General features: G+C 37.4%; 4 protein-coding genes across 4 annotated transcripts; all 4 read left to right on the top strand.

Moving 5' to 3' along the window:
* The first annotated feature begins 39,941 nt into the window (after nucleotides 1-39,941).
* LOC143553781 (secoisolariciresinol dehydrogenase-like) lies at nucleotides 39,942-41,151 on the top strand. The gene is made up of 2 exons (XM_077043689.1): nucleotides 39,942-40,023; nucleotides 40,284-41,151. The coding sequence occupies exons 1-2, from the start codon at nucleotides 40,004-40,006 to the stop codon at nucleotides 41,074-41,076; spliced, it is 813 nt and encodes a 270-aa protein (XP_076899804.1). The 5' UTR covers nucleotides 39,942-40,003; the 3' UTR covers nucleotides 41,077-41,151.
* A 1,773-nt stretch (nucleotides 41,152-42,924) lies between these two features.
* On the top strand, nucleotides 42,925-44,792 carry LOC143553780 (secoisolariciresinol dehydrogenase-like). Its single transcript, XM_077043688.1, has 2 exons — nucleotides 42,925-43,070; nucleotides 43,782-44,792. Exons 1-2 carry the CDS (start codon nucleotides 43,051-43,053, stop codon nucleotides 44,557-44,559), a joined length of 798 nt encoding a protein of 265 aa, XP_076899803.1. The 5' UTR covers nucleotides 42,925-43,050; the 3' UTR covers nucleotides 44,560-44,792.
* A 6,336-nt stretch (nucleotides 44,793-51,128) lies between these two features.
* On the top strand, nucleotides 51,129-51,610 carry LOC143553792 (small ribosomal subunit protein eS17-like). The gene is made up of 3 exons (XM_077043696.1): nucleotides 51,129-51,323; nucleotides 51,405-51,525; nucleotides 51,603-51,610. The coding sequence occupies exons 1-3, from the start codon at nucleotides 51,129-51,131 to the stop codon at nucleotides 51,608-51,610; spliced, it is 324 nt and encodes a 107-aa protein (XP_076899811.1).
* Nucleotides 51,611-63,096: 11,486 nt separating this feature from the next.
* LOC143553790 (small ribosomal subunit protein eS17-like) lies at nucleotides 63,097-63,578 on the top strand. Its single transcript, XM_077043695.1, has 2 exons — nucleotides 63,097-63,493; nucleotides 63,571-63,578. Exons 1-2 carry the CDS (start codon nucleotides 63,097-63,099, stop codon nucleotides 63,576-63,578), a joined length of 405 nt encoding a protein of 134 aa, XP_076899810.1.
* The last annotated feature ends 8,511 nt before the right edge of the window (nucleotides 63,579-72,089 follow it).

The following is a 72,089-nucleotide window of genomic DNA, read 5'->3' as shown; positions in this document are numbered from 1 at the left end:
CTAATCCTCTCATCCCAAGTCAATTTCGGTCGTCCTCTACTCCACCGACGTTCTTAATTTGGAAAACTCAATCTCGTTAATACTAATTTGCTAACAAACAGCCTGTCAAGTATCATAACATCAATATACTATTATCTATTGTTAAACAATACAATTAATCACATCCACAGCTTCTAACCAAGACGACGATCATTAACCCCATCGTTGATTAAATCATACTGGCCTGCAATATCGATTTTTGATGTCGAGTTGCTGTCGGGTTTCACTACTGCTGTTCACCATCAATACCTCATCGTTTATGGTAATTATTTTATGTAACTGGTTCGTCTTCAGTCACTGATTATTAGCCCTATCAATAATTTAGAAAACAATTAATAGATTGAGTTTTTAGGGTTCTTGATCAAATTGGGGGTTAAGTCTACTGGTGTATATAGATTCTTTAGCTGCGTATGTTAAGAACTGACTAGCTAGTGCAGTTGGTTTTATAGGTGCGTTCGTAAACTGAGCCGTCCAGGGGCGCGGGTTCGAGCTCTGGCCCCTTGGCCAGCCCAGTTTTGTTTCTTATTTTTCTTAAAAGGGTTTTATGGTTAAATTAATTTATTATAAATAATACTAAATATCAAATAAACATTTTCTTTAATAAACCAACATCTTGAAGTTCATTGTTTTTTAATAAGACTATTAAAAACAATGATCGTAGAGTTCAATCGTTCAATTAATAAACATTATATTCTCAAACCATAACTCAAATCACTTCGGCACTTTAATTCATTACACGTGTTTTCTCATTATTAATTAATTATTATTATATTATTTAACTAGGAATCCTTATCGGTGTATCCCGAAGGGTTCATCAATCTCACATCATCATTCCTTTATTTCGTTCATCCGATCAGGTGAGTAATCACTCCCCTATTTCACTTGTTTTCAAATGTTTTGGTGACACTTGCGTACCATTTTTCAAATTATTTATCTTATTATTTCACAAACGCAAACTGTGATCTTTGTGTTGTGTATCAATTGAATGACAGTTTGTTACTTGCTATTTGCTTACTTGCTTACTTGAATCGCATTCGGAGAGGTCCAACATAATCTCATTATAGTATGATCATACGACCGTCGTAGTGACAGGAGCCCGATCGCATTGGCAATGGTTTCACCGACACTCATTACTTGCTTCACACTTTCATTATTTATACTCACAGATAATAGTTTTGCTTATTTTTACTCTATTATTTATATCATTATATATTATCATTTTGTTTGTGTCAAAATTGGTGAATCTACTCACTCAACATGTATTGTTGACATATATATATATTTTGTACGCATTTGCATGTTATAGACCGGATTGCTTATCGAACTGAAGCTCACGTAGAGATGACCTTAGGATGTTAAACATAAAGAAGAATAGTTGGTTTTGTATTGTAATTTTCTCTATTTTTGTAGTACTTAAATGTTTCGTTGACAATTAATAAATTAATTAGATATTGTCGCTTTACAATTGCATGATAGTACCTTGCGAGCTGTGGCAATCATCTCACGCCCCGGCATTTCCACCGTAGGTTGGGGTGTGACAGATTGGTATCAGAGCCGAAGGTTTAAGACCGTTAGTGGTGCATTAGTAACATGCTTAGGAACCCATACGTGCTTATTTGTTTACCTGATGTGTTATATTTGATTGTTTACAGCTTACGTTATTGCCTTGCTAGATTAGGTACTAATTTAACTGCTTAGTTAATTGTTTATTTTATTGTCATGCACACACACACGACTCCGAAGCTACGCTTCACTCTCAAAATATTTTATTACTCCGAGAATATGTCTCATCCTCAATATATATTTATAACCTCGAGGCTATGTCTCAAACTTAAATATTTCTATTGAATTTTATTAGATTGTCTTTTATTGTCGGAAACTTTCTTGAGAATTTCTTAGCTTTGTATTTGCTCTTTTTGTTTAGAATTAGGGAGTGTGACAAGATTCCCCGCTATTGTGGGAATTGTCAGGCGACCGACACTTTAAGCGTTTAACGTAACCGGCTAAACAGTTACACCCTTTTATTGTGTTTTATTATTTTTAAAATTTTTAGGCGGGTGTAAAACCCATGGGACGCCATGGACACGCCGGCTGTACATTTGCATAATTTGTTAGATTTGCGATATTTTGTTGGAACATTATCATCCGTGGTGATACACTAGATGTTTCAACTATATATGCCTGAGTTCGTTTATTCGTTATTTAGTTTGGTCGGTCAAATCGCCATATAACGCTCATGGGTCGACAAACTTAACTGATTCGTTAATGCGTTAATTGAGTTGGGTCATTCAAATTGCCATGTAACGCTCAATTGAGGCTAACTCACTCATTTGTTTAGGTTTTGGTATGCTAATAAGTTGGGGAAACAAAATGCCATGGAAAGCTCATGGGAAACCCAACACCTCGAAGAACATTCGTTAATTGTTTATTTGTTTAATTTTATACGAAACAATTTATGATTTGATTTAACTTTTCAATTATCCTATTATTCTATTGTTAAATTATTCAATTCCTTATTTACTAAATCATTTTTGAATCCAGATTTATTGATTCGATCTACTCATAAACTCAAATCATTTTTATTCCCTGATCGGATAAAAATTCTTTGTATATCTGGATTCGGTTATCACGAGCCAAACAAAACAATTTACACTCATTGAAATCGGTTTCACCTATTCATCCTATCACATTATTATAATATCAATACCTCAATTAATTTAAATATTATCGCACAATTTAATAATCAAATGGTTTTCTTATACTCATGGTATCACATGTATAACTTATTAAACATATTTCAAGCATTCAACCTCAAATTCTAATTTGTTAAATTCATGCCTGGTTATTATATAATTAGGGAAACTTGAAATTTATTAATCTCACTTTTTTATGTTGGTTGATAATAATATCATTTATGAAAATTGCCTTCACCAGTTCTACCTTTCACACTATTTGTTTTAATTCGACCCATGATAAGATATTCTGAATTTTAAACTAATGTTTTAACGCTTTTACTCTGAAAAAGGATACGAGTCGAGTGATGTAAAATTTACCTCAAAACGATGCTCCGAACGAATAAACGACGCTTCAGTTCGGGTGTTTAAACTTTCAATTAATAAAAATCAAGCCGTTTGGAGTACCGTTTCGAGATAAGTTTTATATCAATCGACTCATATCCTTCTTCAGATCAAAAGCCTTAAAACATTAGTTTGAAATTTGTAGCCATAATCGAATGGTCAGGTAATCTTATCCACTAACCATAACCGGTAGCTTTGTTCGGTTATGGTTAATTTCAGTTAGTATTTTTGTTAATGGTTCGCTTTTCAGTTATGGTTCTTTTTCGTTCACCACTATCGTTACTCACAAAATCAATTTATAAGTTGAAAATTGAATAATATGCATATCTATTGCTTTAATTGTGACAAGTAATACACTTATATAACCGCATAATAATATTTTGAGTAAAGTGTCATTTTCGTCTTTATGGTTTGACAAATAATGCGAATTTAGTCTAAAACGTTTATTTTTGCATATGAACCCTCTACGTTTCCCAGTTCTTGCCAATTGCATCCAAATCACTAACCTCATTAAATTTAATCTTTAAGTCAGGGGTAGACATGTCTTTTCACTAACCCTTTATTTATTATAATACTTATTTCAATGAACTACGGTTTTCGTCCCTCTGGTTTGTCCAAATATGCAGTTTTAGTCAAGTAGTTTCAAATTTGCAATTTTCTTCCCTATGGTTTCATTTTACTTGCAATTAAACCGTATTCTCTAATCTCGTTAAGTCTGGTCGTTAAACCCATCAGTATGCCCATGACATGAGGGGCAGTTTTGTTTCTTCTTTTTTTCCTTTTTCCTCAAATACACCCCAGCTCCTCACGTGAGGGGGCTTGCGAACTAGAACTGAGATTTATTTAGGGAGACAGGCGATAAAACTGATCGTCAGGTGAGGGGCACTCAAATGGGTTAATGACAAAACTTAACGAGGTTAATAAATTCGGGTTTGATTGCAAGTGAAATGAAACTACAAGTACGAAAATTGCAAACTTGAAACGATTGACTAAAACCGCATATTTGGACAAAACAAATAAAGAAAGGGTGAAAAGACATGTCTACCCCTGACTTAACGATTAAATTTAACAAGACTAGTGATTTGGAAGTAATTGGCAAGAACCGGGAAACGTGAGGGTGCATATGCAAAAAATAAACGTTTTGAACTAAAGTCGCATTATTTGCCAAACCACAATAACATAAATGACACTTTAATATTTTTCAAACTTAGCCGGATAATGTCACTTGCTTATAAATAACTAGTTTCACACGGAGTTTTAAAATTAAAAAGTATTTAAGAAGTGAAATACAAATGATAATTAGCTCATCATTTATTATTCATTGAATCAAGTATATGGCATTTAATAATTATAAGTCACAAATGATTAAACACTTGTTTGTATATAACATTTGAAGTTATTTTTGTCGACAACTTTTATCAAAATTTTGAATATTAAAGAAACTTTTACTTGTAACTCTAGATAATGCAACATAGTTGACCACAAATAAGAAACCGACACAATCGAATCAAACATAGAATCTTTGTATTCGATTTGTGAGCCAAAATCGCCTTATTCCGAGCTCTCCAAATAATCCACCAAGTAGTAAAAATGATCGCCTCAACAACCTCTTTTTTTCTTTTTCACCCATCTAGTCGAATCCAACCAATTAATAATATTCTTAGGACCTTTATTAATCGGGAGCTCCACATCCAACCAACGACTTATCGATTTCCAAATGTTAGAAGTCAAATAACAACCTCCAAAAACATTATCCAAAACTTCCACCGAATAAGAACAGAGAGGACATAGAATAGAATGAATGCCTTATAACTTAAGTTAAATCTTGTCGGAATACGATCCAAAAGCAACCTCCAACTTAAAATATTAACCTTCCTAGGCATATATTTGTTCCATCTCGTAGTAAAAGAAGTTCCCATAAACTCTCGCCGATCCATGTGCAATATTGCTTATAACATAACAACAACACCGACTTTTTGTATCAGCTATCAAATTATGATAAGTTTCTCACGGTGGTAGGTTTTCTCCTTGATGGTATTCTTGGGTGAATCATGCTGAATGTGTTAAAATTAGTATCGACGGTTGACACCCCGTCTCAAGTATTACAAGTGGTTTCAAACGCTGTTAAGAAAATATATCGAATTATGGTTTGGCAATCCTGATATTTTAAATCCATTAAGACTTTTCGTTGAGCTTAAAGTTTGATCAACATTTAAAATTATTTTGAACATAGTCTACGTACTCTACATATAGTATCTGGAACTTAAAATACTCCTTTTCAACACCTGGAAAATTTGTTACTAGCAACCGATGAACCGATCATATAACTACAATAATATATTTGTTATTCACTTTTCTAAAAAGTAAGAAAATTGTTACATATTTTAAAATGATAATAATTTATTAAATTGTAAAAGTATAAATAATATTTATTGATGTGAAGATGCCGTCCAAAACAAAAAGTTATATATTAAGTGGGGTTTGTTAAGTTCAAAGCGCTACTAGCTATATGACAAAAAGGGATAAAACATTTCTTCCCAATGAGGAGATTGGTATCAATCTTTTGGATTATAAATAACAATGTGTTTGTACAATTAAATTTGAATATATATATATATATATATATATATATATATATATATTTCTTTTCAGTTATTAATATAACTGGTTTTTTAAATAATATTCATACATTAATTTGTAGACTAAATTCAAAAGGAGGTAGTACGTAGCATAAATTATTATCGGTACGTCTTTTGTTTTGATATAATCACTAATCACTACCTTATTTATTAGTTAATAGGACTCCATAATAGTTAATTTTTTTACTCAATAATATATTACATTTAAAGTCGTCATTTGATGCTTTTGAATTTTGATAAAGGTAAAATGGAAATTGCTTAATTTTCAATTTAAGATTTAGTAAGGAAAATGTTAGAATTTTCTCATTTAGACTCATACGGAAAACTAAAACAACTCCAAATCCATCAACTTCTAATTTTTCTTTCAGCTTCTCACTTCCGAAAATCTATAGTGTCACTCAAATGTCAAATACATAAATGACACACACATATATATATGATCAGGATCATGAGAGAACTTTTTTAAAATTGAGAACTATGGGAACCATCTTTACCACAAAAAACCCAAAAATAAGAAAAATCATAAAATAAAAAAACACAAAAATCAAAAAAGTAAAAAAAACAAAATTCTTATTTTATCATCCCGGTTTCATAAAAAAAAAGAAAAAAAAACTCGGTTTAGCTAAATTATATACACATATGTATAATACATACATATATGTACATTTACATGTTTTTTTGTACACATGTGTATAATTTAAGATAAATAATACTGTACATATGTGTATATTACGTAACTAAATATTATATAAAATTATACATATGTGTATAATACAACGTTTTTTTTATTTTTTTATATCTATTTTTTATTTTTTTAATGATACCGGAATGAAATATAATAATTGTGGTTTTTTTTACTTTTTTAAAATATTTATTATTTTTTGTTTTATGATTTTTTGTTAAATATTTTTTTAAAGGTGCTTTTATTGATCCAAAATGGTTCTCAAATTTCTCAATTTGCAAAGGGTTCTCTTAGGATCCTTACCCTATATATATATAGGGGTGAGTTATAATAAAAAGAAATAGTTTTCTAGGAAGAGTAAGAATCAATCTAAGCCATTGGATCTATGATCTAATGGTTGAGATTGGTAGTTTTTAAACTACCAAATAGTTTCCTAGGATTAAGGATTTATGTTACATAGTTTATTAACTTAAATTTTGTGTCATTCTTACTATTTCTACAAAACTATGTATTTTTATTTTAACCCTTTTCTATATATATATATATATATATATATATATATATATATATATATATATATATATGTATATATATATATATATATGTATATATAACATGTACATGATAAGGACATTTTTCAATTGGTGTCATGCCAGATACTAATGCGGGTTCATCCCTACAAACGGTACAATAGTTGTCTTGCTATTTTGATGCAGGTTTATAATTGGTAGAGAAAAATACATATGGGTCGGGTGGGGGCTAAGGTTTTACTTATGAGATGACATGTTAAAAGGTTGTGATTTAGGCCCTGGTAAATCTAGTTTTGTTTCAATATCAGCAAAGGCGCATTGTAATTTATAACTCACATCATTGTTATCGTGGTTAATTATATATTGACAACAAATCAATCTTCACAACTCGAAATCTTCTTTGTATATAAATATAACAACTTAACAATGCGTGGTAGAATGATCAGAATAAGGACGATGAGGAAAAAAATAAAAGAAATATTATTATTTTGTCATATGTATCTTATTCTAATTAGTAAATGAATTACAACGATTAAATAGTTTTCAATTAAGGCATAATTGTCCTTGCCAGATCAACCAAGATTTCATGAATATTTCTTTTGGGTAGCACTAAAGTATCTATCTATAATATATATAAACGAAAACATAAAAATCTTACGTGTCGCGATGTGGTCGCTTCCCTTTTTATTGGAGTCACCAGATTTGCTTGATTTTTAAATGGAGGCTTCTCATGCATTTGACCCGAATTCATGGGTATGTGTCTTACCAAACCCAAATATTTCTTAAACGGGTTATAACATCTCATTAAATTAAAAATTATCTTCACCAAATTTTGATGTAAAAATCCTATAAAATAGGATATAATAAAAACTAATATCCTATTTATTTTAAAAAAGATATATATATTATTTAAATTAAAAAACCAATTTGATAGTAAAAAAAATAAACATGTCTTAGGTCTCATCAAACCATAAGTATATTATTAACTTTCATAAATATTATTTATAATTAAAAAACCAATTTTATATTAAAAAAATAAACGGGTCTTGGATCTCATTAAAACCTTATAGCTTTTTAAACCGGGTTCTAACATCTCATTTATTTGTGAAACAATTTATCATCGAACCATAAGTATATTATTAACTTTCATACAATAAAAAAATATAAATTCAAAAAATAAATAAATATTATAACAAACAATATAAAACAACCCCTATAATACGGGGATAAAAACTAATAAACCATATAGCCTAAAATTTTACCATAATTGGAAATGTAAGTGTCGTAAGTACATTGAAATTATTCAAATAAATATATTTTTAAATAAGTCTTTTTGGTGATTAAACGTGACTAAAAATAACTTGTTCATGCTCTTATGCGCACAAGTACAAAAGTAGACGTACTTGCATATACATGTACTTATGTTATTTGTACACGCAGCGTCTTATCATTCGTTGCTTACGTGCACAAGTAATGTACGTCATTTGCCTCGTGCACTTCATTTGAGTTTTGTTCAGGATGTTAATGAGATATATATTAGTAATCCAATTGCTAATTGCCCATGAGGTAATGAATATACCCACTAGTTTATTAAAAAATCCCTTTATGATTCAATCTAGGAAGAGTAAGAATCAATTTAAGCCATTGGATCTATGATCTAATGGTTGAGATTGGTAGTTTTTAAACTACCAAATAGTTTCCTATGATTAAGGATTTATGTTACATAGTTTATTAACTTAAATTTTGTGTCATTCTTACTATTTCTACAAAACTATGTATTTTTATTTTAACCCTTTTCTATATATATATATATATATATATATATATAACATGTACATGATAAGGACATTTTTCAATTGGTGTCATGCCAGATACTAATGCGGGTTCATCCCTACAAACGGTACAATAGTTGTCTTGCTATTTTGATGCAGGTTTATAATTGGTAGAGAAAAATACATATGGGTCGGGTGGGGGCTAAGGTTTTACTTATGAGATGACATGTTAAAAGGTTGTGATTTAGGCCCTGGTAAATCTAGTTTTGTTTCAAGATCAGCAAAGGCGCATTATAATTTATAACTCACATCATTGTTATCGTGGTTAATTATATATTGACAACAAATCAATCTTCACAACTCGAAATCTTCTTTGTATATAAATATAACAACTTAACAATGCGTGGTAGAATGATCAGAATAAGGACGATGAGGAAAAAAATAAAAGAAATATTATTATTTTGTCATATGTATCTTATTCTAATTAGGAAATGAATTACAACGATTAAATAGTTCTCAATTAAGGTATAATTGTCCTTGCCAGATCAACCAAAATTTCATGAATATTTCTTTTGGGTAGTGAAGAAACACTAAGAGACCCCGGGCAGATTACGGATAATCTGGGGGTTAAATAGATGTTTCCCACGAGGATGAGGTCCAGCAAAGAAAGTTGTTCTTCAGGTGACCTGCAAAACAGACACCGTAAGCTCGTCACTGAGAAGGGGGGGGGGGGGGTTCCTCCTTTTGACCACCCTCCGGCGTGAGAATCAGACTAGATTGCTCTGAATATAAGTGTATATTAAGAGATTGCTAGAGAAGATAAGATAATGAGATATCAGATGATGTCCTTACCATTCCAAGGTGTTGGAGTATTTATAGCCGAAGGTAGGTTTCCAAGAAGGTACAGCCGGCTGAATAGTATCCCTGTTCTACCAACAGTGGGCTACGCGCAAGCCATGCTGGTTGGTGGATAGGCTGCGGCCGATAGTGACAAGGCCGGCTGTATACTGTTCCTTTATTGCCGGCTATGCACTGTTCCACCAACTGTAGGCTACGCACGTCCCACAGTGAGGGTTGGTGAGTAGGCAGCGGCTAATAGTGACAAACAGTACTAGAGGGTGCTCCTCCTCGTACTGTTGTCGGTGAGGTGTCACCCTGTGATTGGTTCTTGGGCTGTTTTGGTCAGATCGTCTATTCTGCCCATACCTTGGCAGGTATAGTACAAAAGATCTTCCAGAAGCATACGGACTGGCTCATTTGGGCGGGAGTATTCCCGCCTTGCTCATTCCTTCAGGTGACATTACTGAAGTATCGAGTTAGTGCCTTGTGCGTGTAGCCTTGCTATCAGTGCGGGTGGCCTTCCCTGATGGCTTGTATCCGCAGCTGCGGGAACAAGCAGGGTACTTCACCATTGGGAGGCTTTCCCTGCGGGAACAGCTGGCGTACTGCGCGTAAGGTCATCTCTGAGCATGGTGGGTCCTGCGGAAGCAGTTGGTCTTTGCGCAGACGTCCCTCTTCAAGGTGAGTCTTGCGGGTCCAACTAGGCTCTGCTGGGACCTACCTCTTCAAGTCCCCCCAGTCCAATGTTCTTCTCATGAATTATTAATAAGTGAGGTGAACTTTTGGACTTTATCAAGGGGTTTTGAAAAGGGTTTTTAGTTAAGGTTTTCCGTGGGGATTCTTCCCGCGGTTTTCCTAATGTCACGCAGAAATTTCCCCCGACTTTTCTGCTTGATCTTTGGGTATGAAGCGGGTAGGTCTGTAACCTCCTCGCAAGTCGGGAGCGTTGAGTCCCACTTGTGTGGATTCTCCATGAGGTTTTGGTAGTTTTGAACATAGTGATCAATTATGTTAAAACCACCAATTCCATCTTGGAGTTTCAAACAATATAGTTCTCGACGTTCCCGCTATGCGGGGATGTTATTCCCGTTTCCGCAAGCATGGCCCAGAAGATCCTTCTTGGTTTGAATTCCCTGCGGAGCGCTAAGTATGTGAAGGGTTTTGCCTTGACACTGTACCCGCACTCGTCTTACGGTTACTTTACTTCCAAGGTATTCCTGGCGTCAATTCCCTGCGGGTGCTAAGTATGTGAAGGGTTTTGCCTTAACACTGTACTCGCACCTGTCTTATAGTTACTTGGTTGCCAAGGTAAGGGGTATTTTCCCGCTTACTTTTGAATCTTTTTGAAATTTTTGAAATTCGAAGAGTTGGTGAAAGGATAAGAACAGTCCAAACTGTTTGAAACGTCGTCCGACGGTTTCTTCTGACAGTGTCAGGACGTGCAGGAAGTTATGGCGACGTGACAGTATATGGTCATTCCAGGCGCTTTTTCAGGCGCGTGGGCGCGAATTTTCGGGCGCGTGGCCGAGAAATTAATGGCACGCGTCCTTTCAACAGCTGTTGCCAGCTTGCTCATTGCCACGTGTCATAGTTTCATTGCACCTGCGATTTCTCTCTATTCCGCATTAAATTCATCGCATTAAATGCGATGAGTATATAAAGGGGGAGAGGGTCCTTTGCAATCCACACTTTCACTTCTCTTCATCTTCTAAACGATTTCCGGCGAATACTCACTACTCCGTCGAGCAATATTCTGAACTCATTTTTCTGTACATCCAAACATGTCTTCTTCTGCCGAGGAGTCTGACGTGTTCGTCGAGAATCCTTCGTCCACTTCTGATAAGGACGATAAGAGTACAGCTGGCGAGTGCCAGTGTGCTCTTCCGGCCGACCTGTATCGGCCACGAGATCCTGAGCGCCAGGCGGCCAGGTAAGGAGTTATTCAACCCTCGACCCCTCAATGCTGAAACCTCTGCTGGAATTCCTCTAATCTTGTGTTCTGATGAGGAATCCGCAGATGGTCCTCCGTTGGTGCGGAAAAAGAAGGCTGCCGGCGGGAAGGGGAAGGCGAAGGTGGCCTCCACTGCCGATCCGGTGCCTCGGTCTGATTCAGAGACCGAGAGCGAGGAGGTGGCGGGGAACCCTGGTGGTGATAAGACCACTCTTCCGGAGGCTGCGACGACTGTCACCTCCGGAGAGCCCAGGATGACGACGGTGAGCGGCGTAAAGAGGCCGGCTTTATTGGGTTCGTCCCCGCCTGTTCGCACTTTTAGGCTCAAGAAAACCCGTAAGTACAAACTTCCTTTACTTTTAACTTCATAGCTTTCCATCATTAATACTTATCTTCTTTGTGCAGGCGTGGATTCTACCGCATTCCAGGGTGGAGCGGGGAGGAGCACCTCCGGACCCATGACGGTAGGCTTGGTCAGCCTACCTGAGGCGACGACAGGCGGCTGCGCCTGCATCGAGTCTTCACGGACACATCATACGACGATGCCATGAGCGCAGCCCTCAACGCTTCTCATGAGGATGGGGAAAAGACCGGCTTCCTGCTTGGTCTAGGGTTCGTTGAGAAAGGCATCCCGCCTTCCAACTTCCCTTTGTATGATGTGGATACTGAAGCTGTTTATGACCAAGCAGTGAACCAGTACGCCGCCTTCCCGCATCCGGTGGTGGAGAAGGTGAACGAAGTTGCTGCTGCTGATGATGGGCTAGCTATCCTTAAAGCTTTCCTTGAACCGCCACGCTCTACTGATGGTGCGGGTCCAAGTGGAAGTGGTCCTAAAGCTTGATCCCGAAGATCCCTTTCCACCATTAGAGTAGATTTTTATTTTTGTATAGCTTCTTTTGTATGCGGGTATGCACCCAGCAATCTTTGTAATATTTGAATTTTGATGGAATAAAGATTATGTGCTAATTCCTTGCCTTGTTTATTTTACGCATGTTTTGATTTAACTTAGCAATTTCTTTAGTACTTAGATAAGTTAACTTTTTAACGTGGCAGATTATAAGTTTATGCTTCCTCTTTCATGATTGTGCGGGTATGACCGTCACTTACACTTAGGATGGCTTAACTTTACGTATATCTGACCTGCGTGGAAGTTTTCCTCATCTTTTCCTTTGAAATTTTCTAAGTGTTTAGAATAAGTTAACCTTTGAACGTGGTAGATAATAGGTTGAAGTTTTGCTTCCTCATTCGTGATTGTGCGGGTAAGACCGTCACTTGCACTTAGTAGGATGGCTAAACTTTGCCTACATCTGACCTGTGTGGAGGTTTTCCTCATTCTTCTGTTAGAAATTTTCTAAGCATTTTGAATAAGTTAACCGTTCGACGCGCGGTTGTCAATAGGTTAGTTCAGTTTCCTCTATCATGATTTGTGCGGTTAGGACCGGCACTTTCATTTAGTGGGATGACCAAAGTTTACCTATGACTGACCTGCGTGAAGGTTTTCCTTTTGAAATTTTTACCGTTTTGTGTTTATGCGGGTTTTGCCGCCTTCCACACGTAACGACTTACTTCTTCCCATATTTATGCGTTGAATACCGGCACATCAGTGTGGGAAGTTCATAAGTATAAAGGTAAGGCTATCAACATATTGTGAAAGGAGAATCATTTCCATTAGAAGTGGCTCTAGGCCTTTTCTTTACAAGTTTGGAATTGATCTACATATAACATTTGCGTAATTGAGCTCCATTCCATGTTCTTGGGATGGGAGTGCCATCGAGCCTTTCGAGCCGGTATGCGCCCTTTCCCAGAACTTCTTTGATAATGTACGGCCCTTCCCACGGGGCCAGTTTTCCTGGGCGTTGTTGGTTCGAAGCCTCGTTGTTACGCAGTATGTAGTCTCCTACATTGAAGTTGCAGAGTTTTACCCGCGTGTTGTAGTACTTTTGCATTTGTCGCTTGTAGTTCTCTTCACGCATTGCGGCTAAGTCTCTGCGTTCCTCGGTTAGCATAAGGTCTAACCGTCTTTCCGCATCATTGTCTTCTGGCTGAATCAAGACCCTTGGTGAGGGTAAACAAATTTCGACCGGGACCATGGCTTCAGTGCCATAAGTGAGACTGAACGGGGTTTTTCCCGTACTGGCCTTTTTCAGCGTTCTGTTTGCCCAAAGGACGTGTGGAAGCTCGTCCACCCAGCCGGATCTGTGTTCCAAGAGTCTTTTCTTTATGCCTTCGACGATGCTCTTATTTGCTCTTTCTACCTCACCATTACCCTGCGGGTGCGCCACTGAGGTAAAAGTGTGGGTGATTTGAAGTTCTTCCAGCCACTTTTGTAGCTTCTTGTCAGCAAAGTTGGTGCCGTTATCGCTCACCAAATTCTGTGGAAGTCCAAAATGACAAATAATAAATTCCCAAATAAATTTTTTTATTTGTTTCGCGGTTGTTTGGGCTAAGGGTTTTGCTTCTATCCACTTGGTGAAGTAGTCGATGGCTACCACTAGGAACTGAACATTTCCTGCTGCTGTAGGAAATGGGCCTGTCACATCGATGGCCCACTTCTGAAATGGCCATGAAGAGGTGACTGGAACAAGTTCATTCTTCGGGCGATGCGTGTTGGGTGCGTAGAGCTGACAAGACCTGCACTTTCTGATGTATGCCAGCGCATCCGTATGCATCCCCGGCCAAAAGTATCCCGCGTTGTTTAGCTTAGCTACAACAGCGCGTGGACCTGCGTGTACTCCACAGATGCCTTCGTGTACTTCCCTTAGGAGGTAGTCAGCATCTTGGTTGTCTACACATCTTAAGAGTGGGCCAAGAAAGTTACATCTGTAAAGGATGTCATCGATGAGTTGATAATTCAGTGCTTTACAGCGTAGTTTTCTTGCCTGTGTTTTTGACTCTGGTAGTGTACCTGCCGCAAGGTATTTTATTATTGGTGTCATCCACGTTTCTGTGCCGGTTTGGATGACACAAATTTCCTTGTGCGGGACTGAAGGTGCCTCGAGGAGTTCAATGCGGATGTCCTTTCCCAAGTGGGTGAAGGCTAATGATGCAAGCTTTCTTAACGCATCCGCAGATTTGTTTTCACTACGCTTGACGTGTATGACTTTGCAATCGTTAAAATCGCGCATAAGGGTTTTTGCTTGTGCGAGGTATAGGGCCATTGTGTCGTTCACGGCCGTGTACGTCCCGTTGATTTGGTTGGCTACTAACATGGAATCCACGTGGGCTTCCAAGTGTTTCACTCCCATCTTACGCGCAATTCTCAGCCCGGCCAAGAATGCTTCATACTCGGCTTCGTATTCGTACTTGGAAAATCCAGTCGAATAGCGTAAGTGTATTCTTGGCCTGCTGGGTTGGTTAGTTTCAGCCCTGCGCCTGAACCCTCGTTACTGGCTGCTCCATCAGTGTAGAGTCGCCAGACATCATTGATGTCCTGTGCTGGAGAGGGTTGAGCCTCTTCCTGGCACTCTTTTTCCCGCGATGCAGGCACTTCCGCAATAAAGTCGGCCAAAACCTGGCCTTTTATGGCTGGTCTTGGCTTATACTTTATCGCGTATTCCCCCAACTCAATTGCCCATTTGGCTAGGCGTCCCGATAACTCTGGTTTGCGTAGAACGTTTGCAAGTTTGAAGTTTGAGAGAATGGTGATTGGGTGACCGTGGAAATATCGTCTTAACCTGCGTGAAGCGTGTATAAGTGCTAAGACTAATTTTTCGAGGGTAGAGTACCGGGTTTCTACGTCTGTTAGGATACGGCTGACATAATAGATTGGCATCTGGATGCCTTTCCGTTCAACTAGCAGGACCGCCCCGGTTGCTCTATCTGTTGCGGAAAGGTATAGGATTAACTCCTCCCCCGCTTTTGGTGCTGTGAGCGTTGGGAGTTCGATCAAGCGTGACCGAATCTCCTGAAAAGCTGCTTCCGCTTCTGGTGTCCAGCGGAAGTGCGTTTTCTTTAAACAGTTTCTCAACGTTGACACGAAAGGAAACGACTTATCCGCGTGGTTTGCCAAAAAGCGATTAAGTGCGACAAGTCGTCCATTCAGTGTCTGAGCCTGTTTGATGGTAGTAGGTGATTCCATTTTGATAATGGCTTCGACCTTTTCAGGGTTCGCTCTGAAGCCATCTTTAGTGACGATGACCCCCAAGAACTTCCCTTCTTCCATTCCAAAGGCACACTTGCTCGGGTTGAGCTTCATGTTTATCTTCCTGAGCGTGTTGAAAGTTTCTTCGATGTCTTTCAACATCGCTTTTGCGTCAGGGCTTTTGATGACCAAGTCATCCATGTAGACTTCCAAGTTCCTCCCTATTTGGGCATGAAACTGGTTGTCCATCAGGCGTTGGTATGTGGACCCGGCATTCTTAAGTCCAAATGGCATCATTTGATAACAAAATGTGCCATCGGGCGTCCGAAAAGCGGTTTTGTCCTGATCATCAACGGCCATGTGGATTTGATGGTACCCCTTATACGCATCCAGGAAGCATTTAAGGCGAAACGGTGCTAACGAATCCACCTTAAGATTAATTTCGGGTAACGGATAACAATCTTTGGGGCATGCTTTGTTTAAGTCCTTGAAATCTATGCACATGCGCCATTGTTTGTTATTCTTCGGTACCATAACGGGATTTGCAACCCATGTTTGATATCTGCTAACGCGTACGATGCCTGCGTCAAGGAGTTCCTTGACTTGGGTTCTACACGCGTTAGTTTGTTCTGGCCCCATTACTCTGCGCTTTTGTACGACTGGCGTAACAGCCGGATCGCACTTGAGCTTATGCTCTGCCTTACTTCGGGGTACACCAGTCATGTCAGCTGGTGTCCACGCGAAGATGTCAGCGTTTTTCTGTAGTAAGCGTTTGAGTAAGGTGCGTGTGGGATCAACAACTGTTGGGCCAATGGTAACGGCCTGGTCAGGGTATTTGCCATTGAAGGCCCATCTTTCCGGTTCGGTGATGGTTGGTTTAGCCATCTTTGGTTTGGGTTTAGATGAGACAGATGCGATGCATACCTGGGGAATGCCGGTGATCATCGCTACACCCTCAGCTGTTGGCCATCCCATCATGCCATGGACTGAAGATACCACGGCGTTGAATCTTGCCATCCCGTCTCTTCCGAAGAGAATGTCGTATGTGTGGTGTGGCTTCCTCATCACGACAAAATCCACATCTTCTGTGCGTGAGTGATTCCCGTCCGTAAGAGTGACGGGGAAAGATAGGATACCAAGGGGGTGTTTGTGCTGCCGTCGAACCCTTCCATCGAGGCGTAGACCGTTTCCAGGCGTTCCTTGTCTTCGTCATCTAGCTTGTCGAAGAACTGCCTGTACATCACCGTTGACGAGGCGCCGTTGTCAGCAAGAGTGCGAGAAGTGATGTAGTGCCCCAGCTGGCTTTTGATGACGATAGGGCCTTCTTTGCTGGGTCCTCCTGGCACTCGCGGGAAGCGCACCTCAGCTTCCTTCCACGCGCATGGTTCTGTCGCTCGCCTTTTTCTTCCTCTGATGTTGCCATGAACCATGTTGATGCTGATGTCAACGGGCTTTCGTCCGTTGCCTCTGTACCGGTTATCATTTCTTCCTCCCTTCTTGATTGATGCCACAAGGTGTGCAAGTCTTCCATCCTTGACGAATGTTTCAACAATATCCTTCAAGGATGTACACTCCTCCGTACTATGACCTTTTGTCCCGTGGAAGTCACAGGATTTGCTTTGATCCGCATTAGGTCGCTGCCGGATCATTGGAGCTTTTGGCCATGGTAGTTTTTCGGTGGCAAATATCTCCGTGACGCTTTTGGTGAGTGGCGTCCACCGGTGTTTTCGGCTTGAAGGGTGTGTGTTATCCCTTCCGCCAACAGGAGAGCGAGAGCTGGATGAGGTGTCAAAGTTTACCCTTGACTGCCAAATACCTAGCTTCCTCTTTTTGTTCTGCCGGGCGATCCGAACATTGTTTTCTCTAGTCCTTTGCGTGTAGAGGTGTGTACTCTGGGGAAGATCCCTTCCCAGTTGCTTCTCCGTCTCGGCAATGCGCTTGGCCGCCGTCATGATGGCATCCCATGTGGATGGCATGCCGTCCTTACCCGTCAATGTGCGGATAAGCTCTGGGTATTCGGCGCCCTGGATGAAAGCGGCGCGAACAAGATCTTCACTTATGTTGCCCAGACTCAGCTTTTTGGAGTTGAAGTGAGTGATGAAGTCTAGCAAAGATTCATCCTCCTCTCTAACGCAGTTGAGGATCGTCCACTGTTCTTCAGTATATTTCCTCTGTTGGCTGAAGTGTTGGCTGAACTTGTTCTGAAAGTCCGCCCAATCATAGATGTGGTGGACCGGTAAACGATCGAACCATGCCCTGGCCGCTCCAACCAGAGTCATCTGGAACATATAACACCACGTGGGTTCCGTCCAGTTACTGACGGTTGCCCCCGCAATGAATCTGTTCAAGTGGTCGTCTGGGTCGGATAGACCATCATAAGTGCCGATGTTGGACATTTGTTTGGCACTTCTCGGGGCGATTGCTTCCGCAATGTCCCTTGCAAACTTGACTTTCCTGCATTTGCAGCAGTTGATCTAAAGGTTTTGGAGAAGTCACGTGGGTTTCTCCCCGCGTTCGTTGGTTTAAAGGTTTCTCCAAAATTACTTGTCGGTTGGAAGTCCGTTTCCTTACGCTTCCCTTTTGCCTTAAGGCGAGGGTTTGCGTCGGTATCGGATTCTTCCGGCTCATCGTCCGAGTACTCGCACTCACTGTTCATGTTGAGATGTTGGCGAGTACTGCCGAATTTGTCAGCCTGTTGAAGTGAACGCAAGCGTTCATCCAACTCAGCTTGGAACTCTTTCTGACGCAAGTGTTTGGGAATTTCTGCAAACGATTATCTTTGGATATTAGAGAGTTGTGCAAACACTATCAGATCAAAATTATTTATGGTTCTCAAATATTTTGGATGAAACTCATATTTGAGAGCAAGAATCAAGTATGGATTTATGTATGTTATGATGAACCAGAGAAGTTACGTATGATCAAGATAAATGATATATTATGGTTGGGTCAGTTATAACTGTTTAGCAGTTATCACAACATGATTGAAATTCAAAATACCAAAGGACGCTCCGGTTGTTTCATTAAAATTAATACATTTCTAATACGACTTTAATGAAGTAAAAAATGTCTGAAATAAGAATTTTTCAAGCTGACTTGGCAGCTCAACCCCAACCAAGGACGCTGCCCTTGGACCCTATCAGGGATGCTGCCCTCGGACCCTCGCCAAGAGGGCATTGCCCCTTGGAACCCCCATGAGTTAGGGGCTTCACCCCTAAATACCAATTTGATTATAAATTACAATAAGCTCAAATAAGATGCACCCCGCACCCGACTTATTCATATTCGTATTACAATTAATTTAATCAACAAGTTAATCCCTAATTACATTAAAATTAACAAAATTAAGTTCTACTGATAGTTACCTCAATTTTTTTAGTTTTTTCAAAATCTCAGCAACTTGCTCGTTACTACTTTAAACTCCATACTTTGTGTATTTTAGACTTTATTCGTTAATATTGAATCGTTAATATTGAAAGTTGCCACAAAATAGATTATAGTTGAAATTATTTATTATATCATACATATTCAAATCAGTAAAATATATTGTTTAAATCAAGACAGAAGCCAAACGGGTAACAAGTTGCGCCGCTAGCCCTTTAATTACAAAAATCAATCTTTTAAAAGCTACATTGATATATCATCTGACTTTTTAAATCAGTACAACATGTGGAGCAAAAAGACATCTATTTTTGATAATCGGCCTTGTTTATTCAATTGAATATAAACATCAATTTACCAATGTATAAATATGTGATACCTTTTTAAGTACAACAAATCCGCACACTCTCTAAACTACTTCTAAATCTACACATATACGTTGATCACGAGATTTGGACCCTTAGCATTTGAAATGAATAATCTCTCTACCCAACAACTTATATAATTATACCAAGGGCCTTTTGGTATAAATATGTGATACCTAATCATATTATGTAATTTAAATATTTGTAACAAAAAGACGTTTGTTTTATTTTTCTTGACAATTGCTTATAGTATTCATAAATGAAGGACATATTCAAATAGCACGACATATATATTAAATAAACAAGATTATTGTTTTTTATTAAGTGGTTTAATAAACGAATGTGAATTTGAAAAATAAAAAGCAAAAGACGAATGTAAATTTTCACCATCTTCTAAATCGAAAAACAGATTATTATTTTTTTTTTAAAGGTAATCCAAAATATCCAAATTTGTGAACAGTCGGGACTTGGGAATTGTATAAGGGGAAAATGAATACGGGTTGTCAACCATGTAATCTTAAACGTAAAACCAATCAGAACTACGTAGTTTTGGTTTAAACCTCCTTATTTATCTAAAATCATTTTCTTTTTTATAAGAATCTTAATTTACTACTATTGAAAATGGAAAACGTTAGCTGCGCCTTGTTCCCCAAATTCCACAAAAGAACACAAAACAAGTTTTTCTTCTTTTTGGATCTTACTCCAACATCAGTCGGCTTTCAATTTCTTTAATTATTTAAGTTTTTTTTTTTTTTTCATTTAACTTCAGTACTAACATCAATGACAATAGATTCTTACATTGGTGGTTCACAATTCTTGGATTATTTTTTTGTTTCTAATGGATTTTAGGTTTCTGAATTAATATATCAATGAATATATTGCTTAAATATTAAATAAATGAAACACCAATTATCCAATAAAGCTCAAGAACCTCATGGAAAGAATTGCAAAACTTTTTACTCTGTAAAACCATAATAGCCAAAATTAATCATCTATCTAAGCCTTTGTCTTTGATTTTTGGGATGAAAATCTTCTTAAATAAACATTCCAATTACAGAGTTGACATGAAATTATTGTAAACATGGAAAGAATTTAAAATAGATGAGGTATTTAAATCAAAACTACGTAGTTTTGATTAGTTTTGCGTGTAAGATTACACGGTGTGACAGCACCGTTGTAACAAGTCGGATTTTTTTTGTTTATGTTTGGGTTATTTATACAAATAAAATACCCCAATTATCAAGCTAAATTAATTATTATAATATTATAACCTTTCAACCCAAACCCATATTCGTTACCCTGTATTTGACCCATCTCATACCCGACGACCCGTTTATCAAGCTTGCACCACAATTATCGTCCTAAACTTGGAATTGATATCAAGGGATCATCCTACGCGTTATAGCCACTCCACCGACGTTCTTAATTTGGAAAACTCAATCTCGTTAATACTAATTTGCTAACAAACAGCCTGTCAAGTATCATAACATCAATATACTATTATCTATTGTTAAACAATACAATTAATCACATCCACAGCTTCTAACCAAGACGACGATCATTAACCCCATCGTTGATTAAATCATACTGGCCTGCAATATCGATTTTTGATGTCGAGTTGCTGTCGGGTTTCACTACTGCTGTTCACCATCAATACCTCATCGTTTATGGTAATTATTTTATGTAACTGGTTCGTCTTCAGTCACTGATTATTAGCCCTATCAATAATTTAGAAAACAATTAATAGATTGAGTTTTTAGGGTTCTTGATCAAATTGGGGGTTAAGTCTACTGGTGTATATAGATTCTTTAGCTGCGTATGTTAAGAACTAACTAGCTAGTGCAGTTGGTTTTATAGGTGCGTTCGTAAACTGAGCCGTCCAGGGGCGCGGGTTCGAGCCCTGGCCCTTTGGCCAGCCCAGTTTTGTTTCTTATTTTTCTTAAGAAGGGTTTTATGGTTAAATTAATTTATTATAAATAATACTAAATATCAAATAAACATTTTCTTTATTAAACTAAATTATAAATAATACTAAATATCAAATAAACATTTTCTTTATTAAACCAACATCTTGAAGTTCATTGTTTTTTAATAAGACTATTAAAAACAATGATCGTAGAGTTCAATCGTTCAATTAATAAACATTATATTCTCAAACCATAACTCAAATCACTTTGGCACTTTAATTCATTACACGTGTTTTCTCATTATTAATTAATTATTATTATATTATTTAACTAGGAATCCTTATCGGTGTATCCCGAAGGGTTCATCAATCTCACATCATCATTCCTTTATTTCGTTCATCCGATCAGGTGAGTAATCACTCCCCTATTTTACTTGTTTTCAAATGTTTTGGTGACACTTGCGTACCATTTATCAAATTATTTATCTTATTATTTCACAAACGCAAACTGTGATCTTTGTGTTGTGTATCAATTGAATGACTGTTTGTTACTTGCTATTTGCTTACTTGCTTACTTGAATCGCATTCGGAGAGGTCCAACATAATCTCATTATAGTATGATCATACGACCATCGTAGTGACCGGAGCCCGATCGCATTGGCAATGGTTTCACCGACACTCATTACTTGCTTCACACTTTCATTATTTATACTCACAGATAACAGTTTTGCTTATTTTTACTCTATTATTTATATCATTATATATTATCATTTTGTTTGTGTCAAAATTGGTGGATCTACTCATTCAACATGTATTGTTGACATATATATATATTTTGTACGCATTTGCAGGTTATAGACCGGATTGCTTATCGAACTGAAGCTCACGTAGAGATGACCTTAGGATGTTAAACATAAAGAAGAATAGTTGGTTTTGTATTGTAATTTTCTCTATTTTTGTAGTACTTAAATGTTTCGTTGACAATTAATAAATTAATTAGATATTGTCGCTTTACAATTGCATGATAGTACCTTGCGAGCTGTGGCAATCATCTCACGCCCCGGCATTTCCACCGTAGGTTGGGGTGTGACAGATTGGTATCAGAGCCGAAGGTTTAAGATAGGTCGTTAGTGGTGCCTTAGTAACATGCTTAGGAACCCCATACGTGCTTATTTGTTTACCTGATGTGTTCTATTTGATTGTTTACAGCTTACGTTATTGCCTTGCTAGATTAGGTACTAATTTAACTGCTTAGTTAATTGTTTATTTTATTGTCATGCACACACACACGACTCCGAAGCTACGCTTCACTCTCAAAATATTTTATTACTCCGAGAATATGTCTCATCCTCAATATATATTTATAACCTCGAGGCTATGTCTCAAACTTAAATATTTCTATTGAATTTTATTAGATTGTCTTTTATTGTCGGAAACTTTCTTGAGAATTTCTTAGCTTTGTATTTGCTCTTTTTGTTTAGAATTAGGGAGTGTGACAAGATTCCCCGCTATTGTGGGAATTGTCAGGCGACCGACACTTTAAGCGTTTAACGTAACCGGCTAAACAGTTACACCCTTTTATTGTGTTTTATTATTTTTAAAATTTTTAGGCGGGTGTAAAACCCATGGGACGCCATGGACACGCCGGCTGTAAATTGCATAATTTGTTAGATTTGCGATATTTTGTTGGAACATTATCATCCGTGGTGATACACTAGATGTTTCAACTACTTATGCCTGAGTTCGTTTATTCGTTATTTAGTTTGGTCGGTCAAATCACCATATAACGCTCATGGGCCGACAAACTTAACTGATTCGTTAATGCGTTAATTGAGTTGGGTCATTCAAATTGCCATGTAACGCTCATTGGAGGCTAACTCACTCATTTGTTTAGGTTTTGGTATGCTAATAAGTTGGGGAAACAAAATGCCATGGAAAGCTCATGGGAAACCCAACACCTCGAAGAACATTCGTTAATTGTTTATTTGTTTAATTTTATACGAAACAATTTATGATTTGATTTAACTATTCAATTATCCTATTATTCTATTGTTAAATTATTCAATTCCTTATTTACTAAATCATTTTTGAATCCAGATTTATTGATTCGATCTACTCATAAACTCAAATCATTTTTATTCCCTGATCGGATACAAATTCTTTGTATATCTGGATTCGGTTATCACGAGCCAAACAAAACAATTTACACTCATTGAAATCGGTTTCACCTATTCATCCTATCACATTATTATAATATCAATACCTCAATTAATTTAAATATTATCGCACAATTTAAGAATCAAATGGTTTTCTTATACTCATGGTATCACATGTATAACTTATTAAACATATTTTAAGCATTCAACCTCAAATTCTAATTTGTTAAATTCATGCCTGGTTATTATATAATTAGGGAAACTTGAAATTTATTAATCTCACTTTTTTTATGTTGGTTGATAATAATATCAATTATGAAAATTGCCTTCACCAGTTCTACCTTTCACACTATTTGTTTTAATTCGACCCATGATAAGATATTCTGAATTTTAAACTAATGTTTTAACGCTTTTGCTCTGAAAAAGGATACGAGTCGAGTGATGTAAAATTTACCTCAAAACGATGCTCCGAACGAATAAACGACGCTTGAGTTCGGGTGTTTAAACTTTCAATTAATAAAAATCAAGCCGTTTGGAGTACCGTTTCGAGATAAGTTTTACATCAATCGACTCATATCCTTCTTCAGATCAAAAGCCTTAAAACATTAGTTTGAAATTTGTAGCCATAATCGAATGGTCAGGTAATCTTATCCACTAACTATAACCGGTAGCTTTGTTCGGGTATGGTTAATTTCAGTTAGTATTTTTGTTAATGGTTCGCTTTTCAGTTATGGTTCTTTTTCGTTCACCACTATCGTTACTCACAAAATCAATTTATAAGTTGAAAATTGAATAATATGCATATCTATTGCTTTAAATGTGACAAGTAATACACTTATATAACCGCATAATAATATTTTGAGTAAAGTGTCATTTTCGTCTTTATGGTTTGATAAATAATGCGAATTTAGTCTAAAACGTTTATTTTTGCATATGAACCCTCTACGTTTCCCAGTTCTTGCCAATTGCATCCAAATCACTAACCTCATTAAATTTAATCGTTAAGTCAGGGGTAGACATGTCTTTTCACTAACCCTTTATTTATTATAATACTTATTTCAATGAACTACGGTTTTCGTCCCTCTGGTTTGTCCAAATATGCAGTTTTAGTCAAGTAGTTTCAAATTTGCAATTTTCTTCCCTATGGTTTCATTTTACTTGCAATTAAACCGTATTCTCTAATCTCGTTAAGTCTGGTCGTTAAACCCATCAGTATGCCCATGACATGAGGGGCAGTTTTGTTTCTTCTTTTTTTCCTTTTTCCTCAAATACACCCCAGCTCCTCACGTGAGGGGGCTTGCGAACTAGAACTGAGATTTATTTAGGGAGACAGGCGATAAAACTGATCGTCAGGTGAGGGGCACGCAAATGGGTTAATGACAAAACTTAACGAGGTTAATAAATTCGGGTTTGATTGCAAGTGAAATGAAACTACAAGTACGAAAATTGCAAACTTGAAACGATTGACTAAAACCGCATATTTGGACAAAACAAATAAAGAAAGGGTGAAAAGACATGTCTACCCCTGACTTAACGATTAAATTTAACAAGACTAGTGATTTGGAAGTAATTGGCAAGAACCGGGAAACGTGAGGGTGCATATGCAAAAAATAAACGTTTTGAACTAAAGTCGCATTATTTGCCAAACCACAATAACATAAATGACACTTTAATATTTTTCAAACTTAGCCGGATAATGTCACTTGCTTATAAATAACTAGTTTCACACGGAGTTTTAAAATTAAGAAGTATTTAAGAAGTGAAATACAAATGATAATTAGCTCATCATTTATTATTCATTGAATCAAGTATATGGCATTTAATAATTATAAGTCACAAATGATTAAACACTTGTTTGTATATAACATTTGAAGTTATTTTTGTCGACAACTTTTATCAAAATTTTGAATATTAAAGAAACTTTTACTTGTAACTCTAAATAATGCAACATAGTTGACCACAAATAAGAAACCGACACAATCGAATCAAACATAGAATCTTTGTATTCGATTTGTGAGCCAAAATCGCCTTATTCCGAGCTCTCCAAATAATCCACCAAGTAGTAAAAATGATCGCCTCAACAACCTCTTTTTTTCTTTTTCACCCATCTAGTCGAATCCAACCAATTAATAATATTCTTAGGACCTTTATTAATCGGGTGAATCATGCTGAATGTGTTAAAATTAGTATCGACGGTTGACACCCCGTCTCAAGTATTACAAGTGGTTTCAAACGCTGTTAAGAAAATATATCGAATTATGGTTTGGCAATCCTGATATTTTAAATCCATTAAGACTTTTCGTTGAGCTTAAAGTTTGATCAACATTTAACATTATTTTGAACATAGTCTACGTACTCTACATATAGTATCTGGAACTTAAAATACTCCTTTTCAACACCTGGAAAATTTGTTACTAGCAACCGATGAACCGATCATATAACTACAATAATATATTTGTTATTCACTTTTCTAAAAAGTAAGAAAATTGTTACATATTTTAAAATGATAATAATTTATTAAATTGTAAAAGTATAAATAATATTTATTGATGTGAAGATGCCGTCCAAAACAAAAAGTTATATATTAAGTGGGGTTTGTTAAGTTCAAAGCGCTACTAGCTATATGACAAAAAGGGATAAAACATTTCTTCCCAATGAGGAGATTGGTATCAATCTTTTGGATTATAAATTACAATGTGTTTGTACAATTAAATTTGAATATATATATATATATATATTTCTTTTCAGTTATTAATATAACTGGTTTTTTAAATAATATTCATACATTAATTAGTAGACTAAATTCAAAAGGAGGTAGTACGTAGCATAAATTATTATCGGTACGTCTTTTGTTTTGATATAATCACTAATCACTACCTTATTTATTAGTTAATAGGACTCCATAATAGTTAATTTTTTTACTCAATAATATATTACATTTAAAGTCGTCATTTGATGCTTTTGAATTTTGATAAAGGTAAAATGGAAATTGCTTAATTTTCAATTTAAGATTTAGTAAGGAAAATGTTAGAATTTTCTCATTTAGACTCATACGGAAAACTAAAACAACTCCAAATCCATCAACTTCTAATTTTTCTTTCAGCTTCTCACTTCCGAAAATCTATAGTGTCACTCAAATGTCAAATACATAAATGACACACACATATATATATGATCAGGATCATGAGAGAACTTTTTTAAAATTGAGAACTATGGGAACCATTTCTTTACCACAAAAAACCCAAAAATAAGAAAAATCATAAAATAAAAAAACACAAAAATCAAAAAAGTAAAAAAAACAAAATTCTTATTTTATCATCCCGGTTTCATAAAAAAAAAGAAAAAAAAAACTCGGTTTAGCTAAATTATATACACATATGTATAATACATACATATATGTACATTTACATGCTTTTTTGTACACATGTGTATAATTTAAGATAAATAATACTGTACATATGTGTATATTACGTAACTAAATATTATATAAAATTATACATATGTGTATAATACAACGTTTTTTTTATATTTTTATATATATTTTTTATTTTTTAATGATACCGGAATGAAATATAATAATTGTGGTTTTTTTTACTTTTTTAAAATTTTTATTATTTTTTGTTTTATGATTTTTGTTAAATATTTTTTTAAAGGTGTTTTTATTGATCCAAAATGGTTCTCAAAGTTCTCAATTTGCAAAGGGTTCTCTTAGGATCCTTACCCTATATATATATAGGGGTGAGTTATAATAAAAAGAAATAGTTTTCTAGGAAGAGTAAGAATCAATCTAAGCCATTGGATCATGATCGAATGGTTGAGATTGGTAGTTTTTAAACTACCAAATAGTTTCCTAGGATTAAGGATTTATGTTACATAGTTTATTAACTTAAATTTTATGTCATTCTTACTATTTCTACAAAACTATGTATTTTAATTTTAACCCTTTTCTATATATATATCTATCTATATATATCTATCTATATATATATATATATATATATATATATATATATATAACATGTACATGATAAGGACATTTTTCAATTGGTGTCATGCCAGATACTAATGCGGGTTCATCCCTACAAACGGTACAATAGTTGTCTTGCTATTTTGATGCAGGTTTATAATTGGTAGAGAAAAATACATATGGGTCGGGTGGGGGCTAAGGTTTTACTTATGAGATGACATGTTAAAAGGTTGTGATTTAGGCCCTGGTAAATCTAGTTTTGTTTCAAGATCAGCAAAGGCGCATTGTAATTTATAACTCACATCATTGTTATCGTGGTTAATTATATATTGACAACAAATCAATCTTCACAACTCGAAATCTTCTTTGTATATAAATATAACAACTTAACAATGCGTGGTAGAATGATCAGAATAAGGACGATGAGGAAAAAAATAAAAGAAATATTATTATTTTGTCATATGTATCTTATTCTAATTAGTAAATGAATTACAACGATTAAATAGTTTTCAATTAAGGCATAATTGTCCTTGCCAGATCAACCAAGATTTCATGAATATTTCTTTTGGGTAGCACTAAAGTATCTATCTATAATATATATAAACGAAAACATAAAAATCTTACGTGTCGCGATGTGGTCGCTTCCCTTTTTATTGGAGTCACCAGATTTGCTTGATTTTTAAATGGAGGCTTCTCATGCATTTGACCCGAATTCATGGGTATGTGTCTTACCAAACCCAAATATTTCTTAAACGGGTTATAACATCTCATTAAATTAAAAATTATCTTCACCAAATTTTGATGTAAAAATCCTATAAAATAGGATATAATAAAAACTAATATCTTATTTATTTTAAAAAAGATATATATATTATTTAAATTAAAAAACCAATTTGATAGTAAAAAAAATAAACATGTCTTAGGTCTCATCAAACCATAAGTATATTATTAACTTTCATAAATATTATTTATAATTAAAAAACCAATTTTATATTAAAAAAATAAACGGGTCTTGGATCTCATTAAAACCATATAGCTTTTTAAACCGGGTTCTAACATCTCATTTATTTGTGAAACAATTTATCATCGAACCATAAGTATATTATTAACTTTCATACAATAAAAAAATATAAATTCAAAAAATAAATAAATATTATAACAAACAATATAAAACAACCCCTATAATACGGGGATAAAAACTAATAAACCATATAGCCTAAAATTTTACCATAATTGGAAATGTAAGTGTCGTAAGCACATTGAAATTATTCAAATAAATATATTTTTAAATAAGTCTTTTTGGTGATTAAACGTGACTAAAAATAACTTGTTTATGCTCTTATGCGCACAAGTACAAAAGTAGACGTACTTGCATATACATGTACTTATGTTATTTGTACACGCAGTGTCTTATCATTCGTTGCTTACGTGCACAAGTAATGTACGTCATTTGCCTCGTGCACTTCATTTGAGTTTTGTTCAGGATGTTAATGAGATATATATTAGTAATCCAATTGCTAATTGCCCATGAGGTAATGAATATACCCACTAGTTTATTAAAAAATCCCTTTATGATTCCCGAGTGTGTTGCTTTTTATATGCTTATTATTCTAATTTTCATATAACTTTTTTAACCATATAAATATGAAAACCCAAAAGTTAGTGGATTAATAGATTGCTCTATTATCTAAGGAAAAAGTTTTAAAAAGTTGTCTTTGAGTATGGTTTTGGGTAAAGATGTACGTATATTAATTTACAGTATATGATCAAATGCCACCTGATGCTCCTATACTTATATTGTTACTTGTCCTGGGTATTACTATGGGGTTACCAAACCAAAGAGCTCAAAGAGCTTGAGAATTGTTAAATAATTTGAGGCAAACCTCAATTAGCTAAGTTAAATAAACGAGTAAAAAGCTCGACTATAAAAATATTACTCCTAATACTTTAATATCACAAATCCACAAATCGAAAAAAGATTCCTTGATATCATTAGCTGGTTAAATTTTGGCTTGTTCCATTTATATATTACCTTACTAAATAATTGTTTCATTTTTTATTTATTTTTTTTGAAAATTGACTTTCATTAAAAACAAACACAACCAACGACTATCACCAAGACGGAGAAAGACGCTGAAATCCAAAAACCAAAAACAACAATCACGTTACATCAAATAAACACCATCTTTTCCAATCCACTACCCCTATCTTAGATCTATTTTTGTACCAAAGAAAACCCAAAGATTTTATATCCGCAACCATTTCTACCACCTTAGTGTTCTTGCCCGAAAAAATCTTTTCATTCCTAGCCCGCCAAATCCTCCAACAAGTAATGATGACAATTCCATGAATAATCAATCTCTTGTTCCCCGTCGCACCACAAACCTTATGCACTTCCACCAAATCATTGACATGAAAAACAAAAGATCTAGGGATTTTGCACCATGAACCAATCGCATTCCAAACGGCCATAGAAATGAAACACCCGGTTAACAGTGCTCGAGCGATTCCTCATTACTCTCACATAAAGCGCAACTATGATCATCACAATACAAATGACGTCTAGCTAAAGCCTGCTTGGTTGGAAGACTATCCAGAACGGCCCTCCACATAAAAATATTACATTTTTTCGGGACCCAATCGCTCCATTGGAAACCGAAACTCCCAGCATCCACAACGGACCGCACCATCCATCTTTTAATCGCCGAAACCTCGAACTCTTTGCAGCTACCAACCGCCCAAGACCATGAATCTTCACGGTCAACCATCATGTGACATCTGCCCGATCCGACCCGACCCAGGTACCCGTTTCTCTGACCCGATCTCTTTCTGTTATGACTTTAATATTTATTTATACTTATATTTTACTTTAATAATAATAATATATTTTCCTTCCCGCCTCTTTCTCTCTCTTTCTTTCCGCCGTCCCGTCCCTCTTCTTCTCTCTTTCCGCCTTCTTTTCCCTCTTGTCGCCGTCCCGCCCTTAAGCCTTTAACTCCTTGTCCTTTGTTTCTTCCCGCCTAAGGTTGTCTGCGCAGTTCCACGCGCCAGACTTCTTACAAGGAAGCCTGCGTGAAGACCGTCTGTTGCTGCGATACGCGAGGCGAACTGTCCCCGCAGCGCGCTAAGGATTATAGTTTTTCCCGCGACGCGCTTAGAATTGAAGTTCTTCCCGCGGCGCGCTTAGAATTGTAGTTCTTCCCGCGGCGCGCTAAGGTTGGTTCTGTCTGCCTTCGCGCTCGCGCACTCTTGACCTTCTGTGTCTGCCTTCGCGCTCGCGCGCTCGAGCCTTCTCGCGCTAAACCCCTTTGAGTCTTTTCTTCTGTTTAATCCAGCTGTTTACTTTTGTGATGACTTATCTTCTGTGCTGTTGTCCTGACCTGCCTTATGTCTGAAAAGCCACTTTCGGCGCAGCATGCGCACCAACCCCATTGGTTGACAGAAAAAGTGACTGACGTAATCTTTTGAGATCTGCTTTTCCATGCTTTGACCAATACCTTTATCTGACCCTCCCATGCCTGTTTACTGTTCCCTGTCAGCTTTCTCTTGTCCCCTGCAGCTGCCATATCTTTTGATATCTTTTGCTTTTGGAATCTTTTACTTTTTGGAGATCGTTTCCTCTTTTCTAGGGATTGTGTTCCCTAGGGTTTCTCTATAAATAATAATAATCTTATTTTTCCTAACACTACACACACAAAGCACTTAAACTCTCCTGTTCTCTCTTGCTCCTTGCCGTTGTTCTTCCTCTGCCGTCTCCTCTCTCTCTGCCTTCGTCTTCTCTCCTGTTTTGCCCTGATTTCCGGTAATATATAGTATATAATAATTTACTTATTAATTATGCTAACTTATAATCAAGACTTAAAACGAATCATTAAAACAATAATCTTATTTATAGGTTAACTTGTGCTTGTTTAAAGTTGGTTCTTGCTTTATCTTACACCGCACCGATTATCAAGTGAGTAATCTCGTACCTAATCCCTTTTTGCTTTTAATGTTTTGGGATGTTCATGTGTTCATACAAACTTAGAGTCTTAAACTGTTTATGAACTTTAGTCGCGCAGTATCCCATGTGTTGAGGACGTAGACTTGGCTGTTTATTTGTATGTGTGGATCATTAACCGTCTTGTCGGTCTATTCCGCAGTTCTCATGGTACCATTAGATGAACACGGGAGAACTATCGTTTATGATTTTCTCTTTTGTTTGCACTTGCACAGTCTTTCTTGTTTGTGGGCTCAATTGTGAGCACTGGCAGTCTATGAGTATGAATCTTAGAGTTGGTCCCGATCGGATTACACCCTTGTTGAAAACCAGACATACACATGTTGCGCGCAGATTTATTGTTATCTATGTATTGTATTAAACTTGATTTCTCACCAACACGCAAGTGTTTGACGTTTATTTTAACACATGTTCAGGTTTGCAGTAGCTGTTTTGGAGCTTGAGGACACGTAGGAAGTTTTCTTTATTTTGGACCTAGATTAAAATGTATCAAGACAAGTTATTGCTGTTCGATTATTATGATTTATAATATATTGATTTATGTTATCTTGTGTTTACTTTGCGCGTGCGCGAGTGAATATATTTATTAAATATTGACACCCAATAGTGTCACGAGTAATGAAACAATATGTGGCGCCCCGATGTATAATCCGTCTTTGGTCGGGGTGTTACAGATTGGTATCAGAGCTCGTTGACTTTAGGATAGGTGGTTAGACGTAACGGCCTAGAATACCTAAGAGTCCCTTCTCGCGCATGAGAGAAATCTCATGTTTGCGCGCTTATTGTTAATTACTCGTTATTTATGAATATGCTCGCGCCTGCGCAGTATATGATTTTATGTTTTATTCCGCGATATTTCGATTTTTGTTGAATTTCGATTTTTATTGATTTTACTTACATATTCGTTTGTTGGATTTGAAAATCCGAAAAGTCATGGTGATACATGAATAGTTGATTTTCAATTTCCATTTACGATTATGTTCTGAGGTTGGAGACTTGAAAAGTCATGGTGATACATGAATTGTCAACCTCCAATACTCATTTTCTTGTATATTTTATATTGAAGATTGAAAGTCATGGTGATACATGAATCGTCAATCTCCAATACTCGTTTACTCGTATATTTTAAATTGGGAATTCGGAAAGTCATGGTGATACATGAATTGTCGATTCTTGATTCGAATTTGTTACCTTTATTAAGTCTGCATTTAGGGTCATTTATTTTACTTTAACTTTTGACAGTAACTGACTCCGCGAAACCAAGCTTTTCGAGGTTATACTTTGAGCTAAAACCAAGATATTAACTAAAAATTAAAACTTTTATAGAATGCCTCCGCTATCAGCTCGCCATCTCAAGAAGAAAGAAGCCGCGCGCAGACGTTCGCTGCAACGTTCCCAGGAAATGGCCGCCGCAATAGCCCAAGCCTTAAACCAAAACAATGCTAACGCCTCTGGTTACAACATTAAGTCCTTTAACGCGGGTAACCCTCCAAAGTTCACAGGTCTTGAAGGAGCCACCGTGATGCTCCAGTGGCTTGAGAAAATAGAAAACACTTTCCTCCACACCCAATGCCCTCCGGACAGACGAACCCTATATGCCTCCAGTGTCCTGGAAGCAAGGGCGCTTAAATGGTGGAATGGAGTAGCTCATGCGCGTGGCGCAGAAGCTGCTTCTAGCATGACATGGGAGGAATTCAAGGAAATTCTGACGCGAGAATTTTGCCCTCCCAACGAAGTTAAGCGCCTGGAGGAGGAATTTTGGAATCTTAAGCAATACAGCGGTGAAGCGCGCGAGTACGCGACGCGCTTCCATGAACTAAGCCTGCTTGTCCCTCACCTTGTTACCCCTTCCCGCCGAGCCATAGAGAAATTCCTTGGGGGTCTCCCCATGGAAATTCAAGATTCTGTATGGGCCAGAAACCCAGTTACCCTCTCTGACGCCATCGAATTGGCCGCTGTGCTCAGCGACAACAATGTCAGAGCAGGAACCCTGTTCCTGCGGGGAACTGAGAAGACCAAACTCACCAAAACTGTCCCTGAACCCGCAGAAACCAAACCAGAACCCTCGAACCATAACCAGAAACGTAGGCGCAGACAAGTCTACACGCTTACCAGCCAGCCCATAGTCCAGCAACCCGCCTATCAACCTCCAGTTTACGCGCCTAACCCACTGTCAACCTACCCAACTCCCCCTATAGTCCACAACTATGCCCTAACCAATCCCGCACTCCCTGCCCCGCCAACTAAGAAACCTTACACAGGAAACCACCCCTTTTGCCCAACCTGTAGACTCCACCACCCACCTCAAGTCCCATGTCGACTTTGTAACCGATGTGGCCGCGCTGGTCACCTTGCAGAAAACTGTAGAGTCCTTCCCGCCAATCCAATTGCGCCAACACCACCAGTCTACCCGCAGAACCCACAACCAACCTACCAAAACCCACGACCCAGATCGTGCTTCAACTGCGGTGATCCCAGTCATTTCCGGAACGCGTGCCCGAGACTACAAGTTCAGATTACGCAAGCGAATCCGGTGAACCAGATTTCGAACCAAGTGACACGCGGACGAGCTTTTAACATAACCGCGCACCAAGCGCAAGCGAATAATGACGTAGTTAATGGTACATTTTTGCTTAACGGATTTTATGCTTCTGTACTTTTTGATACTGGCGCCGATCGAAGTTTTATTTCTCGCGCGTTTGAGCAGAAGCTTGCGCGACCGCGCAACGATTTAAAAGAAAATTTTTCAGTTGAATTGGCTAATGGCGAAACTGTTTTAATTAACTCAGTGATTAAAGATTGCACGCTTAACCTTAACGAAAACGATTTTCTGATCGACCTCATCCCCATGCCTCTTGGAAGCTTTGATGTTATCATTGGTATGGACTGGCTTACGCATAATCGCGCCGAAGTTATTTGCGCCAAGAAGATGATTCGCATACCTCGAGAAAATGGTGATCTTCATATCTACGGCGAGAAACCCTCCCGCGGTCTTAAACTTATGTCTTGCGCCGAAGCCCGAAGGCTCATGCGGAAAAGGTGTATTGCATTCTTAGCCCATGTGGTTAAACTTGCTGAAGAAAAGAAGAAGCTTCGCGATATCCCTGTTGTGCGTGATTTCCCTGAAGTTTTTCCTGATGATCTTCCTGGTATCCCTCCCGCTCGTGAAGTCGAGTTCCGTATTGATCTTGTCCCTGGTGCTTCCCCCGTAGCCAAATCTCCTTACCGTCTTGCGCCCGCTGAGATGCAAGAATTGGCAAGCCAACTTCAAGAGTTGACTGCTAAAGGATTCATTCGCCCTAGCTCTTCGCCCTGGGGTGCTCCGGTGTTGTTCGTTAAAAAGAAAGATGGATCGTTTCGCATGTGTATTGATTACCGCGAGTTGAACAAACTCACCATTAAGAACCGGTATCCCTTACCGCGCATTGACGACCTCTTTGATCAACTCCAAGGTGCCTCTTGTTTTTCCAAGATTGATCTCCGCTCTGGCTATCACCAGTTGCGCATCCGCGATGAAGATGTCCCGAAGACTGCTTTTCGAACTCGTTATGGCCATTTTGAATTCTTGGTCATGTCCTTCGGTTTAACCAACGCACCCGCCGTTTTCATGGATCTAATGAATCGGGTGTGTAGGCCTTTCTTGGATAAATTCGTGATTGTGTTTATCGATGACGTTCTGATTTATTCTAAGACCAAGGCCGAGCATGAGCAACATCTTTGGTTGGTGTTGCAAAAGCTTCGAACCGAGCAGCTCTTTGCCAAGCTTTCCAAGTGTGAATTTTGGTCTGATGAAGTACAGTTTCTTGGTCATGTTGTAAACAAGATGGGTATTCATGTCGACCCATCCAAAATTGAAGCAATCAAGAACTGGATTACACCGACCACTTCTACCGAAATCCGTTCCTTTCTGGGCTTAGCTGGTTATTACCGGCGCTTCATTTCGAACTTCTCGAAGATCGCTTTGCCTTTAACAGCTCTAACGCACAAAGGTAAACCGTATATTTGGGGCTCGAAGCAAGAAGAAGCCTTTCTAACGCTCAAGCGTTTGTTGTGTGATGCTCCTGTCCTTGCGCTACCTGAGGGTAATGATGATTTTGTCGTGTACTGCGATGCCTCCAACCAAGGTCTCGGTTGTGTTCTTATGCAACGAGGCAAGGTTATCGCTTACGCATCAAGGCAGCTTAAGGTTCACGAGAAGAATTATACAACTCACGACCTCGAGCTAGGCGCAGTTGTTTTTGCCTTGAAGATCTGGAGACACTACCTTTATGGTACTAAGTGTATCCTCTACACTGACCATAAAAGCCTTCAGCATATCTTTGATCAGAAGGAACTTAACATGAGACAACGCCGATGGAACGAACTCATCAGCGATTACGATTGTGAGATCCGGTATCATCCTGGTAAGGCTAATGTGGTAGCCGATGCGCTCAGCCGAAAACCCTGCCAGCTTAACTGTATCTTGCCGCGCACGCAGCTTCACTTCGCGCTGATTCAAAGCAACCTTGAATCGCGTATTCGTGACGCGCAGCGCGCATCCATCAGTAATGGTAACCTTCGCGCCGAGTTAGCGTGTGGCGCGGAAGCACATTTTGTCCCTAATCTGAGTGGAATTCTCTGCTATCTTAATCGCATCTGGATTCCCTATGATGAGAATCTTCGCGCTGATATCCTGAGTGAAACGCATAAATCTCGGTATTCCGTTCATCCTGGCGCTGATAAGATGTACAAGGATTTGCGCATTACTTATTGGTGGCCCGGTATGAAAAAGGGATATTGCTATGTTCGTAGCTAGATGCCTGACTTGCTCTAAGGTAAAAGCTGAACACCAACGCCCATCTGGTTTGCTCGAACAACCAGAAATTCCTACATGAAAATGGGAATGTATAGCGATGGACTTTATTACCAAGTTACCTTTGACAACAAGCAAACATGATAGCATTTGGGTAATAGTGGATCGATTGACTAAGTCTGCTCACTTCCTGCCCATTCGTGAAAACTACCGTGTTGAGCATCTCGCGCAGCTTTATGTCAAGGAAATTGTCTGCCGCCATGGTACTCCTTTGAGCATCATATCCGATCGCGATGGCCGGTTTACATCTCGCTTTTGGAAATCTCTCCAATCTGCGCTAGGAACTCGCTTGGACATGAGTACGGCATATCATCCTCAGACTGACGGTCAGTCTGAGCGAACTATTCAAACTCTTGAGGATATGCTCCGATCTTGTGTTCTTGATTTTGGAGGTAATTGGGATTCACACCTGCCTTTGATTGAGTTCTCTTATAATAACAGCTATCATTCCAGTATCGGTATGGCCCCATTTGAAGCACTTTACGGTCGTAAGTGCCGCTCCCCGATTTGTTGGAGCGAAGTGGGAGAAGCTCAAATCACAGGACCCGAACTTGTTCAAGAGACAACCGATAAAATCGCCAAGATCCGTGATCATCTGCTGACTGCCAGAAGCCGACAGAAGAGTTACGCAGATCGTAGGCGGAAGCCTCTCGAATTTCAAGTTGGTGATCTTGTTCTCCTCAAAGTGTCGCCCTGAAAGGGTGTTGTCCGCTTTGGGAAGAAAGGTAAGCTTGCTCCTCGATATGTTGGACCATTTAAGATTCTCGCGCGTGTAGGAAGAGTTGCCTACAGACTTGACCTGCCGCCCGCGCTCAGTAATGTGCATCCAACGTTCCATGTATCCAATCTCAAGAAGTGTTTAGCTGACGAGAACCTTCACATTCCACTTGATGAAGTTCAAGTTGATGAATCTATGCATTTCGTTGAGAAGCCTGTTGAGATTATGGATCGCGAGGTTAAGCAAACCAAGCGCAGTCGCATCCCTATCGTGAAAGTTCGCTGGGAGTCCAAGCGCGGAGCCGAGTTTACATGGGAAAGGGAAGATCAAATGAAGATCAAGTACCCGCACCTGTTCTCTGCGCAACCTACTTCGAGATAAATTTCGGGACGAAATTTCTTAAAGTAGGGGAGACTGTGACATCTGTCCCGATCCGACCCGACCCAGGTACCCGTTTCTCTGACCCGATCTCTTTCTGTTATGACTTTAATATTTATTTATACTTATATTTTACTTTAATAATAATAATATATTTTCCTTCCCGCCTCTTTCTCTCTCTTTCTTTCCGCCGTCCCGTCCCTCTTCTTCTCTCTTTCCGCCTTCTTTTCCCTCTTGTCGCCGTCCCGCCCTTAAGCCTTTAACTCCTTGTCCTTTGTTTCTTCCCGCCTAAGGTTGTCTGCGCAGTTCCACGCGCCAGACTCCTTACAAGGAAGCCTGCGTGAAGACCGTCTGTTGCTGCGATACGCGAGGTGAACTGTCCCCGCAGCGCGCTAAGGATTATAGTTTTTCCCGCGACGCGCTTAGAATTGAAGTTCTTCCCGCGGCGCGCTTAGAATTGTAGTTCTTCCCGCGGCGCGCTAAGGTTGGTTCTGTCTGCCTTCGCGCTCGTGCACTCTTGACCTTCTGTGTCTGCCTTCGCGCTCGCGCGCTCGAGCCTTCTCGCGCTAAACCCCTTTGAGTCTTTTCTTCTGTTTAATCCAGCTGTTTACTTTTGTGATGACTTATCTTCTGTGCTGTTGTCCTGACCTGCCTTATGTCTGAAAAGCCACTTTCGGCGCAGCATGCGCACCAACCCCATTGGTTGACAGAAAAAGTGACTGACATAATCTTTTGAGATCTGCTTTTCCATGCTTTGACCAATACCTTTATCTGACCCTCCCATGCCTGTTTACTGTTCCCTGTCAGCTTTCTCTTGTCCCCTGCAGCTGCCATATCTTTTGATATTTTTTGCTTTTGGAATCTTTTACTTTTTGGAGATCTTTTCCTCTTTTCTAGGGATTGTGTTCCCTAGGGTTTCTCTATAAATAATAATAATCTTATTTTTCCTAACACTACACACACAAAGCACTTAAACTCTCCTGTTCTCTCTTGCTCCTTGCCGTTGTTCTTCCTCTGCCGTCTCCTCTCTCTCTGCCTTCGTCTTCTCTCCTGTTTTGCCCTGATTTCCGGTAATATATAGTATATAATAATTTACTTATTAATTATGCTAACTTATAATCAAGACTTAAAACGAATCATTAAAACAATAATCTTATTTATAGGTTAACTTGTGCTTGTTTAAAGTTGGTTCTTGCTTTATCTTACACCGCACCGATTATCAAGTGAGTAATCTCGTACCTAATCCCTTTTTGCTTTTAATGTTTTGGGATGTTCATGTGTTCATACAAACTTAGAGTCTTAAACTGTTTATGAACTTTAGTCGCGCAGTATCCCATGTGTTGAGGACGTAGACTTGGCTGTTTATTTGTATGTGTGGATCATTAACCGTCTTGTCGGTCTATTCCGCAGTTCTCATGGTACCATTAGATGAACACGGGAGAACTATCGTTTATGATTTTCTCTTTTGTTTGCACTTGCACAGTCTTTCTTGTTTGTGGGCTCAATTGTGAGCACTGGCAGTCTATGAGTATGAATCTTAGAGTTGGTCCCGATCGGATTACACCCTTGTTGAAAACCAGACATACACATGTTGCGCGCAGATTTATTGTTATCTATGTATTGTATTAAACTTGATTTCTCACCAACACGCAAGTGTTTGACGTTTATTTTAACACATGTTCAGGTTTGCAGTAGCTGTTTTGGAGCTTGAGGACACGTAGGAAGTTTTCTTTATTTTGGACCTAGATTAAAATGTATCAAGACAAGTTATTGCTGTTCGATTATTATGATTTATAATATATTGATTTATGATGATTTATGTTATCTTGTGTTTACTTTGCGCGTGCGCGAGTGAATATATTTATTAAATATTGACACCCAATAGTGTCACGAGTAATGAAACAATATGTGGCGCCCCGATGTATAATCCGCCTTTGGTCGGGGTGTTACACATCACCACCCCTTGAAGGAGATCTTCCAACTCTTGCTTCTCGATCACCTCCTGTTGGGAGCAAGGAGCTCTAAGCCAATCCCACACAATGCGACGAGAAGATCCAGTGACCACCAACCGATCTGCTAACAAGACATTTTTATGTTTTTCTACCGCATATAAGGACGGATACTTGTCCATAATCGGCGCCGAACCCAACCACAAATCCATCCAAAACCGAACTTGGCGACCATTCCCAACTGTGGCCCGGATCACTCTATTAAAACCCACACCATCAACCTTAAATTTGTTCCAAAACATAACACAATTCTTCCAAACCCCGGGAACCCCATTATTAACCGGGGCAAGCCCCCAACCGCGCGAGGACCCTTGAATAGACAACACTACTCTTCTCCACATCGCGTGATGATCATTTAGAAATCTCCAAAGCCATTTAGTAATCAGTGCTTGATTATTAACCTCTAAACAAGCGATACCTAAACCCCCTTCTTTTAGAGTTGTTTCATTTGATGTCATTTTGTTTGGTTTTAGAGTTGATTTTAGTTCTTTTATATATTAAGATTATCATAACAAATATTCAATAATAATCAATTTGCTACCTCACCATTTGTCTATATATACACATATATTATATGAGAGATAGCTGGACTAATCCTCTCTATATAACTCTTATATCATCTTCTCCTTAAGCCAACTCTCTTTGTGTTATCAAAAGACAATGACAAGCCTTGCAAGAAGGTTAGTTTTTATGCTGTGTCCTTTTTATGTGCTTGTTTAATTTTATTTAAATACACTCGTATGCAGAGCTTTTTTTTTCTTTTTTTTTTTTGTATCTATGAGAAAATGGTTGTATGCTTTTAAAAAAACCTATAGAAATAACCATCTCTAGAGCATTTTATATAATCAAACTATATGAATAGGATTTCATTTATATTATCTTTTATTACTTTAGAACATATGTTGGAAAAATAAGTTATTTGGGTAAAAACCATATGTAGGCTAGAAGGAAAGGTTGCGTTGATAACCGGAGGAGCGAGTGGAATTGGGGAGTGCACTGCAAAACTCTTTGCTGAACATGGAGCAAAAGTTGTAATTGCAGATGTGCAAGATCAACTTGGTCAAACAATTTGTGAGTCCATAGGATCATCAAACGCGATATATGTCCATTGCGATGTAACAAACGAAGATCATGTGAAAAACGCAGTAGATGTCGCAGTTGAAACTTATGGGAAGCTCGATATAATGTTTTGTAACGCAGGGATCGTAGATCCTAACAAGCAACGCATCATTGATAATGAAAAAACCGACTTTGAACGTGTGCTTAGTGTCAATGTCACAGGTGTGTTTCTAAGCATGAAACATGCTGCAAGAGTTATGGTTCCAGCACGAGCTGGCTCAATAATATCGACGGCTAGCATTTCCTCAAATGTTGCTGGCGCAGCCTCACATGCTTATTGTTGTGCAAAGCATGCTGTAGCCGGTCTAACCAAGAATCTAGCAGTCGAACTTGGACAATTTGGTATTCGTGTCAATTGTTTGTCACCCTATGCTATGGTCACACCTTTAGCCACGAGTTTTGTCGGGCTTGAAGCAGAGGCGCTAGAAAATGCGATGAATCATCTAGCCAATCTTAAGGGAGTGACACTTAGGACAGATGATGTTGCTAAGGCCGCCCTGTTTCTTGTGAGTGACGAAGCAAAGTATATTAGCGGACACAATCTATTTATTGATGGTGGGTTCAGCATTGTTAATCCATCATTCAACATGTTTCAATACCCCGAGAATCCTTAAGACAACATTTATGGTCTTTAATTTGAGTATTTTTAATAAGACAAAATCACATGGTGTATGTTCGTGAAAAAGTTCTAACCAACAATTGTGTTGGCTTAAGTTCTGTTACTGCGCACTTGTCGGTTTTGTTATTTTAAATTTTTTATGATAAATCTGTTACCATACATAGAAATTTTATAGTAAGTTACAAAATAAAGACAAATATCATAGTTAGTATATTCTTAGATTTAAACGATTAGATGATCTCAAGGTTCCATTAAGAATTATCGATGATCTTGTAAGTTATTATTAGAAAAATTGTATATGCACATTGGAGGTAACCAACATGGCACCATCGAAACATCCATACTAGTTTTGGTTCAGACAACATACTTAAATATTGAAATGTAAAATATAATGTCATATTGATCGAGTATGTCCGGCCCAAAATTCCATGAGACTATTCGGCCCAATTGAAACGTTATTTATTTTCAAATAAAAATGATCACATATTCACATCAATTACTATTAGTACCTCCTGTTAATACATAATTCTTAAAACAACTTTGTTTTGCTATCTAAAATGGGGCTAACGGTGCAGCTTGTAGTCCGTTTGTCTACCATTTCATTGTAAACATTACTTCTTAATGAATTGCATAACTAAAAAAATGCCTATTTTACAAACATCAAATCTGATTCAAAAAGCAAATGGTTATTTGTTAAAACTTTAATACTGAAATAGTTTAGCAAGACTAATAACGAAGACCTCTCCCATGAAGGCAGGTGGTTATGATTAGAAGCTTTATTTTGAGGATGTGTGAATGGGTGTTTATTTTGTGTAATTTTGAACAAGGATAAATGAGACCGACGGCGGTTGGGTGTAGGTAAAGATGGCGCGTAGAGAATGGAAAATGGCAGTTGAAAGGGATGGTTGCAAAAAGGCATTGACACTTGATATATACTTTGTTGTATGTTTTTTTGCTTTATTGTAAATTTGGGTCTCTTGTATCTTGCAAGCTGCATTCTTTTGTTTTTCTAATCTAATTTGACATAAAAAAAGAAAAAAGATTTTTTATACAGTTGTCACGATAGTAAAGAAAACTTACTTTTTATTTGATTTTCCTCCTAAACATCCAACTACCAATGGTCCAATGCTAAACATCGACCCCATCTTCCATTACTATTGGAGAGAATTCTCACGCATTTTAATCCACTTACATTACCATTGAGCAAAAAAAAATATTCAAATGATATAAATAGTGCTGTAAAAATCCCGATTAGGCATCGATTAATCCTCGATTAATCTCCACTGATTAATTTTGTGCTAGTCAATCAGTCAATGGTCAGATCCGGCCAAAGTCATGAGTAATTGGACTTAATAAGCGTTTTCTAATGAGGTTATGGCCAAAATCGGTGGTTTCCGGCGATATTCAGCCAAAATGTGTTTGTGTACGTATAAAACTGAAAATTACATATAAAAATGTGTGCGTTTATATATAAAACTGAGAATTATACATTAAAGTCCGATTCGATTAATCCCGATTAATCGCTAGTCCCCACCCCACCGCCCTACTAGCGACTCATGATTTTTACAACACTGGATATAAACATAAGCAATAACTAATATATTATAGTCTTAAATATATTTTTAAGTTCTTGAAGTTTTCAAGTTTATATAGGTGTGTATATAACTTTATATTCTCTTAATTACTAATGTGCCATGATAGTTTATATATTTGTTAGAATAAATTTAAACCTAGAGGAAATTAAATTCCATCTCAATTGTTTTATGGAGAAAATCCAAAGTTAGTGTTGCTTGAGATTCCGAGATACGTTGACCTGCCTATATACAAAATTGACTAAGTATCCATTTTTTGCCTCAAATTCTTTGTATTTTTCAAACCAATTACAACCACTAGGATAAGATTAAAGAGATTAAGTAGCTCTTTAATCTTTACTCTTGTCTTTGATTTCCATTTCGAGCCGATTCAATCAATGGCAGCTACTTCAAAAAGGTTCTATTTTTAAATTATCATTATCAATATTATATCGTTGAATATAAATTCTAGATTAATTTCATGATAGCAAAGCCTCCTTTTTAGTAGTCTTTGTTTTGGTAAATTGGGCATCATATGTTGTTTGTAGGTGTAGTATGCTAGTTTAACCCATCTAATTGTATATTTGTTGAGAGCCTTTTTACTGAGTTCGGTACATCATAGTTCTAACACTTTTGATACAAAATCAAAACTTTCATATAAATATATATATAGATCTTTCAAGACATTTATATAAATATATATTTCAAGACTTTTGTATCAACATATATGTAGATCTTTCTTTGTAATAAGTTACTATTATTGTTTACTGTTATTTTAAAACACCGTTTCCTTTAATTAACCATTCTCTCTCTTTTTTTAACGACTAAATTACACTAAATCTGCCTTCGGTGAGGGGCTCGAACTTCTGACCTCTAGGGAAGCAACATCACACTAACACCTAATTTCAATGGAGTTGTCATTTGGACTAAACCCCACACCGTTAACATAAACCGCATTCTAATCGTATAATTATAATGTGTTTGCTTGAATAACTGTTCTAGGTATGATTATATGAAGAATGTTGAAATTGATGATAAGCAGCCATGCTTTTCCTTGAGTTTAATTGAGTACATGTGTATGAATAACTAAGTTTTATAATTATGAAGTTCTTCGATACAACTATTGCAGACTAGAGGGAAAGGTAGTATTGATAACCGGAGCAGCTAGCGGTATTGGGGAGTGTTCCGCAAAACTCTTTGCTGAACACGGTGCAAAAATTGTCATAGCAGACGTTCAAGATCAACTCGGACAAGCAGTTTGTGAAGCTATAGGTTTATCAAACTCCATATACGTCCATTGCGATGTAACCAACCAAGAAGATGTTAAAAATGCTGTGGATACCGCAGTTGACAAATTTGGAAAACTCGACATCATGTTCAACAACGCAGGGATAATGGATCCTTACAAGGAACGCGTCATCGACAACGAAAAAGCAGACTTTGAACGTGTGCTTAGTGTTAACGTCACAGGCGTGTTTCTAGGCATGAAACATGCTGCTAGGGTTATGGTTCCAGCCCGGGCGGGATCAATATTATCAATGGCTAGCTCTGCTTCAAATATTGGTGGTGTGACCACACATGCTTACACTTGTGCAAAGCATGCTGTAACAGGTTTAACTAAGAATTTAGCAGTAGAGCTTGGACAATTCGGCATTCGAGTCAATTGTTTGTCACCTTATGCAATAGCCACACAATTGGCCACAAGTTTTCTTCGGAAGGACAAGGAAAGTGTGGAGAACATTGCGAACTTACACGCAAATCTCAAAGGTATGACACTTAAAACTGATGATGTTGCTAAAGCAGCCATATTTTTGGTGAGCGATGAGGCCAAGTACATTAGCGGGCATAACTTGTTTATCGATGGCGGATTTGCCATTGTTAATCCATCATTCAACTTGTTTCAGTAGCCGGAGAATATTTGAATTGGGACATCTAAACATATAAGAATTAAGTACACACATATATATTCAATAAGATCTATAAAAGAAATGTACTGGACTCCCTTTACCAACAAAAGTTCTTGTAAAAAGCTCAATAGTTCACTGTTCAAAAGCTCAAAAATTGTATAAAATAAATATACCATATTCTGTAGTGAACAACTATCCTGCATGTAATATTTCTTTCAAAAAGCTCAATAGTTCACTGTTCACAAGTGTGTGCGATAATCATGATCAGAACTAGTTAAACCAATAGGACCATATCAGTTTATTTAAGTTTGATCATTTTTTATGTTCGTCTAGTATTTAAGTTTTATACTCTTTTTAACCTAGATGTTTTGCTAGTCATTTAATGAGTACTTAAATATCGATATTAATATATATCGTAGTATTAATAATAATAATATATATTATGTGTTATTACGATACAGATTAACATATATCGTAGTATTAGTAATAATATATATTGTGTGTTATTAAGGTACAGGTTTAATGTAAGTGGTGTAATGTGGACATCCTCTCACATGTCTCTTGGCGAAACGGGCTTCCAAATATTCAATCCAAAACTATATTTTACCTTCCCTTGCATGCCATTTCTTATATATGTGTCTAATAACAGTGATACCCACTATAAGAAGGTTTGTTTCTTGATTGATAGTATGTCTTCTGTGACAATCGTCAATTTCAGGTTAACTCCGTTAACTCAACTCCGTCAATTCAAACTTAAAGATCACGGAATCTATAACGCACACCTCATTACATTTAAACTAGGGTTTAAATGACGCTTAACACTTACTACATGTGTAGTCTTTCGGGAATTGCACCGAAACGCAAACGAGTTGACACAAACAATTGGTGAATAAACGAAAAACGTCAAAACAGTAATTATGTGATAATTATGTGTTAGACTTATGTGTTGTGTGATAACATCGTTATAAACGTTAACTCAATGTACTAGAACTAGTTAGTTAAGCTAGAAAACAACAATTGAAAGTTGAGGGACTTGAGTGTAACATATTATTATTATTAATAATAATAAACCTAAACCCTAACTCATTCTTTCCCTCCTCTCCTCTACCCCGATCGGACTCCTTTCCCCCCCCCCCCCCCTCACGGCTGCCGCCATTCACACACACACATACAACCAAGTTTTCAAGCTTTTGATTGAAAATTAAGGTGCTAGGAAGGTATAAACGACTATCACTTGCATCCTTTATACTTAATTTCGATGTTTAATGGGTTAATTGAAAACCCTAGGGGCCGATTTATGTATGTATGGTGTTCATATGATTGTTGTTGATTTGATGATGATTTGATAACTAGAATTGATATTGTTACATGTTAATTGTTTGTGTCTTTGATTTGAGTTCAAGCAAAAACCCTAATCATGTATGTAATGTGTAATTGATGTGCATGGATAGTGATTATGGAGTCTAGAGTGTTATATGAACGGGTTATAGTCTATAGATGGTTAATATGTTGAGTTTGTTGCAAACAGTTTCTGGACAGATTGTGTTGTTAATGTTCAATTGACTGTATCTGGGTATAAATGTGAGAATTGGTTGAGATTATTGATACTACAGTAAACTAGGTTAAGTCTAGTTTCTAAAGAATATAAATTTGCAATTTTTGGACGTGTAAAAGTTAACTTTTATGATTTTACAAAAACGTTGTGCAAAGCTGAGTTGTTAGACCTGCTGTTAGGTTGTTTTGTAAATATTATATCTCATGAACTACGAGACCAATTGGGTTGGTTCCACTTCTGGAAGTTGACTTATAAAGTTAGGAACCTAACCCAAGTGGTCTTGCATTTATTGGATTTTTTGTTTAACGGGAATTTCAAATAACATTCTGTTGCGCATGAATTTGACTGTTATGAGTTTGCTGTAATGATTTGATTATTGTGAGAAACCTATGTGGAATAAAAATATAATAAAATATGTTCTGGAAACCTAAGACCTATATGCTTTTGTGATGGTTTTTGGTAAATTAATTGTGATGCTATGATCGGTGGGATAGACTAATTTTTCAAGTAGAATTCTGTCGTTAAGAAACTAGTTGCTGAGTTTTGTGAAAGTTGCATGAAACAACGTGATTGCAAATTTATTATCGTGTTTTGACCAAATTGCCCTTGAGGGGAATAATTGCAAATTAATTGTCGTGTTTTGACCAAAATGCCCTTGAGGGGAATAATTGCAAATTAATTGTCGTGTTTTGACCAAAATGCCCTTGCGGGGAATAATTGCTAATTGATTGTCATGATTTGACCAAATTGCCCTCGTGGGGAATAATTGCTAGTTAATTGTTATGTGTTGACCAAATTGCCCTTACGGGGAGTAATTGCTAGTGATGTACATTATGAATACATGACACGTAAATAATTGCTTACACATGTAACGTATCACAACTACACTTGTTAAAGTCACACACGATTCACAAACGAAACACGAAACATGTTGTGTGCATAGGTATTATGTGCCGGGTCTAGAGACTCGATAATATTCCGACACTTAGAAAAAAATCTCTTTGTTGGTTTAGAACGCTAGAGAGAGTTTTTCTGTGACGCGCATCTTGGTGAATTATTTTGGGAATACTTCGCAAACAGTGAGTTTCACTTACCCCTTTTTAAACTGTTTTCAAACGCTTTTCACTTGGGGGAGATAACATACTCCGAAAACGCATTTAAGATTTTGTTAATATAGATTATATATCACTTGTAAAGACTAAGTGGCAAACGCAATAACTAAAGTCCTTCATTCACATCGAACCGTTTAATATTGGATAATAGCGAGTCATTGTTGAGTAGTACTATTGGGTTTGACAAACCCCACCCAACGCTAAACTCGACTGGAGGTCGAGTGGGTGTAATCTTGGCTAAACACATACCATGGTCGGGATAGACCTGGTGGCAAGGCAAATGATAAACAGTCAGCTTCGGTGTCGAACACTTAGTAATACTTGTTTTATAGGCTGGCTATCTATAGATATATAATTGACATAACACTATCTGGTAACGCAAAACGCTGTAACGCAAAACGCTGAACGCAAACGCTAAACGCTATATTTTATATAAACTTGTGAACTCACCAACCCCGTGTTGACACTTTTAGTATGTTATTCTCAGGTAGCCGAGGCGGGCGCGCGGTTTAGGATCATGCATTGCTTGAAACACTTTTAATTATGCAAACTTATATTTAACTGTTATCATTGGGTTTTAAGTCGTCCTGCGTGACGCAACATTGGTTTCTATGGTTTTACGCTTCCGCATTTAATTACTCGTAAACGTTTTCATGATTTTGAAACTTTGTTTTTATGGTTTGATTATAACTAATGAATCCGATCCTGCTAGTTCACACCCTCTGACGGTAAAACTCCGTTAGTAGATTTTGAGGGTGTGACATCTTCTCCTGTTATTGATTATAATCAAAGCCGGCCAAGCACCATCACACACCAATGCTAAATTGGGCTTAAGAGCACGGACGTGAGCTTCTCAGTGGGCTAGAGCAAATTAAATGATTTATAATTATTTTTATTTTTAACTAGTGACTAATAAATTGATCAATCATTTACACTCCTCTTCACCCTAAAACTGCATTTCACATCTCATCTCATCATAATCCATGTTTTTGAATGTGATATGTGAAACCCCCACAACCTGCGCATTACGTACCAGATTACATGTCATGTATCGAGTAAACCCATTAGTTTGTGAAAAGTTACACGTTGAGATTACCAAGTACATTTATATAATTTTATCACCCAAGGAATTAGAAATAAGTAAATTGTGTATAAGTCATTTACTATGTTACCAAGGACAAAAGGAAAAAAAAAAGAAAAAAAGGAAATATTTACAAATATAGTTAGGTAATCGGATAAGTTATCATCATATCACTAGTACTATTCCTGTGCGAATTTTCAAAACTAGCTCATACTTGAATATCTTTTCCGACATATCATGTCTGCTCATTGAATTCTGATTCATTAATTTGACGTCCTACAACATCTTCTTTTCTTTTGAGCTCATCGTGTTACAATATATATGGAAATATGCGGTGTCACTCAAATATAAAAATATATATAATACATTAGTAGCTATTTTATCGTGTCACATGAAAACAAGGGGGTGAACATTTACTTGACTACTTGAACTTATGCTCGTTGTACACGTGGTGTTTTCTTATTCATTGGTTGAAGGCACATGCACAAACAGTTGTGCGCCACCTAGCGGCTAGTGCACATGCACGTTAGGTGACATGCTTTAGTTGGATCAACAAATTCGTAAAAAGAAGATGAAAATAAATGGCCTTTAAAGCGTTTTATTGGTTTACAAGAACATTCTGATGATATTTTTTCTTATATTACGGTAATCTCATACACGACTGATAGAAATCAAAGTTTTTTGAGGTAGACTTGATCTTGACTCTAGGTAAGTTTGACCAAACTAAATAACTCAAATAGCTTGAAAACTGTTAAAATTGACTGATGAAGTATGTTAAGTAATATAAACTTTGAATAAAGTTAAAACTAAAATTAAAATATAACATAAAAATTGCACAGTAATTTCATTTATTGCTATTTGGTTTGGCTTTAGAATTGTTTCTGGACCAATCAGTTAAAATTTTTCACTTTTGAATATAGTTAAAAATAAATAAATAAAGGAAATGAACAATCTATAACTCTATACGTGTTGTGCAAAGAATGCAGTAGCCTACTTTTGCAAGAATCTAGCGGTCGAACTTGGACAATTTGGCGATCAATTGTTTGTAAACTTATGCTTTGGCAACACCTTTGGCCACGAGTCTTGATGGGATTGAAGGCAAAGTGCTAGAAAGTAGAAACTATGCGTAACATTTAGGATGGATGATGTTGCTAAGGTTGTCCTTTTTCAGTTTTTCTTAGTGACGAGGCAAAGCATATTAGCGGACAAAACTTGTTTATTGAATATTGATAGAGTTTACCATTGTTAACCCATCATTCAACATATTCAAATATCCCATCATCTTAAAGTCGATCAATTATGTTATTTTGTTTTTTTTGCATATTCTGATAAGACCATTTTACATGGTCTATGTACCTTTTTCCCCCATCATATTAAGCATTTCAACCTCCATTTACATTATTCTTGCTCAACTTATGAGTTTTAACTTCCAACTATTTCAATATTAGGGGGTGTTTGGCCTAGCTCTTTTAGCAACGCTTATAGCTTTTTTAGCTTTTTTTATAAAATAAGCTAAATTTGGTGTTTGGTTTAGCTTTTTTAGCTTAGGCTTATAAGCTTATATAAGCTAATTTGTAGAAACTTATTTGAAGATGGTTATTTAGCTTATTTGAAGAAGCTTATTTGTTTAAGGGGGTAAATTACTCATTTGCCTTCAAATGGTGATAGATTAATAATATTGAAGTAACTTATTACTATAACAAATTAAAAATGATGAATTTAACAACTTATTAAGATGTATAATCAACTTGTAGAATATAAGCTAATCCAAACACTTAAAAAAAAGCTTATCAAATGATATAAAATAAGCTATAAGCTTCAAAAAGATATAACCATAAGCACAAAAATATAAGCTAGGCCAAACACCCGCTTAGTCTAATCTCCAAGGGTGTTTCATAGTCGGCTCAAAAACTTATAGTATCAAGTATTCTCTGCTTTAGTCTGATGGCTTAATCATCGAACTAGGATCATCAAAGTCGTTGTCCCAAAAAAGTTATCTAATATTGTTCTTTTGTTATTAGTTAAACAGTTAAATATCATAAAAAACAATAAAAAAACAAACATAATTTTCTTTTCTTTATAAGTTTTAACTAATAACTAATTTAAAAGTGTTTTAAAAATGTTACATATAACATGTATATTAAGTGACATTCATCTTTTTAGGGAAAAAAAAGAAATTATATAAAATATAGTTGCACACCCTTAATTATTAGCCCTTAACCAAAGACACCACTTTGAAATAGAGGTGCACCGTGCACAAATCAATTATTTTAAGGAAAACGTATTGTCAACAAAAATCAAGAATTAGGTCGGGTATGAACCGGTTTCTCCGTGTCTGATTTTTTTGAAGAACCGGAATCCAATTCGAATCCGCCGATCGGATCATGTAGGAACCTTTTACGTGTCAAATAGAGGTGCACAAATCGAGTTTTTCAAAAACCATGTTTCGGGTGTGTAATCAGGTTCGGGTATGACAGGGTATTGAAAAATCGGGTACTGCCAATACCGGGTTCAGGTTCGGGTCCGTGTATTGTCTATAAAAATCATACCCTATGCATCATGTACATGTATTAAAAACCCGGTTCCAAGTTTTTTTTTCGGATCTGATTCCGGATTCAGGTATTTTTTTTGCACCTCTAGTGTCAGATCCGGAACCGATATTTTACGTATTTCTAATGAAAATTTAGATTCCCTAAAGCAAGCCCAAGTTTATTCCAAAAGAAGCCCAATATCCCAAATCTATAAACCATTAACCTCCACCTACAAACCCTAATATTCATCCGTTCACCACCACAACCACCTCACCGCCGCCGCCGGAAATATGGGTCGAGTCCGTACGAAGACTGGGAAGAAATCCTCACGTCAAGTAATCGAACGCTACTACTCGAAAATGACACTGGATTTCCACACCAATAAGAAGATTCTAGAAGAAGTGGCCATCATTCCATCCAAACGGTTACGTAACAAGATCGCGGGGTTCTCAACGCACTTAATGAAGCGTATTCAGAAAGGACCCGTCAGAGGCATCTCGTTGAAGCTTCAGTAAGAAGAAAGAGAACGAAGGGTGGATTTTGTACCGGATGAGTCTGCTATTAAGGTTGATAATATTGAGGTTGATAAGGAGACTATTGAGTTGCTTGCTAGTCTTGGGATGAGTGATTTGCCAGGTGTCATTCTTAAAGAGGAGGCGACAGTGGTGGCCGCGGTGGTGGAAGGAGGTATTGATTTTTATATGAGTTATTGTTTTGAGAGACGAATTTGATTGAGAATTTATGTTTAATTGTTTTTTTTTTAGAAATTTGAATCAAGTTTTTGATAATTTTGGATTGGGAATTTTGCTTGTATGATGTTAAAGGGGTTATTCCAAATTTCTTATTTTATCGGCTTATAAACTATTTGAGAAGTTAATAAGTTTTGTGAGATTGTTTATGTTGAGATGACAAGTCAATAAGTCATGATATTCTTAGTTATTAACTTATGGCAAAAAGTTATAAGGATGCATCATAATAAGGAATCTGAAGCACCCAAAAATTTGGATATTGTTGTTATGTGTTGGTGATCATTACATGAACAAGTTTTTAGACTCAATGTTGTATGGTTTTTAGACATAAAGTGTGAGTCTAGACAGAATGTTTTAAGGCTATGTGTAGTGGAGGGCTACAAAATGAGGCGTTTTACGTCATGTGGCGCATTGTGGGGTTTTTTAATGGGTTCTCTATCTTATCTTTCAAATTTAACTAAAAATACATAATTTCTTTAATTTATACATCATTTTCTAATAACGTTTCTCAACCCATTCTCCATTATCATCTCTATATTCTTTTTTCTCTTTCTTTCATAAGCTTTTAGGAGCTTTTAGAAGCTGCAAGCTTCAAGCTTTTAAGAAAAAGCTCAAACTCAATTAAAAGCTCTGTTTGGTTCAAGGAGCTTGAAGCTTTTAGGTCAGGAGAAAAAGCTTAAAGCTTAATGCTTCTACTAGTAGCGTTTAGAAAAGAGCTACAAGCTTTTAGTATGATAATTTACTTAAATAACCTTCCAAAATAAATACATTTACTATTATTGATTTTAGTTATGCCCATTTTAGTAATTTTATACGTTTTATTAAAAGCTTCAGCTACTCTGCCAAACATCTAAATATATCTAAAGAGCTACAGCTAACACTATCAGCTACAGCTTCCAACCACCAGCTACCAGCCAACAGCTTCCAGCTACAGCTACCAGCTAGTTTTGCCAAACATACCCATAATCTTAACTTCAAACTATTTTGTCTTATTATCATTTTCAATATAAACTGATTTCTAATATATATTTATAGAAAGATAACTGAAAATGGAGTATTGTGACAACACTCTAAATTTGGAGGCTTTCTATATCATTTCACTAAAATTTAGAGATGGAGTTTGGAGATAGGGAATGGGTTGGAGTGATTTTTTATGTAAGGCCCCGTTCCCGGTAGCCCTACTTTAGCGTCGATTTACTTATAAACACAGTTCTTACAAATCAGAGTTAATTAAAACTTTTCGCGGAATATAAAACATCAACTATTCGTTACAAAACATTAAATCTTTTCTTTGATACCATAACACAAAACATTAAATTTAAAACATCTTTACTTCTATCTTCAGATGTCAGCCGTTCAATCCATGCCATGTGCCGTCCTCATGCTAACTCTATAATCAGCTCACCTGCGTGCATACTAAAAGTCAGCTATGCTGAGTGAGTTCTAGTTAATCAGGCGACATACAATACATACACATATCATACATACGTACAAATCCGAATATACATCTCCATACTTACCCAGTTACCTTTCTATCATACATACATTTCTACAATCACTAACCTCAGTCTACCGAGAGTACGTTCATAGTCCGCCGTCTATACTTGTACTCAAGGTCGTGAACATGAAAAAGATCCGCAGTCCTTACCTATGTTCACCATTTATGGTACGTGCAAGGTCCGCAGTCCTTCATTATACCATCCTACATTTACAACATGTACGAGGTCCGCAGTCCTTCCCTATGTTGTAACCTAATTCATAGCACGTACGAGGTCCACAGTCCTCCCCTATGCTATCACAACACAATTACAACAAGTATAAGGTCCGCAGTCCTTCCCTATGCCGAATCCTATTTCATAAACACGTATAAGGTCCACAGTCCTTAACTACGCCATCACATGCCAAGTCTATGTCCAACGAAAGTTAGAGGGATTTGCTATCCTAACTTACAACGTCAGACGTAGAATTCACATACCATTCTTGTACCTGCATACTCTTACTTCGTATATACAATAAATACATCATAGCATAAGAACACTCTAAGCGTTCTTCACATCATTCGTTTAACAATCATACTCCTTGTCGGTACATGCAATATCCGAAGATCGTTCACGCCCCGACAAGCATTCACTCATAACGATCATACATCATCCATATATAATATTCATATCCTTATTTATAACCTGACAGTACGCACAATATCCGAAGATCGTTCACGTACTGACAAGCAATCATTCATATCTATCACATATATCATATATAGCATACACTTACCACTTAAGGTAAGTGTATTAACTAATCACATCGAGTATGCACACAACCCCGAAAAACATAACAAGGAAGTGGGGCTAGAAACTCACCTGAACTCGGTTATGTTTATTGTTAATGGTTGTCCTTCTCTTTAGCTGTGCGCGACTAACTGTATAACAATTACACGTATCAATTAGCTATCACTACCCATAACGCGTTCCTGGTCTAATTGTAACCCTCAACGAACGGGGGTTCGGGGGCAGCGCCCCTGACAGCGGGGTTCTAGGGGTGGCAGCCCCTAGCAGGGTCCAAGGGGCAGAGCCCCTGGCTTAACTCAACTCAAGCGAACTTAACTTAAGCGAGGTTAACATACAGATTAGGCGAACTTAACTCAAGCGAACTTAACTTAAGCGAGGTTAACATCAGCGAACTTAGCATCAGCGAAGTTAACATCAGCGAACTTAGCATTAGCGAAGTTAACATCAGCGAACTTAGTATCAGCGAAGTTAACATCAGGCGAACTTGTACATCGGCGAACTTATGGAGCAGCGAACTTGTACAACAAGCTTGCTGTAGCGAGCTGCTGCTGCCCGGGTTCATTTTATCAACAAAAACACGCGTTTTACAACCCTTAATCCGCTCGTTTATGGTTTGGCTTTAATCCCGGCCATTCTCCAGTCTGATTGCGGCCCAAACTCGACCCGTTTGTAATATAAAGTATGAACCTTTAAGGCTAACATTTAAAACTAGATTTAGGGTTCATTTTAGACGAGCCGCACATGTTTGCAGGTCCATTAAGTTCGTTTTGTCAACAAGTTTACAACTTTATGGTTCATTTCTACCAGATCTATTCTACGTTTAAGTTTCGATACTAACCGTTCATAAAAACGTGAACTTTATGCTTAAAAACATACCTTGCCGGATTCGTTTGGTCGCGGTTAGTTCGGTTATGAACTCTAGATCTTGCGTCTATCTTGTATATGGAAGATATATTAATAATTACGCTCGCACGATCTCGTTCATCCCTTTCCTCTCTTGGCCGCGATTAACAAAGACGTGTGTGTGTTTCTTTGAGTGTGTAGAGATTTTGGAAAGATGAAAATGAGAGTTAGGGTTTTAGGATGGTATAAGGGGTATTTATATCCCTTAAAGCCCATGGACCGGTTTCTCCGTGTCTGATTTTTTTGAAGAACCGGAACCCAATTCGAATCCGCCGATCGGATCATGTAGGAACCTTTTACGTGTCAAATAGAGGTGCACAAATCGGGTTTTTCAAAAACCATGTTTCGGGTGTGTAATCAGGTTCGGGTATGACAGGGTATTGAAAAATCGGGTACTGCCAATACCGGGTTCAGGTTCGGGTCCGTGTATTGTCTATAAAAATCATACCCTATGCATCATGTACATGTATTAAAAACCCGGTTCCAAGTTTTTTTTTCGGATCTGATTCCGGATTCAGGTATTTTTTTTGCACCTCTAGTGTCAGATCCGGAACCGATATTTTACGTATTTCTAATGAAAATTTAGATTCCCTAAAGCAAGCCCAAGTTTATTCCAAAAGAAGCCCAATATCCCAAATCTATAAACCATTAACCTCCACCTACAAACCCTAATATTCATCCGTTCACCACCACAACCACCTCACCGCCGCCGCCGGAAATATGGGTCGAGTCCGTACGAAGACTGTGAAGAAATCCTCACGTCAAGTAATCGAACGCTACTACTCGAAAATGACACTGGATTTCCACACCAATAAGAAGATTCTAGAAGAAGTGGCCATCATTCCATCCAAACGGTTACGTAACAAGATCGCGGGGTTCTCAACGCACTTAATGAAGCGTATTTAGAAAGGACCCGTCAGAGGCATCTCGTTGAAGCTTCAGGAAGAAGAAAGAGAACGAAGGATGGATTTTGTACCGAATGAGTCTGCTATTAAGGTTGATAATATTGAGGTTGATAAGGAGACTATTGAGTTGCTTGCTAGTCTTGGGATGAGTGATTTGCCAGGTGTCATTCTTAAGGAGGAGGCGACAGTGGTGGCCGCGGTGGTGGAAGGAGGTATTGATTTTTATATGAGTTATTGTTTTGAGAGATGAATTTGATTGAGAATTTATGTTTAATTGTTTTTTTTTTAGAAATTTGAATCAAGTTTTTGATAATTTTGGATTGAGAATTTTGCTTGTATGATGTTAAAGGGGTTATTCCAGATTGCTTATTTTATCGGCTTATAAACTATTTGAGAAGTTAATAAGTTTTGTGAGATTGTTTATGTTGAGATGACAAGTCAATAAGTCATGATATTCTTAGTTATTAACTTATGGCAAAAAGTTATAAGGATGCATCATAATAAGGAATCTGAAGCACCCAAAAATTTGGATATTGTTGTTATGTGTTGGTGATCATTACATGAACAAGTTTTTAGACTCAATGTTGTATGGTTTTTAGACATAAAGTGTGAGTCTAGACAGAATGTTTTAAGGCTATGTGTAGTGGAGGGCTACAAAATGAGGCGTTTTACGTCATGTGGCGCATTGTGGGGTTTTTTAATGGGTTCTCTATCTTATCTTTCAAATTTAACTAAAAAAACATAATTTCTTTAATTTATACATCATTTTCTAATAACGTTTCTCAACCCATTCTCCATTATCATCTCTATATTCTTTTTTCTCTTTCTTTCATAAGCTTTTAGGAGCTTTTAGAAGCTACAAGCTTCAAGCTTTTAAGAAAAAGCTCAAACTCAATTAAAAGCTCTGTTTGGTTCAAGGAGCTTGAAGCTTTTAGGTCAGGAGAAAAAGCTTAAAGCTTAATGCTTCTACTAGTAGCGTTTAGAAAAGAGCTACAAGCTTTTAGTATGATAATTTACTTAAATAACCTTCCAAAATAAATACATTTACTATTATTGATTTTAGTTATGCCCATTTTAGTAATTTTATACGTTTTATTAAAAGCTCCAGCTACTCTGCCAAACATCTAAATATATCTAAAGAGCTACAGCTAACACTATCAGCTACAGCTTCCAACCAACAGCTACCAGCCAACAGCTTCCAGCTACAGCTACCCGCTAGTTTTGCCAAACATACCCATAATCTTAACTTCAAACTATTTTGTCTTATTATCATTTTCAATATAAATTGATTTCTAATATATATTTATAGAAAGATAACTGAAAATGGAGTATTGTGACAACACTCTAAATTTGGAGGCTTTCTATTATAGGTGATCAAATCGGGTTGGTCAAAGGAACCGGAACCGGTTCAGAACCGGTTCCATTAGTCAACATCACTGTTTAAACCGGTTCCATGGTCGAACCGGTTAGGGAACCGGCCGGTTCCCCAGCCCTCGGACCCGGAACCGGTTCTGACCGGTTCCTAAACCGGTTCTTACACTGTAACCGGTTCCAACCGGTTACAGTGTAAAATATTATTTTTTTTTCGTTTTTCGTTTCCGCTGCTTGTGTAGGTGATGATTTGTGTTCTTCTGATTTCTGAAGAGGCTCATGCTACTTTTGTTGTTCACCCACAGAGCAATGGTAAACAACATATTGAACTTAATGCTATGAGTGTCAGCGTGTTTGAATTGATTAGTCTGTATCGTGTATCGTGTAATGGTGAACTTAAATCTGTATCGTGTTACATTTGTTGACTTTGCTATGTATTATAGTCTTTTGGCTTACGCAAGTCAAATGCTGAATTATAATCAAGAGCGGTGTTATACGATTCGTATTTGTAAAACATGTTAAATAAAAAAAACAATTAACATAAAATTCATTTTATTTACTTTAAGAAGTTCAAAAAAAAAGGTTACATGTTTTAAAATATTCAAAAACAAACTAACAAAACATTAAACTTATAAATATAAAGTTGTGACATATTATTTCTAGAAAAGCCTTCTTGTTCGTCGTAATTATTGAGTGGCGACTTATTCATCAGAATTACTTGTAGAAACGCCTTCTTGTTCGTCGTGCACTCGAACATCAAGTGGTGTTTCGTCTTCCAGAGTGGTTACGTGTTGAACACGATCGATTGAGTCCAAGTGATCCTTCAAGCAAATGCACATCTCCACCGACTCCGAATTCAGTCTTGTTCTTCTCACCGATATTACCCTGCCACTAAGAGAAAAAGCAGATTCCGAAGCTACCGTAGAAGCTTGGGCGGTTAGTAAATCACGGGCCATGGTGGCAAGAATCGGAAACTCGGTTTCCTTTACCTTCCACCAAGCCAAAACATCAAAAGTGCCATATTCCTCTTCGGATAAACCGGTAGAGAAATCATATGCACTATACCTTCCTAGTTCGCTTGAAGGGGTGTTACCACTTTGTTTTTTAGCCGTTACGTTGCGAACGGTATTCATAAGGCTAATCATGGGGTCTCGTACTCTAGTAGCACTTGAACTTGATGAAGACCCCCCCGGCGTAGGCATGTGTATGTTTGACCCATATTTATTTATATAAAAGTCATACATAAATTTAAAATTCAAGTTAAAATCATTTTGTGCCTCTGTTGAAAAGTTTGGGTCAACTTCATGCATATCTAAGGCTGAAAAAATTTCGTCTATCACACATTCAATCCCCGTAACATTTAACATTGGGTTTAAAGCGGCGGCGCAAGTAAAAATCGGTGGCAATTCAAGAAAGTATTTTTTTAATTTAAACTTCATTGGTAATATGATGTTTGAAAACATTGGACTTTTATTTTCAAATTCTTTAAGATTGTTAACGATTAAAAATAACTCCGAAAGAACCAAGGGACTTGTCGGATAATACGTTCCCGATAGTTTCGTAGTTGATGTTTTAAAAACTTCAAGAAAAGTCGATAAGTCATTGATAATTTCCCATTTCTCATTTGAAAAGGGGATTGCCAAATCATTCTCGGCAAGACTAGAATGAAACATTTGTAAAGTTTCTCTTTGTTTCAAAGCATTTTGAAACATTATGCAAGTGGAATTCCATCGATGAGGTACATCCCAATTAGCTCCCAAAGCTTTTCTTCCCGTATCTTTACAAAATTTTCTATAATCCATTTGTCTTTTTTTACTTTTCTTAAAAACTTCATGTAGCATTACTCTAAAATCGTTTATAACCGATGTAATCTCATCCGAATCAAGTCCGTCTTGCACGATTAAATTAATGATATGTGCAACACACCTTGAGTGAAAAAATACACCATTGCAAATCGGCGAATATTTTAATTTTAATTTATCAACCGCCGATGTATTATTCGACGCGTTATCAAATGCAATTGAAAATATTTTATTTTCTAGTTTATAAGTTTTTATAACATAATCTAAAATTTCAAACATATTATCTCCCGTATGTGGATACTCAAAGAGTTCGAAAGCAATGGTGCGTTTCATTATTTCCCACGATGACGGGTCTACCCAATGAGCGGTGACACAAAGATAAGATTCGGGTAGACCATGTGGAGCCGACCAAACATCACTAGTTAAGTTTATTCCCGTATTTATATTTTCAAAATATGCAATTAGTACCTCTTTGGCCTTCTTCCACAATTTTAAACAATAACGTTTAAGAGTATGACGACTTACGTGAGTGTATTGTGGTTGAAGCGTATCTCGAATCATGGCGGTTAAGCGAGGGTTGTCGAAGTGGCTAAACGATAAAGCTTCTTGAATCACAAACTTCGCCATACGATCTTGAACTCGATCAATTTGGTATGTAAATATTCCGCCTTCACTATCCATTTGCGTTTGTTGCGACTCGACGTTCTGTTTCAACGCCCTGCAATACGGTCTTTCGATGTGTTTCTTCAAATTTGAATTCGAAAGTGGGTTTAAATAAATCCCACAAAACTTGCACCGAGCCTTCAATGAATGGTCACTCAATTCAACCAAATCCCAATTGCACCAAATCTCTTGATTACGATTATGAGGTACAATACGAACGAAACTTGGTCCGGCGGTGAAACCTTGACCAACCGATGATTGTGAGGCAGCCATAACAACAAATATGAATATAGAAGAAGAGAAAACAAGAGATTAGAGAACTCAGAACGTTGTAATAGCGTTTTTTTGTATTTTTTTGCTTTCGGGTTTGCGTTTTGAGTGTTGTGATGAACCCATTACACCAAATACCTATTTATACTAGTAGTGGGGTGTTTGGGGAGCCAAAAAAACGGCCATTTTTGACCCCAACGGTCAAAAAACGGCCATAAAACCGTTTCCCAACGGCTAGAACTACTCCAACGGCTAGAACCGGTTCCGGTCGAACCGGTTCCGGTCGAACCGGTTCCGAACCGGTTCCGGTTCGGTTCCGGTTCCTACCCGGTCCACCTCCAAAAATGTCAAACCGGTCCCGGATCGTCGGGTTGAAACGGAACCGAACCGGTTCCTACGAAAAACGGGTAGGAACCGGTTCGGTTCCGGTTCGGTTCCACCGAACCGGTTCCAGGAACCGGTTTTGTTGTCCACCTCTACTTTCTATATCATTTCACTAAAATTTAGAGATGGAGTTTGGAGATAGGGAATGGGTTGGAGTGATTTTTTATGTAAGGCCCCGTTCCCGGTAGCCCTACTTTAGCGTCAATTTACTTATAAACACAGTTCTTACAAATCAGAGTTAATTAAAACTTTTCGCGGAATATAAAACATCAACTATTCGTTACAAAACATTAAATCTTTTCTTTGATACCATAACACAAAACATTAAATTTAAAACATCTTTACTTCTATCTTCAGATGTCAGCCGTTCAATCCATGCCATGTGCCGTCCTCATGCTAACTCTATAATCAGCTCACCTGCGTGCATACTAAAAGTCAGCTATGCTGAGTGAGTTCTAGTTAATCAGGCGACATACAATACATACACATATCATACATACGTACAAATCCGAATATACATCTCCATACTTACCCAGTTACCTTTCTATCATACATACATTTCTACAATCACTAACCTCAGTCTACCGAGAGTACGTTCATAGTCCGCCGTCTATACTTGTACTCAAGGTCGTGAACATGAAAAAGATCCGCAGTCCTTACCTATGTTCACCATTTATGGTACGTGCAAGGTCCGCAGTCCTTCATTATACCATCCTACATTTACAACATGTACGAGGTCCGCAGTCCTTCCCTATGTTGTTACCTAATTCATAGCACGTACGAGGTCCACAGTCCTCCCCTATGCTATCACAACACAATTACAACAAGTATAAGGTCCGCAGTCCTTCCCTATGCCGAATCCTATTTCATAAACACGTATAAGGTCCACAGTCCTTAACTACGCCATCACATGCCAAGTCTATGTCCAACGAAAGTTAGAGGGATTTGCTATCCTAACTTACAACGTCAGACGTAGAATTCACATACCATTCTTGTACCTGCATACTCTTACTTCGTATATACAATAAATACATCATAGCATAAGAACACTCTAAGCGTTCTTCACATCATTCGTTTAACAATCATACTCCTTGTCGGTACATGCAATATCCGAAGATCGTTCACGCCCCGACAAGCATTCACTCATAACGATCATACATCATCCATATATAATATTCATATCCTTATTTATAACCTGACAGTACGCACAATATCCGAAGATCGTTCACGTACTGACAAGCAATCATTCATATCTATCACATATATCATATATAGCATACACTTACCACTTAAGGTAAGTGTATTAACTAATCACATCGAGTATGCACACAACCCCGAAAAACATAACAAGGAAGTGGGGCTAGAAACTCACCTGAACTCGGTTATGTTTATTGTTAATGGTTGTCATTCTCTTTAGCTGTGCGCGACTAACTGTATAACAATTACACGTATCAATTAGCTATCACTACCCATAACGCGTTCCTGGTCTAATTGTAACCCTCAACGAACGGGGGTTCGGGGGCAGCGCCCCTGACAGCGGGGTTCTAGGGGTGGCAGCCCCTAGCAGGGTCCAAGGGGCAGAGCCCCTGGCTTAACTCAACTCAAGCGAACTTAACTTAAGCGAGGTTAACATACAGATTAGGCGAACTTAACTCAAGCGAACTTAACTTAAGCGAGGTTAACATCAGCGAACTTAGCATCAGCGAAGTTAACATCAGCGAACTTAGCATTAGCGAAGTTAACATCAGCGAACTTAGCATCAGCGAAGTTAACATCAGGCGAACTTGTACATCGGCGAACTTATGGAGCAGCGAACTTGTACAACAAGCTTGCTGTAGCGAGCTGCTGCTGCCCGGGTTCATTTTATCAACAAAAACACGCGTTTTACAACCCTTAATCCGCTCGTTTATGGTTTGGCTTTAATCCCGGCCATTCTCCAGTCTGATTGCGGCCCAAACTCGACCCGTTTGTAATATAAAGTATGAACCTTTAAGGCTAACATTTAAAACTAGATTTAGGGTTCATTTTAGACGAGCCGCACATGTTTGCAGGTCCATTAAGTTCGTTTTGTCAACAAGTTTACAACTTTATGGTTCATTTCTACCAGATCTATTCTACGTTTAAGTTTCGATACTAACCGTTCATAAAAACGTGAACTTTATGCTTAAAAACATACCTTGCCGGATACGTTTGGTCGCGGTTAGTTCGGTTATGAACTCTAGATCTTGCGTCTATCTTGTATATGGAAGATATATTAATAATTACGCTCGCACGATCTCGTTCATCCCTTTCCTCTCTCGGCCGCGATTAACAAAGACGTGTGTGTGTTTCTTTGAGTGTGTAGAGATTTTGGAAAGATGAAAATGAGAGTTAGGGTTTTAGGATGGTATAAGGGGTATTTATATCCCTTAAAGCCCATGGACCGGTTTCTCCGTGTCTGATTTTTTTGAAGAACCGGAACCCAATTCGAATCCGCCGATCGGATCATGTAGGAACCTTTTACGTGTCAAATAGAGGTGCACAAATCGGGTTTTTCAAAAACCATGTTTCGGGTGTGTAATCAGGTTCGGGTATGACAGGGTATTGAAAAATCGGGTACTGCCAATACCGGGTTCAGGTTCGGGTCCGTGTATTGTCTATAAAAATCATACCCTATCCATCATGTACATGTATTAAAAACCCGGTTCCAAGTTTTTTTTTCGGATCTGATTCCGGATTCAGGTATTTTTTTTGCACCTCTAGTGTCAGATCCGGAACCGATATTTTACGTATTTCTAATGAAAATTTAGATTCCCTAAAGCAAGCCCAAGTTTATTCCAAAAGAAGCCCAATATCCCAAATCTATAAACCATTAACCTCCACCTACAAACCCTAATATTCATCCGTTCACCACCACAACCACCTCACCGCCGCCGCCGGAAATATGGGTCGAGTCCGTACGAAGACTGTGAAGAAATCCTCACGTCAAGTAATCGAACGCTACTACTCGAAAATGACACTGGATTTCCACACCAATAAGAAGATTCTAGAAGAAGTGGCCATCATTCCATCCAAACGGTTACGTAACAAGATCGCGGGGTTCTCAACGCACTTAATGAAGCGTATTCAGAAAGGACCCGTCAGAGGCATCTCGTTGAAGCTTCAGGAAGAAGAAAGAGAACGAAGGATGGATTTTGTACCGGATGAGTCTGCTATTAAGGTTGATAATATTGAGGTTGATAAGGAGACTATTGAGTTGCTTGCTAGTCTTGGGATGAGTGATTTGCCAGGTGTCATTCTTAAGGAGGAGGCGACAGTGGTGGCCGCGGTGGTGGAAGGAGGTATTGATTTTTATATGAGTTATTGTTTTGAGAGATGAATTTGATTGAGAATTTATGTTTAATTGTTTTTTTTTTAGAAATTTGAATCAAGTTTTTGATAATTTTGGATTGAGAATTTTGCTTGTATGATGTTAAAGGGGTTATTCCAGATTGCTTATTTTATCGGCTTATAAACTATTTGAGAAGTTAATAAGTTTTGTGAGATTGTTTATGTTGAGATGACAAGTCAATAAGTCATGATATTCTTAGTTATTAACTTATGGCAAAAAGTTATAAGGATGCATCATAATAAGGAATCTGAAGCACCCAAAAATTTGGATATTGTTGTTATGTGTTGGTGATCATTACATGAACAAGTTTTTAGACTCAATGTTGTATGGTTTTTAGACATAAAGTGTGAGTCTAGACAGAATGTTTTAAGGCTATGTGTAGTGGAGGGCTACAAAATGAGGCGTTTTACGTCATGTGGCGCATTGTGGGGTTTTTTAATGGGTTCTCTATCTTATCTTTCAAATTTAACTAAAAAAACATAATTTCTTTAATTTATACATCATTTTCTAATAACGTTTCTCAACCCATTCTCCATTATCATCTCTATATTCTTTTTTCTCTTTCTTTCATAAGCTTTTAGGAGCTTTTAGAAGCTGCAAGCTTCAAGCTTTTAAGAAAAAGCTCAAACTCAATTAAAAGCTCTGTTTGGTTCAAGGAGCTTGAAGCTTTTAGGTCAGGAGAAAAAGCTTAAAGCTTAATGCTTCTACTAGTAGCGTTTAGAAAAGAGCTACAAGCTTTTAGTATGATAATTTACTTAAATAACCTTCCAAAATAAATACATTTACTATTATTGATTTTAGTTATGCCCATTTTAGTAATTTTATACGTTTTATTAAAAGCTCCAGCTACTCTGCCAAACATCTAAATATATCTAAAGAGCTACAGCTAACACTATCAGCTACAGCTTCCAACCAACAGCTACCAGCCAACAGCTTCCAGCTACAGCTACCCGCTAGTTTTGCCAAACATACCCATAATCTTAACTTCAAACTATTTTGTCTTATTATCATTTTCAATATAAATTGATTTCTAATATATATTTATAGAAAGATAACTGAAAATGGAGTATTGTGACAACACTCTAAATTTGGAGGCTTTCTATTATAGGTGATCAAATCGGGTTGGTCAAAGGAACCGGAACCGGTTCAGAACCGGTTCCATTAGTCAACATCACTGTTTAAACCGGTTCCATGGTCGAACCGGTTAGGGAACCGGCCGGTTCCCCAGCCCTCGGACCCGGAACCGGTGGAACCGGTTCTGACCGGTTCCTAAACCGGTTCTTACACTGTAACCGGTTCCAACCGGTTACTGTGTAAAATATTATTTTTTTTTCGTTTTTCGTTTCCGCTGCTTGTGTAGGTGATGATTTGTGTTCTTCTGATTTCTGAAGAGGCTCATGCTACTTTTGTTGTTCACCCACAGAGCAATGGTAAACAACATATTGAACTTAATGCTATGAGTGTCAGCGTGTTTGAATTGATTAGTCTGTATCGTGTATCGTGTAATGGTGAACTTAAATCTGTATCGTGTTACATTTGTTGACTTTGCTATGTATTATAGTCTTTTGGCTTACGCAAGTCAAATGCTGAATTATAATCAAGAGCGGTGTTATACGATTCGTATTTGTAAAACATGTTAAATAAAAAAAACAATTAACATAAAATTCATTTTATTTACTTTAAGAAGTTCAAAAAAAAAGGTTACATGTTTTAAAATATTCAAAAACAAACTAACAAAACATTAAACTTATAAATATAAAGTTGTGACATATTATTTCTAGAAAAGCCTTCTTGTTCGTCGTAATTATTGAGTGGCGACTTATTCATCAGAATTACTTGTAGAAACGCCTTCTTGTTCGTCGTGCACTCGAACATCAAGTGGTGTTTCGTCTTCCAGAGTGGTTACGTGTTGAACACGATCGATTGAGTCCAAGTGATCCTTCAAGCAAATGCACATCTCCACCGACTCCGAATTCAGTCTTGTTCTTCTCACCGATATTACCCTGCCACTAAGAGAAAAAGCAGATTCCGAAGCTACCGTAGAAGCTTGGGCGGTTAGTAAATCACGGGCCATGGTGGCAAGAATCGGAAACTCGGTTTCCTTTACCTTCCACCAAGCCAAAACATCAAAAGTGCCAAATTCCTCTTCGGATAAACCGGTAGAGAAATCATATGCACTATACCTTCCTAGTTCGCTTGAAGGGGTGTTACCCCTTTGTTTTTTAGCCGTTACGTTGCGAACGGTATTCATAAGGCTAATCATGGGGTCTCGTACTCTAGTAGCACTTGAACTTGATGAAGACCCCCCCGGCGTAGGCATGTGTATGTTTGACCCATATTTATTTATATAAAAGTCATACATAAATTTAAAATTCAAGTTAAAATCATTTTGTGCCTCTGTTGAAAAGTTTGGGTCAACTTCATGCATATCTAAGGCTGAAAAAATTTCGTCTATCACACATTCAATCCCCGTAACATTTAACATTGGGTTTAAAGCGGCGGCGCAAGTAAAAATCGGTGGCAATTCAAGAAAGTATTTTTTTAATTTAAACTTCATTGGTAATATGATGTTTGAAAACATTGGACTTTTATTTTCAAATTCTTTAAGATTGTTAACGATTAAAAATAACTCCGAAAGAACCAAGGGACTTGTCGGATAATACGTTCCCGATAGTTTCGTAGTTGATGTTTTAAAAACTTCAAGAAAAGTCGATAAGTCATTGATAATTTCCCATTTCTCATTTGAAAAGGGGATTGCCAAATCATTCTCGGCAAGACTAGAATGAAACATTTGTAAAGTTTCTCTTTGTTTCAAAGCATTTTGAAACATTATGCAAGTGGAATTCCATCGATGAGGTACATCCCAATTAGCTCCCAAAGCTTTTCTTCCCGTATCTTTACAAAATTTTCTATAATCCATTTGTCTTTTTTTACTTTTCTTAAAAACTTCATGTAGCATTACTCTAAAATCGTTTATAACCGATGTAATCTCATCCGAATCAAGTCCGTCTTGCACGATTAAATTAATGATATGTGCAACACACCTTGAGTGAAAAAATACACCATTGCAAATCGGCGTATATTTTAATTTTAATTTATCAACCGCCGATGTATTATTCGACGCGTTATCAAATGCAATTGAAAATATTTTATTTTCTAGTTTATAAGTTTTTATAACATAATCTAAAATTTCAAACATATTATCTCCCGTATGTGGATACTCAAAGAGTTCGAAAGCAATGGTGCGTTTCATCATTTCCCACGATGACGGGTCTACCTAATGAGCGGTGACACAAAGATAAGATTCGGGTAGACCATGTGGAGCCGACCAAACATCACTAGTTAAGTTTATTCCCGTATTTATATTTTCAAAATATGCAATTAGTACCTCTTTGGCCTTCTTCCACAATTTTAAACAATAACGTTTAAGAGTATGACGACTTACGTGAGTGTATTGTGGTTGAAGCGTATCTCGAATCATGGCGGTTAAGCGAGGGTTGTCGAAGTGGCTAAACGATAAAGCTTCTTGAATCACAAACTTCGCCATACGATCTTGAACTCGATCAATTTGGTATGTAAATATTCCGCCTTCACTATCCATTTGCGTTTGTTGCGACTCGACGTTCTGTTTCAACGCCCTGCAATACGGTCTTTCGATGTGTTTCTTCAAATTTGAATTCGAAAGTGGGTTTAAATAAATCCCACAAAACTTGCACCGAGCCTTCAATGAATGGTCACTCAATTCAACCAAATCCCAATTGCACCAAATCTCTTGATTACGATTATGAGGTACAATACGAACGAAACTTGGTCCGGCGGTGGAACCTTGACCAACCGATGATTGTGAGGCAGCCATAACAACAAATATGAATATAGAAGAAGAGAAAACAAGATATTAGAGAACTCAGAACGTTGTAATAGCGTTTTTTTGTATTTTTTTGCTTTCGGGTTTGCGTTTTGAGTGTTGTGATGAACCCATTACACCAAATACCTATTTATACTAGTAGTGGGGTGTTTGGGGAGCCAAAAAACGGCCATTTTTGACCCCAACGGTCAAAAAACGGCCATAAAACCGTTTCCCAACGGCTAGAACTACTCCAACGGCTAGAACCGGTTCCGGTCGAACCGGTTCCGGTTCGGTTCCGGTTCCTACCCGGTCCACCTCCAAAAATGTCAAACCGGTCCCGGATCGTCGGGTTGAAACGGAACCGAACCGGTTCCTACGAAAAACGGGTAGGAACCGGTTCGGTTCCGGTTCGGTTCCACCGAACCGGTTCCAGGAACCGGTTTTGTTGTCCACCTCTACTTTCTATATCATTTCACTAAAATTTAGAGATGGAGTTTGGAGATAGGGAATGGGTTGGAGTGATTTTTTATGTAAGGCCCCGTTCCCGGTAGCCCTACTTTAGCGTCAATTTACTTATAAACACAGTTCTTACAAATCAGAGTTAATTAAAACTTTTCGCGGAATATAAAACATCAACTATTCGTTACAAAACATTAAATCTTTTCTTTGATACCATAACACAAAACATTAAATTTAAAACATCTTTACTTCTATCTTCAGATGTCAGCCGTTCAATCCATGCCATGTGCCGTCCTCATGCTAACTCTATAATCAGCTCACCTGCGTGCATACTAAAAGTCAGCTATGCTGAGTGAGTTCTAGTTAATCAGGCGACATACAATACATACACATATCATACATACGTACAAATCCGAATATACATCTCCATACTTACCCAGTTACCTTTCTATCATACATACATTTCTACAATCACTAACCTCAGTCTACCGAGAGTACGTTCATAGTCTGCCGTCTATACTTGTACTCAAGGTCGTGAACATGAAAAAGATCCGCAGTCCTTACCTATGTTCACCATTTATGGTACGTGCAAGGTCCGCAGTCCTTCATTATACCATCCTACATTTACAACATGTACGAGGTCCGCAGTCCTTCCCTATGTTGTAACCTAATTCATAGCACGTACGAGGTCCACAGTCCTCCCCTATGCTATCACAACACAATTACAACAAGTATAAGGTCCGCAGTCCTTCCCTATGCCGAATCCTATTTCATAAACACGTATAAGGTCAACAGTCCTTAACTACGCCATCACATGCCAAGTCTATGTCCAACGAAAGTTAGAGGGATTTGCTATCCTAACTTACAACGTCAGACGTAGAATTCACATACCATTCTTGTACCTGCATACTCTTACTTCGTATATACAATAAATACATCATAGCATAAGAACACTCTAAGCGTTCTTCACATCATTCGTTTAACAATCATACTCCTTGTCGGTACATGCAATATCCGAAGATCGTTCACGCCCCGACAAGCATTCACTCATAACGATCATACATCATCCATATATAATATTCATATCCTTATTTATAACCTGACAGTACGCACAATATCCGAAGATCGTTCACGTACTGACAAGCAATCATTCATATCTATCACATATATCATATATAGCATACACTTACCACTTAAGGTAAGTGTATTAACTAATCACATCGAGTATGCACACAACCCCGAAAAACATAACAAGGAAGTGGGGCTAGAAACTCACCTGAACTCGGTTATGTTTATTGTTAATGGTTGTCATTCTCTTTAGCTGTGCGCGACTAACTGTATAACAATTACACGTATCAATTAGCTATCACTACCCATAACGCGTTCCTGGTCTAATTGTAACCCTCAACGAACGGGGGTTCGGGGGCAGCGCCCCTGACAGCGGGGTTCTAGGGGTGGCAGCCCCTAGCAGGGTCCAAGGGGCAGAGCCCCTGGCTTAACTCAACTCAAGCGAACTTAACTTAAGCGAGGTTAACATACAGGTTAGGCGAACTTAACTCAAGCGAACTTAACTTAAGCGAGGTTAACATCAGCGAACTTAGCATCAGCGAAGTTAACATCAGCGAACTTAGCATCAGCGAAGCTAACATCAGGCGAACTTGTACATCGGCGAACTTATGGAGCAGCGAACTTGTACAACAAGCTTGCTGTAGCGAGCTGCTGCTGCCCGGGTTCATTTTATCAACAAAAACACGCGTTTTACAACCCTTAATCCGCTCGTTTATGGTTTGGCTTTAATCCCGGCCATTCTCCAGTCTGATTGCGGCCCAAACTCGACCCGTTTGTAATATAAAGTATGAACCTTTAAGGCTAACATTTAAAACTAGATTTAGGGTTCATTTTAGACGAGCCGCACATGTTTGCAGGTCCATTAAGTTCGTTTTGTCAACAAGTTTACAACTTTATGGTTCATTTCTACCAGATCTATTCTACGTTTAAGTTTCGATACTAACCGTTCATAAAAACGTGAACTTTATGCTTAAAAACATACCTTGCCGGATTCGTTTGGTCGCGGTTAGTTCGGTTATGAACTCTAGATCTTGCGTCTATCTTGTATATGGAAGATATATTAATAATTACGCTCGCACGATCTCGTTCATCCCTTTCCTCTCTCGGCCGCGATTAACAAAGACGTGTGTGTGTTTCTTTGAGTGTGTAGAGATTTTGGAAAGATGGAAATGAGAGTTAGGGTTTTAGGATGGTATAAGGGGTATTTATATCCCTTAAAGCCCATGGACCTAAGGCCCATTACCCTTTAGTCCATCTTAGTTAATCCAAGTCCATGATCTTTTCCTTATTACATGCTAGTAAATTTTAATTGACGCACGACAACTTAACACAACTTTCTTTATTTAATATTATAATATTTGGAATGTTACATTTTAGATGTTTTTTCTAAATTTTAGAAAGAGAAAATTCCAATTTGACTCCCTGAAATATATCGTCGGGAGATGGAATAGCCCCTGAAAACGAAATTGCGCATTATGGACGTCTGTTATATTTGGGCGGGTCAATCTTTGCCATTCGATCAGTTGACCAAGCGTTGACCTGTTAAAAGATGTTGAAATTACTTTTACCCCTAAGTCGTTAATTCATTTTAAAAATAATTACCCAAAACCATGTAAATGCCGGGATTCGAACCCGAGACCTCTGGTTTAACAACCCACCAAAACTACCAGTTGAGCTAAGTTAATGTTTGGTATAGCTATACAACGTAAACTATATATTATCACTTTTATCACTTCATCTTCCCCAATTATAATTAGGGTTCCTAAGTGATCTTCACCAATTATCTAACCCAAAAATTTAAACATACAGCCACTACCGCCACATCATATGTTAAAATTCAGGCTGAATCGAACATCATTGATTATACAACAATAATATGAAGGTTTAAACTCAATGAATATATTGGATATGTTGCCGGAAAAATGAACTGGTCGCCGTGGCCAGAATCCGTGGCAGCGGCGTGATGACCGGAAAAACGAGATGGCCGGAATCCATGGTGGCGGCGGCGTGGTGCCGGAGGTTAGAGGTTTTGATCGGAAAGATTTATGGGTGCGGTGGTTGAATTAATGAAGCGATTGGTGGTGGGATTTGAGAGATTTGAGGGTTTGAGTGATGAAATCTAGGGTTTGAGGATTTGAGAGATTTGATTACTTGTTATGAAACTGATGATAAAGATGATGATATTAAGAGGGATTACTTGGTGGTGGGTTTTTGAGGATTTGAGGTTGATGATTATGAAGAATATCAACTATGTTTGAGGTTGATGATGATGAAGATAAACTTCTGCTGATGATGATGAGAAAGATGAACTGCTGTTGTTGTTATATGAATATAACATATTAATATTATTATATGATAATATACATATTAATATTAGTATATGTATGTATATTATTGTAGCTGCTGTTGCTACGATTATTATTGTTATTATTATTATTATTACTATTATTATATTTATTATTTATTAGAAGAAGATTATTAAAATACCCTTCATATGTTGGTATTATTACTAAAATACCAACAGTCAACTGACGGTGGGAGTCAGAAGAATCCGTCGGATAAATACAGGTGCGCAAAATGCGCAAATTAGTTTTCAGTGGCTATTCCGTCTCCCGACGATATATTTCAGTATGGAGAACCCACTGGGAATGCTCTAATGGTTTTTATATGGAAATATTCGTTGGTCGACTGAGGTGTCTTTAATTCATGAGATTTTATATAAACTGTTTCTTGATTGACCATGTTATGTTTATGTTTGGCAGGTACGTTATTGCCCTATGATACTGTGATGCGTACAACCAGTTTCTTCAACTGACATAAGTTTCATGATTGACTCAAAGTTTCATATGAATATGAATTAGTTTTTTTATTATTTTATTGCAACTAAATGAACTAACATTTCTAAATTATTCACCCTAGCTATATTAATATGTAATATCTTTTATTTGTTGCTAGAAAATTATATTTGTTTGTTTAAATAATTTATATTCTATTATTATATGAAATTTAAATAATAGATCCCGCAATCCATACATTAAGGTGAAATCGTAGTATCATAATATCGGTGTCTTTCAATTCAATCAACATTGTTGAATATTATATTATTATATTAAATCATAGTATCATAATATTGTAGCTGTATATGAAGAAATAGAAGTTATGTGGGAATAAA

Source organism: Bidens hawaiensis, unplaced genomic scaffold, assembly GCF_021521415.1.
Source record: "Bidens hawaiensis isolate Kalapana, Puna unplaced genomic scaffold, B.hawaiensis_p1.1 tig00017358_1, whole genome shotgun sequence".
Lineage (NCBI taxonomy): Eukaryota > Viridiplantae > Streptophyta > Magnoliopsida > Asterales > Asteraceae > Bidens > Bidens hawaiensis.
This window is presented reverse-complemented; position numbering and strand designations above follow the sequence as displayed.

Excerpts from the sequence above, each read along its gene's own strand:
- LOC143553790 (XM_077043695.1), top strand. The coding sequence starts at position 63,097 with ATGGGTCGAGTCCGTACGAAGACTGTGAAGAAATCCTCACGTCAAGTA.
- LOC143553781 (XM_077043689.1), top strand. The coding sequence starts at position 40,004 with ATGACAAGCCTTGCAAGAAG. Across the intron at positions 40,024-40,283 it reads ATGACAAGCCTTGCAAGAAG|GCTAGAAGGAAAGGTTGCGT; the intron begins GTTAGTTTTTAT and ends AACCATATGTAG.
- LOC143553792 (XM_077043696.1), top strand. The coding sequence starts at position 51,129 with ATGGGTCGAGTCCGTACGAAGACTGGGAAGAAATCCTCACGTCAAGTA. Across the intron at positions 51,324-51,404 it reads AGCGTATTCAGAAAGGACCC|GTTGATAATATTGAGGTTGA; the intron begins GTCAGAGGCATC and ends TCTGCTATTAAG.
- LOC143553780 (XM_077043688.1), top strand. The coding sequence starts at position 43,051 with ATGGCAGCTACTTCAAAAAG. Across the intron at positions 43,071-43,781 it reads ATGGCAGCTACTTCAAAAAG|ACTAGAGGGAAAGGTAGTAT; the intron begins GTTCTATTTTTA and ends CAACTATTGCAG.